Source organism: Fulmarus glacialis, unplaced genomic scaffold (assembly GCF_000690835.1).
Source record: "Fulmarus glacialis isolate BGI_N327 unplaced genomic scaffold, ASM69083v1 scaffold29521, whole genome shotgun sequence".
Taxonomy (NCBI): Eukaryota; Metazoa; Chordata; class Aves; order Procellariiformes; family Procellariidae; genus Fulmarus; species Fulmarus glacialis.
In genome coordinates, this window is record NW_009195140.1 from 22010 (window position 1) to 94098 (window position 72089).

A 72089-nucleotide genomic window follows, 5' to 3' on the forward strand; every position below is an offset into this window, starting at 1 on the left:
TACTTATTCCTTCACTAAGATAAATACTAGAGGAAGCCAATGATTTTGATATATGCAAATCAGAACAACTGTGTTTTCACTAGGACTTTCTGGGTGGTATTTTTTTCCCTTTTTTTTTTTTTTAAACAAATTTCAGTTCTTGGTCCAGCTCACCATGGAGAACCGATTCAATTTTTTTTTTTTTCCCCAGACCACAAGCAGACATAGTAAATACAGATATAGCTTCTGCTACTCAATATAACATCTTCCTTACTAACTGCCATGCCGCACAGTGTTGTTTCAGTTTGGTCTATTGCCTGCAGCAGTTTCAGTACATATTTTTGCTGCAGACATTGGCTGTAGTTTCCCATACTGTGGTACTGTTGTCACAAGTTCTATGTGTGTTCATTAAAATGTGATGCCACAGATTTTTTTTTAAACCAAGTCTTCACCTTGACTAAAGTCTAAGAGATAGCCCGCTGAGGATATAACATGCTTTGAGAGTTGTTTTTCTGACGTTTAACATTGCACAGAACTGTATCCTGCCCTTCAGAAACCAGGTAAAAGCTTTCTGATTGCTTTGGTTCACTATTTATCAGAAGGGTGGTTTTGCCTGCCTGGGTGGAGTATTCATTAGTGTTTGTATTAGAAACTTTTGTTAGTATAAGTAATGTCCCTTAGGAATGTGATTTTTGGCGATGTTTGATACTGGCAACAGCCCTAATGTGGACACAGAACTGGCAGAAGGAGTGCTTTTGCTGGTATAGATTATACTCAGGGTTCAGGAATCAGTAAAAACAGCCAAAACCGCCTTTGCCAGCATAACTGTACTATTAAACATTTTCTAGCATAGACCTGGCAGAAACCTAATTTTCACCCCCACACCTCTCCTGGTTATTAAATGATATTTCTTTGGGACGTATACTCAAGCTGCTGTCTCATGTGTAAACATCTTTGGCCAGAATATTCTCTGCCATGGCAGTTTTTCTTCCACTGGTGGGGAGGGGGGAGAGAAAAAATATATCTATTTGACCATGTCTGAGTGGCAGCTTTATATCCAGAATGGCCTGACATTGTACCTTTGTTTCCTCTCACATGTGCATACATAAATCATGGTGTAGTGGCCACAGCTAATTTTAATTGGAAATCATTGTACAGGTAACTGTCACGTAGCCTAGGGTTTATGGTGCCCCTCTTCTAATGGCTTGATGGGCAGGGGGTTCATATTTGTTTTCTCATGAGCTTTAGGAACGACCGAAACAAACGGGATGAGAACAATATGTAATGTATACTGAAGCCTTGGTGTTTATCATTCTTCTGATGAGAACTGCAGCAAAACTGAGATCAGGTCCAAAAAGTTATGCTACTTTCTGCCCCAGCTACTCAATCTGTTGCAGGCAAATAAAATATGTTTACAGACAGAACCGAAGTGAGCCCTTTGACCCTGCAATCATTGCTAGGTTTAGCCATCAAAATATGTACTTATTTAAACAAACAAACAAAAAGGAAAAAATCAGTGAAGTGGAAAGCATGTACTGTAATCACATGAAAAGCGAAGACATGGCTGCCTCTTCCCATATACATTATGTAACATCAAGCCAGAATGTGACTGTTTACGCTCCCAAGCTTTCCAGGATCCTGCCACCACTACCAGTAAGGTTGCAAAAGCCAAAGGATGTGGCTTGGCGGCATTCACCCACTTCCAAAGTATCCCACGTGATGTTGCTTGTGCCCTGGAGTTGGCAGCTCTGGTTGCTGCAGACCAGCTCTCCTGCTCTCGCTACACTAGTCACTGCGTTCACATGGACCGACCCATCGTGTCCAGCTTTCATCCAGGGCTTCCTACGTACATGTGTTATCAGCTTCCAAACTTTCCATCTCAAAATTAACCTCATAGTTCCCGTTTCTGTTCCAAAATATTCCTCCCCAAATTCCATTGATTTCAATGACAGAAATATATCTGAGAAGTGGATTGAGCTTAGCAAACAAAAAATGTAAAAATTATGTTGCCAAATGAGCCTGTAAGCGTCTGCTATTGCTTTCATCTGCATGTACAGCATGTGGGTTTCCCCTTTACACAAACAGTGCAGTTAATTAAACACATGAAATTGCTTATTAACTGTCCACATAATTCTTAGCATTCCTAAGACCTAACAGTCTAAATCTGCTTTCTGGAAGACTTTGCCTTGAAAATGAGTCAAACTGAAAAAAACCACAGTGTCTCATCAAATGAGACTTTTCAAAGAAAAGTTCTTGCAGAGTATGGGTTTCAGCAGGGTCTGGAAACAGAAGCTCACCGATCAGACCTGTTTTTGGAGAGGTAGCAGGGTATGCAGTGCTGTCTTTCAAACATATGCTTGAGATGCCTTCAAGGTAAACTCCGTTATGCCACGAGACAGAAGTGGCAGAGTTTAATAAAAATGTGGGAACTAATTATTGGTCACTCTTGTACAGAAAACCCAGATAGACTATGTTAATACTCAAGCCCTTTTCTGAGGCCCAGAGATGAACTGAAATCCTGTAGATGCTTTATGTGGGTCAGCAGGGTCCCACCTGCAGGATCCCCCAAAGCTACGGGGGTACAAATATCCTCTGTAGTGATTTTCTAGCTGAGAAACAGTTGAGAAGCATATTAGATTTAATTAATTTTGATTCGTCGCTATGAAAAGGGATGTTAAATACCATCAGCCTAAACTTAAGTCTTCCTGTTTAAAGTAAAATACCACTACTATTTTTTAAATTATTCTTTGAATCAAAAGAATGGATTGTCAGAAACATCTGGCTCTGAAAATACCTCTACTGGGAACCAACATTTCTGTTATGAGCTAATGGTCCATTTAGAGAAATGAAGTTTGGGGAAAAGTATCTTATCTAAATGGAAATTTTAAGGAGTAGTCTGAGATGACAGAAAAGGGGTTGAAATTTAGAGTTTAAGATATCAAGATCTTGATTTATTATTAAATTATATTAGTATAACAGTGAGTTTCAACTGATTTGGGGTGTCATTGTCATTAGTATTAGAGACATGTGATAGACAGTATCTACCCCAAAAAAACCTAGAAAATGAAATATATGACAAAAATTAAATATTTGCTTTCTTGATAGCTCCGAGTAAACCACTAAGTGTCTCTGGAAATGTTTCCCTTCTCCTCCTGGTGTCTGACAGGGCTTTATCTGCCCTACGTATTCTATTTCCAGATCTTGAATTTCTAAACTACACCTCTAGAGACGCAGTGGGAGTAGAAATTACTTAATTTTTCTGTAACATGTAGTTTTAGTACAAAGTGAATAACGCTGCTGTGTTACTCTAGCCTCCTGTTTCTGACAGCTGGACAGAGCTCTCTCAACAATATATCTAGTTGGTTAAAGCATTTGGAGATGGGGCATCTCTTTTTTCATCTTTGTCACAGTCAATGCCTTACTTTATTATACAAAATAGAAGAGATTCCCACCGCAAAATCCCATATGGTCAGGTGGGAAAGGCTGTTTTCTGGATTATGGCGGGGGATTGAAATGTTCAGTTCTCTGAAGGAACTGAATGGTGCTGCAATGGATTCACCATTTAACTGAAATGGCGTTGGCCCTATTTCAACTTCATTTTTTTCCATATGAAACTATTTGCTGAGTTTCACCCCATTTTACTACCAGCCCTGGTCAAACAAACCCACTTATTTTGGCAAGTAGCTTATTTGGTGGAAATTGCCCACTAATATTGACACTGTCTCCTCCACAAACAACCCGGATTCTGCCTTTCTGCATTTTTCAATCCTGTTTGATTTATACTTCAGCTTTTTGAAGGCAGGCTTAGAAAGCCTGTTTCATCAAAGGGGAGTTTCAGCTGTGAGTCTTTAGTGCCACAAATATACGGGTAGCAAATAACAACAGGACAGGCAAATAATCTCTTCTCCAACTCCCTGTGTCATTCCTGGCGCAAAGACCATTTATCTTATCTCTCTGTGGCTATAATCTCTGTCCCTCTAACCTTTATCAACTTTATCTTACAAAATGCTGAAATCACTGAGAAAAGCACCTGCAATATAACGTCTGGGAAAACTTGCTATTTCCTCAAGCTCCTGGGGCCCAAAAGGAACTCTTTCACCCCTACCCTCCTGAATGTCTCTGCTTTCCCTCCTCTCTAGATGTCTTCTCAGGCCATTGCCACCCCTCCTTCACCTGCTTCCTCATACCCAGTTGTCTGATTCTCTCACATGCACTGAGATGCCCAAACCGGTCACACAGGTTCACTTGATTTTGGTCACTGTATTCATTGCCTGTAAATCTAGTTATTTCTAACCTTGACCTTTATCAGAAGGCCTTCCTCTGTCCCCCTCCCAGCAAGTTCAACATATCTGCAACATGGTGTGTGAAAGTAGAAAACCCTAACTCTCTTCCAGCAGCATGCAAGGAGCACACGCTTCCTTCTTCTTCCCTGTTTGTGCCTATCTCTCCTCCCTCAGGCGAAACTCCCACGCCACCTCTCCTGGTTTCAGGTGTAATCATAAACCCGCTGAAGGCAATTATGGGTAATGTAGTTCCATCACTCCCTGCTGTCTGTTTGAACAAGTGGTGCCAGGTACCTGCTAGACTGCACATTCCAGCAGGCATTGCTCAGCACCCCTAAGAGGGAGGCTCGCCAGGTGTGCTCCCAGCACCTACCCGAACCCTGAGCACGCCGGAGTTTTTCAAAGCCGGAGAAAGAATGAGTGCTCCTTCAACAGTGCTCATGTCTTGAGCAACAACATAATTTGGATCTAGGAGAAAGCTCTTAGTTTCCAGAATGGTGAGTTTGCTTTTTTTCTTTCAAGTATCTTTTGCTGGTTTTGTTTAAAACACTTCGGAAGGGCTGAAATATCAGAGTAGTTTTTTACCTAGTAGTAGTTCTGCAGTCCAATACCCTCTTTTTGGCCATAGCTAGTGCCAGATGCCTCTGGAGAAGGTGCAGAACCCGTGTACATTTTTAACTGCACGATATTGTACCCTAGGGTGGTTTGGGATGTGTGGAGAAAGGCATGGCACTTGCTAAGTGCTGGTGGTTGCCTTTCCTAAGAGCATAAATAATGGTGAACCTCTTATAATTTTGAATCAAGCAATATTAAGTTGGCCTTCTCTGTCTTTTTTCTGTTGTGAAATAAGCCGCTGTAGTTGTGTGTGTGTGTGTGTGTGTGTGCGCGCCAGTGTGGGTTTGGGTTTTTTTTTGTTGTTTGTTCAGTTGGTTGGTTGGTTCGGTTTTATTGAAGCACTATATGAATTGAAATACTCCTCTTCCCATATGCAGCAGTTGGACTGGCCTCTGGCTTTGTGAGCTGGGGATCAGGAGCATGCAATAGGTGCTGAACACTGCATAACGATCTTCCCTGCTAACAAGGCAGCTATTAGAAATCAGGAAAATAGAGTTTAAAGAGCACATATACTTCTGAACGTTAAAATATTCGTTCTCTATTAAAAGAATACTTGAAAGGTAATATCTCCAGGCTAAACGGAGGCAATACCTCTGTGGAGGCAAGACCTATCATGCTGACAGACCTTGAACCAACTCCCTTTATGGCTAAAAAATGACAAGCAGGGCTGGCTGGTCTGTTTAAAAATAGAAACATTTTAATGAAAGACAAGAAAGAAACAGTTCTTGTTCTCTTCTCACCTGTTATTACCACTCAGCTAATAACACCTCTTCACTGATAGAGATTTCTTTTTTTAAGGAGACAGGTTCAAAATCTGAACAGCTTGGGAATAATTTTTGACTAGCTTTACTATGAAATGGCAATAGGCACCCTCCTGAGTAGAGAGAGGGAAGGAGGGAGGGGATCATTCGCATGGAGTAGATCTTGGGGAGGTGCAAATTGCCACACTGGCAACAATTTCCCTAGCCCAAAACCATGTATTTGACAGCGGTTAACGTGAAATGCTCCAACGCAGAACTTAACTTACACACTGAAACCAGTTGCATAGTGTCTGTGTTGGGTCGGAGATATACAATGGGATTTACAACAGAAGTACAAGCTGGTTATTGTCATGCTGGAAGCCATAAAATAGTGTTTACCTTGGGTACATTAAAAACGAGGAATACCTACAGTCGTATTCACTACTATATAGTACAACAATAACCTGTGGGAATGTGTTCAACAGGCTAATTATATGTTGCAATAGAAGGCTTATTGAGCATTTAAATCTTTAGTTTAAAATGTTGCGCTGCCTCTCTTCCCCCCCTTTTCCCCCATATTATGAGAATGGCTAATTGGGTTCAATTGCACTCTTCTTTGTTATTCAACTTCCTTTTAACTCTTTATCATAGTGATTTTTAGCTTGTGGCTCAGGAATATTTGTGTTTGGTGGACTGTCTCTGAGAGGTTTCTGTGAAGGTTACCCAAGGGAAGAAAAAACTTTGAAATTCACTACCTCTGAAGTTGGATGCCTTTCCTCTCTATTATCCACAACAGATAAACTCAAGCTCCTTGAGAAACTACATGTGTTTATGCTACTGTGAACTTTGGCATAAGTCCCTGCAGGGAAGTCCACCCTTGAAATATGAATACAAAAAAGGTGGAAGAAACACCAAAAGCACATACAATGCAGAAATATAAATCATGTTGCTGTAAAAACCAAAAGACTGGCTTTTTGGACAGAACAACCATTTAGTCAACCTAATCTGATGGTCTCTAAAGGATGTCCTGTCTGAAAAGCTGAGCTCTACGGTAGTGGCAGCTGCAGTACTGCAAGTTTCTGCACCGCAAACTATGGTGCGTACTTGCAAAAAAATTTGTAAAAGAATAAGCATAGCTCTGTCTGGAACTTTAGGCTCTTCCATGTCTTCTGCTACAAAATACTACGTAAGATCCTAAGTTATCTTACAGATTCCGCAATGGGAAATGGAACATGATTGGAGAGGAGAAGAGGAGCTATTTCAACAGCATCCCTCTCCTGACATTCCCATACTCTGCTGCTACCACAAAAAGATTAGTCTAATTTGACCTTCTGTCTTTTTAACTACTTCTTCTATGGAAGCCTTCTCCTCTCATCTCTTACCCTCTGTCTTGAGTTCTTTTCAGTTCATCTCCTTCAACTCTGTATTTTCAAGAGTAGATAGGGTTTTTTTTTTTCAGAAACTGAACTCCAGAGTAAAGGTAAAGTCATATACTCATGGAAAAAAAAAAAAAAAAGTATTGGCTCTGCAATATTTTACCATATTTTCAGTACAGACTGAAAGTACAGCTTCCCAGCACAGACCAGTATCTTATTTGCATTTCTGCACAGTGAGCAAACATCTTTGTTAAATTGTTGAGGAACACGCTTAAACTTTTTCTAAGAAACTACAACTAGTTTAGAAATCAACGTGTATGAATAATTTTAAATCGCTCCTCTGAAAGTGCCTCTTCATGTTCTTAGCTACAGCAAACTTAATCTTATGCTGTTCAATTTGTTAGGCTTTCCAGTAGTTCTTCATAGTCTGCCCTAGTGTTAGTAACCTCAGTAATTTTGGTTTGTGAGTAAACTGTCATATCACTTTCCGCAGACCTTCCCTTCCCACCCTCCCGAATTTACTCGAAGTGCCTATTGTGTACTTCAATAAGATGAGGCACTGGAGCACTTCCCTACCTAGGAGCAGTGGTGAAGTTGAATCAGGGCTTTGAACCACTGAAAACTTCAGAAAACTGAAACGAAGTTTTATAGCTTGCAGCAAGTGACGTTTTGGGGTCTGGTTTGATGTCCTCATGGTGGAGAGGAAAAACTTTTAGGTTTGGATGTATCCAGACATCCTTTTCAAGGAATTTTATAGGAGGCATATACTGCTTAATTTCTGTAACAGTAGGAGTCCTTTCCTTGCATAGCTGAACTTCCCCTCGTAAGCCAGCCTGCTCAGGAAGAAGCTGGCTGATTGTTTAGTTGAAAGCTGTGTTATGTACCCCCAAATGCTGCCTCCCCCTTGCTGTGTGGGTGACTCTGCAGGCTGAAATGCCCTGGAAACCCAGTGAGTATTCTGGCAGCCCAGAAGAGATTCTTCCAGGTCTTCTGCTTGGGATATGTATTTACAAAAGACTCTGGATGACAATTATTTGAATCCAAAATGTAAATAGTTGAATCTCTTTTCCATTTTCTTCAGCTTTTCAATGGGAAAAGCATCTTTTTGAATTCTTAGAGGAAGTCTGCCTTCACTGGAGACTCAGAGTGCTTAATCTTTGTGTTCCTCTTTATAACATACCTGTGAGATAGGGAGCTGCCATTTTACTTTGGGTAGGTTCTTGCACTGCCTTTAAGCTGCTGTAATGGCTACCTGCTGCTGAATGGGGCAGTCCCATTTCTCATACCTTGCCATTACTTCCCACAGGCCAGCACAAGTGAACACTGACTCATCGGTGCCTGGGCCGGCTCCCTGCGAGACCAGATAAGCACCAGTGTTGATGCAAAGGAGATGTAGGACTGCTGCTTTCTGGAGCAGCCAGACAGCCAGCCACCCAGTCAGATGGCATCCCCAAGAGCAGGCTTAGCCTCAAGCGCAATGCCAGATGATCTTGTCTCTTGTCTAATACCTTAAAAACTTGGGACATTTGACTTTAGCTCTATCCCAAGCTTGCTCTGAATTAATTCTTTAACCTCACTCTCTCTCTCTCTCCATGGAGGCATATAATGCTTCCCTGCATTAAATGGGTGTTCACAAGTATTTAAATTGATTCTAAAATGTATTGGCTCATACTTTAATCTGCACTGACCTCTAGTTAGATATAATGGTATTAATTCAGGTTGTGTCTTTACTTACTAATACAAACTGTCAACAGCACTGCTTGTCCATTGTGCCAGTCATCTTGCAATCATGCCAAAGCAAACAGCTTCTTTCCCACTGGCTTCAATAGGCTGTATCGCAAAACATTCGTGCAACAACTTGATGAGGAGTTGTTTGAGTTCCCACCTGAGCCTATGTCTGTAAAACCCCAAAAGTTTCACCAGTAGACCTCAAGCTTGTGACCCATCGGTGGCAGATCCTATAGCCTGATTTTGGTCCTATGATCTAATTGGGACCGAACCTTGAGTATGTATTTACATGGAGAATAAGCTGTATTTCTACGTGTACTAAGCTGTGTAATTAAAAGGAAATGACTTTGTCTGAAATAACTGGGGGGAGGGGAGGGGCAGCTGGCAAGACTTTTAGATGGTTTGTTTTTATACTTATATGATCTCATGCAATACTAACTTTGAGCCCTGAAGAAAAGTCTATGATGTGATGATAACCTTTTTACGAGTTCACTCCCTCTGATCCACTAGCCTTAATTTAACAGGATCTCTGTAAAGGTGGGAGGGGTGTGATGCAGCAGGGAGACAAGAATTCTCAATTTATTCGTAGTACTGCCCTAATTCCTGCAGCACAAATTGTCACCTGTTGCTCCGTGTGAAATTATAGTGCTACGAACATGAGTAATGCCAGTTTGTTCTTCTGCTCAGTGATTAAATTTTTTTTCTTTCTTCTTCGCATTTGAAATGTGGTCTGTTCTTTAGTGTGGACACCAGTTTTTCACCTCTGGACTGAGACTGTTAACTTGCTTCCAATAAGTTGCGTACAACCATCAAGTGAAATGAATAACATCACAAATACATTTGTAAAATCTCGCTAGCTTTCCAAGGAAACATCTAGCAGTTCTCAGCAGAAGCAGCTTCTGATTGAAGTGTTCATCATATCTGTCTCAAGGGGTGAGAAGAGGAAAGCTAAACTGAAACCTGTCCCCTTACTTTCCATACATAGAACAAACAGATTACTACAAGCTGACAAGAAGCAAAGTTGTGTACCATCTACAGCTAGATGGTACACAGGACATGGGCTGCACTGATTGAACCAAGCTTAAAAGTCTTCAAGCTAAACTCCATGGAGTTTTGAGGAGAGTGCGGGAAGCTACCATGGCTTCCCCAATGAGATAACTGCTTTTTTTTGGAGCACTCAGAAGCATCTGAACTGCGAGGTGTGTGTGTGAATCTAGTTTTAAGTGCTTAATGCATGCATCGTCCTAACATAAATAACTTAATTTCTTTATCTTATCAGTGGAGAGCAAGAGGTGCATTTAATGGCTCTCAGAGTTACCTTTTTGTCTGCCAGAGCACAGGTACTTATGCTCTGCCAGCTGCATCCCACCCACAGTTACTTGCCTGGCTTGCACTGTCGGGTGGCTGCTAATATGGCTGCTGAGTGGAAAAGTGCTACTACTCTGGAAAATATGTAAGAGAGCCCTTCGCACCTTGGAATTCCTGGGTGTATTTTTGCTGGTAATGATTATACTCCAGTCACAAAACACACAGCCAGGAGGTACTGTACACACTAGTGACGTGCTCCCCAGAAAAGTAAGGATTTCCCTCGAGTTTTCCTCATCTCACGTAGTATATGGTAGCAGAAACAGAAGGACAATTTATTTGAAGGCTGAACTTAATGGAAGTTGCATTCACCATCACTGCGATTTATTTATTTACTTATGTATTTATTAAAAAAAAGGTAATAAATGATCTCAGACTTTTAAGTTTGGCTACTGGTCAGTTTTTTTACTAGATAAATGAAAACATGGGAGAGAGAAAACAGTGTGTGGGGTGTGTGTATCTCTACATGTCAGTAATTTTCTGCTACCTATTACACATAGCTACAGTTTCCTTGTATCTGATTTTCGTATGTGATTTCTGCTCATAGCTGGAAAGGGAGGCCAAACCTAGCAATGCCAAAGGCTGTCAGGAGGTGTTATGAATACCTGCCTTGCTCTCAAGTTAATTGCCTTTTCAGGGTGTGAACACTTTGGGACAGGGAAGGGCTCTTGTGATATTTATGCAGTTACTTTCGAAGCCCTTGTCTTGGTGGCAGTTTTCTTCCCGTGGCACTCGCACGTCCTGTGCTCTGTCACTGGTTTCCTGAGTGGTGTGGGACAAGTTGTTTGGAGCAGGATTTTTAAGGAGTTAGCACATGTTTACACAGTTCTTAGAGTAGGGGTGGAAGACTCTGGAATGTGGCTATCAGTCTCTTTGTGTTTTAGTCTTTCTATCTGTAAACTTGTCTCTCTCCATTTTTCCCCCATCCCTGCCCTTCCTTGTCTTGTGCGTTAAACAATCGGTTCCTTGTGACGAGGCTGTGCTTGCTATCTATTTGTACAAAGCTTAGCAGAGTGATGCTAAGCTAGTTCTACCAGGATATATATGAAAAAATAAAAGAAAACCCTGGTTTGGGTCCCAACAGAATATAAACATCAGCTCTGGGGCTCAAAATTGGATTTTTTTTTTCAAACAGTTTCAGTTCAACAAAGAGTATTCAACTTGGCACAATAACAGCTAAGTAAAAATCTGTGGCCTTGATTCTGCATAGGAAAAGTAAAGATGACTGCTTTGTTTCTTTTAGCTTTGAAATCTGTGAATAAATCAGATTTAGTGATTCTGAAACAGTCTGGCAACCATAGGAGCTGCCAGGTTTTGAGCTTCTATGCTTGTGATGCCGAAATCTGTGTGTCTAGAGCCCTGTTCCTCTTGGGACAGGTAGACCTGGGAGGCTGAAAAACCTACACGTTTCTTAGGTGGCAAATCACCTCTCTCCTAATAGGGAGAAAGTGGAGCAAACACTCACACTCTTACAGGCAAAAAGTTCACATACGGATTACGGGTTAAGCCTTAGGTTTTTTTAATGCTAATCTCTAAAGAACTTTAAAACAAAATTACTTGTGTGGACGCTAGTGATTCAGCATACTGAATGATGATGACAGACATTGACTTACCATTGTAAAATCTGGCTAAAATCAGCAATGTGAGATGAATTTGCACTATAAAATAAAATGATCTGAACTAACTTTCACAACAGAACAACTGTTCAGCTACGTTTGTCAAGACTGTCTGGGCATACGGTCATTTCTGCTTGGTGTGAAGTTGAGTGGAATCTCCTGAAGTTCTGAAGATTAGAACTTGTACCAAATTAGACAAATATCTTTAAATGTTCTTACTCATGATCTGCTGACTGATACTTCTCACTTCTGGTGGATGTGACATAGCTATACAATAGCTAACAGAAAAACACTATATTATAGAATTTTTTAAGATTATGGTGATTCAAGTTTTGAGCAAAGTCGTACACATTTCTGTTTATTACAGATGAAGCAACCTATACAAATACAACCTTGGACTGTGATCTATCAGGAGCTGACCTAAACTAACTTAATGCTGGACAACATTTGGACCGTGCACCTCCAAGAATACTTGCCAAATTAAAGTTTAGATGAAGCTTTGGAAGCAGAACATATTTAATTTGAGTTTTGATTTTCATACCTCATGCTTTTCTTTCCCCTTTTGTACTAGACAGCTCTTTGTTGGAGAATCCTATGCTCTGCAGATATCTGCTTGTCATCACCAATGGCCTGAAACATAGAAGAATTATTGCCATAAAAGGGAGACTGAAAATCTCATCCAATAAATTGCACAGCCAGGGTTACATGTCTGTAGCAAAGAGATATAACAGGAGTCTCCTGTCTCACTACAGCCAAGGAAAAACATCTTAAACAAAGCAACTTGCCATCACACATCAAGGTGTGTGTTTGATTTGATGTTTATAAGTTAAATGTTAAAATTATATCTACACATTATGACAGTTGTGTACTTCAATCAGGGAACCCCTGACAGTGATGGCAAGGATACATGTGTAATGGTAGGAGTGAGCTGCTTGATCTAAACAGTCTTTCAGCTGCACTGTAAATGTGTTGTGTATGTTGGTCTCTATAGAAACCCCATAAATTAACAAATTTGGTTAGGAAAAAAACAAACAGTAGAATTTTGCATATACGATTCTACAGTATTTCACATAACACAACACACATTTTGAACCCTTATTATCTTGAGAGGTACGAGCTAGTTAAAGGTGCAAAACTTGAGACTTGCTGCCAAGGAGGTGACATGGGTAGGGAAATGCTTTGATCATCAAAATCAGTGACCTTTTGGAAAAGCTCTGAATGCTTCCTCCCATGTTTCGGTACAAATGGAGCAAGGACAGTAAACTTACGAAGATGAAACAAGAAAAAGTGTTTCTTTAGGGTTGGCATTTGGAAGGTGCTGCTGAATAGGCTGAATTCTCTGAGCTTACACATGGCAGGTTCCTTCAGATTCCTAACTAGGAAAGTCAAAGTACTAAAAAGCTGTTATAAGCGTGGTCAGGATTTCAGCTTATTTCACTTGTAACCTTGTACCTGGTTTCTTTCTGTCTGAAGAAAAGGTTACTCTGCTATTACTGATCAGACTGAAACTGGCCAGTTAGAGGAACTCCAGCTTCGTAGAGGCATTGATTCCAAATGAAATGGCCTGTGCTGGTACCTGTAGGGACTTTGCACCCTGGGCTGTTTAGTGATATTTGAGACAGTTGTCTGTTCCTTTCAATCTGTTATAGCCAATGTATGGGACACTGTTGGTAGTTTCCTCCAGCAGGGAGAGATTAGCCTCCCCTCCTGCAAGACCGTCTGTCAGAAAAACCTCAACTCTAGGCAGTGCATGAAAATTTCCTTTCAAAGTAATAGTTGTGAAATTAATGTGGTTTTGCATGATGTTTAAACATCCTAGTGGTCTCAGATCAATTTTCTGTAACTTACTTCTGTAGTCTGACAATAGCCTATATAGCAGTTTCACTTCATGTACCAGGTGATTATTCTTTCTAGTGAATGGAGCATCATATGGCTGCGGAGGTGGTTTTGGATGATAAATGATGCCCAGGGTTTTTCTGTGTAGGAAGTCAATGAGATCAAAGAACTGCAGCCTTTTCAGAGACGTAAGAGTATAAATTACTGAGTTTGTTCAGTCTATATGAAATTGGAAGGTGAGCATGCTCAGTGTCTGTGAAGGGTAAGGCAAAACAAAGGATTGGCACCAGGATCTTCACAAGGCTGGACAGTGGCCGGGTCTTGCAGAGACTGCCACATCAGTGACAATGAATTTACTCCAGGTAAAAATTCTTGAAGAAGTCCAGGACTGACTGGAGTTGTGGGGGCTTCTTTTTTTTTTGGGGGGGGGGGGGAGGGCCGGGACAGGGACAGACCAGGGGGAAGCTGGAGATAACATTGAAATGCTGTGATTATATCTAAGAGATACTGATCTGCAGCCCTCCACTTCTGCTAGAAAGGCAATAACTTCGGCTGTGGTGAAAAATAGTAAAGCTTGCTGAGGCAGAATCAATGAAATAAAAAACTGGGCACATATTTTGAACAGATAGAGTATAATCCACAGTATTTCTGAATCGTTTTCCTGAAGATTTTCTGCAGGGTTATCTGGGAGGCACTATTTGGGAATTTGATAAGTTTGGGTTTAGTCCAACTTTCTGAGCAATTGGTAACTGCATCACTCTAGCCATTATTTTTATTTGAGGGTATCAGCCAGATTTGTTGGGGCCGATGAAAACTTTTCTTCAACTAAACTGACTATTTTTTGTGTATAAAAGGATGAAATTTATGATAATTTAGGGATTGGTTTTGGTTTTTTTCCCCTTTGACGCGTGACTTGAGTGGAGAGTCTTCCTTATTATAGAGCTTGAGCCAGCGACCCCCTCCTTTTCCATCCTGTGCTAATTCCCTCCGCATCTCTAACACAGTGTTGTAGCCAGTGCACCTGTGTGGTGTTAGGGAAGAAATAAGAAAGAAGGAAGCAACAGCTTTATGCCTTCTTTCTTTTCTCACCACTGCCATATTAAATGCAAAGAAGAAATAGCATTTAGTGCTTTCTTCATGGCAAATGGCATGGAAAGGTGTTAAAGAGCTGAGTGGGGAAGATTTCTTCACCCATCCGTGTATAGCGCCTGCTCATGCTACTGCTGAGCAATTGCAGCTCTCTCAGCTGCTTCATCAAACTTTGCCCTCAAACGTCAGTGATGTTGGCTCAGAAGGAAGAGCTGGAACCAGTGGGGAGGTAGGGTGCCTGTAGCAGCCCGAGGGGTAGGGCTGTTAGGAAGAGCAAGCTAGAGCTGCACTGTTGCTTTTGGGGGTGCATAGAGACAATGGGAGATTAAAGTCAGCATAGAAATGCCTGGGCTAACATGGGGGACTTCTCTAATTTGTTGTACAAGCAGTTCATTTATTGATTTTGGAGGTCAGCCAACTGGCTGGTGAGAACCTCAGGAATGATTTCTGCCTCTGAGCCCTCCAGGGATGCAGGACAAGGGAATACAAATCCTTAAAATGCTTCCAGTGGGTAACACTATCCATTGCAATATAATAGTGTGGTTTTCCTGGATGGGAAAACTAGCTTTCCACTGAGGTATTGCATCCAGGCTGATGGTATGCATCACCAGAGGGAGAACTGCTGCTGGAAAGACAGTTGGACACTGTGATGCAATGGAGAGAATGAAGGTGAATAAAGAATATAGGGACTGGAGGAAGAGCAGACCTGGAACAACTATCTCACACAATTCTTACTTTCATTTCTGAAAAAGAAAAGAAGAGAAAATCTTTGAAGAGTGACTTTGTCACTGCTGCATAAAAGTGGATGAGATTGGACCTGTTATTCTTATTGTACCAAACAGTAAGGAACAAAAATATAGATGCTCTCTTCTCAACAGGTAGGAGTAGACGGTTCAGTCAATAAGCCTGTAAGGCAGCTAGGTTTAAGAACTACATTTAGACACATAAGGGCATGCAATTCATTGGGAACTTGTTGCTTCAAATCGTCTTGAACTTGACTGCTCCTTTAGAAGAAGATCCACAGTGATACCGTAGACTGAAGGTTTTTTTTTTTAAAAAAAGATAAAATAATTCCTATGTCGGTTATAAAACTACCAACAATACTGGAAGCAGCTCTTCCTCGTTTTCATATGTAGGACTTCTTACTTCTTCTTCTGAAATACGTAGTCTGTGATCAGAGACGGATTATTAAATGGGATCTGATATTGCATAGCAGTTTATCTTCCTCTGACTTCATTTTTGTGGATCATTACCATTTTAGAGTCGATCTGGCAGTCACGTTATTTCAGTAAAAGTAGTCTGTTAACAATACTATTAATAAGAAGTAATTAAGAGTACAATTCAGAGATTCAAATGTCCTTCATTAGTAGAGAAACTCCATTTAAACATGAATCCCATTTGATAGAAATAAGAGGGTTTTTTGCTTGTCAAGATCATGTGTAATTGCTATATAAAGGGAGAGTCTGCAGCATAATGAGAGGTACTGGGTTTGGCTTTTAGAGAACAAAATACATTTTTATGAATTCCCCTCCCTTCTTCCCTTCAAAACTACAGTGTCAAAAATAACTTTAAAATATTGGCAGGTGTAACTTAATGGACAGCTCAGCCTATTATTAACAACACAGGCACAAATGTTTTAAATCTTACTGCTGGAGAAGAGTTCTGACCAAACTTTGGGTACAATAATTGCCATAAAAAGCAAAAAAGAAAAAGTGCACTTTCTGCAGTATACCTTGGAAAGTGTTCCTGTGATTAAGACTCCCTTTCTGATGCTTTCTTCACTATGTTCCTAAAGTGCCAAGGACTATTAAACAAGTTCTTCAGTCAAAACAGATCAATACACAAGAAATAGATATCAGTCTTTCCTTGTAAATATTATCACAATCTATCAAACATACTATTTGCGCTGTTACATATTCCCTGTGTCTGTTATGTGGTCAGTCAAGTAGAGCAAAATGTAATTTGTAGATGCACTGAAGAATGATTGTGCTTAGAGTTATTAACTCTCTAAACTAACCTCCAATGACAACCAGAGGAGTCCTTGCCAAATGGATTTACTTTCTTCTGCCATATTTAATGGAATTATTTTCCCAACACAGCTGGCTGCCTGTTTTATTCATTTTTTTCCACGTTGAGCTAGTCACGTGTCACCCATCTTCCATCGTTTCTGCCCTCTCAGTATCGATCTCCCTTTATATTCCCCAGGAGAGATAGAACAAGTGACTGACTTGACTCCTGTCCTGTCCCCCTTTCCTGCCCCCATTCATGCCCTACACAACTGGGATTTCTTCCTGGCTAGTTTATACAGTTTGAAAGCTTGCCTGACATAGATTAAACATTGCAAAACAAACTCTCTGTGTGTATTGACATGTTAACTTATTTCCTGGTGGGGGTGTGTGTGTTTTGTGTTTGGTTTTTTTTTTTTGTCCCCCCCCATTTAACCAACACCAAACCAAAGTGGTTCCACTTAAAAAGGTCCACCTGATAATGCAGGCTTTCTGACGTGTTTTTCCTTTCCCCTGGAGCAAAAGTCTGTCACGCTGATGAAAAGAGACCTTCCTAGTCCCCTATCTCATCAAAAGCACAGTACACTGCAGTGTCCTCCGGTATCTTTCCCCAGGCGCCCACCTCAGTTTGCTGAAACCAGAAGAGTAAAGGCACCTTGCACCTGTGGTTCAGGTTCAAATCAGGTTCAATTTACTTCAAGATTCACATTGTATATTTTGCTCATAAATCTTCAATCTACATCTGTCCAAAAGAAAGTGTCAGTATCCAGGCAGCACAGCTGACAGGCATTTCAGTTCTACAGTTAGATGTTCAAGACTGGGTCCTGACATAGCATCAGGCACATCGCTCTGTTGTATCATTTTTAGCCTGGAACAGCAGAAAAATCATCCTACATATTTGCAACATATCCAACTGATACAGGTGCTTAAAATCTGTTGTTAATATTAGTTACAATTATAATGTTAAGAGCTGTGAGCAAGTAAAACACTGGCCCTTCTCTGCAGGCAGGTTCCTTGGTGCGTTCTGCTTTGCCCTGGTGCTGTGAAGAGACCACAGCTCTTGTAGGATTTCTGTTATCACATCACTGGACCAGATGACACATTTAAATGTTGAAGGCCAAGAGGGATTTTTCCCCTTCCTTTGCTCAGCCCTTAAACGTAAAAGTAATTATTTCTATGAAACATGTAACTCTGAAGGACCTGATTGTCAGTTCCTAATGAACTACTTCACTACTTGACCTGGGTTTGATTGTCCGGAAACTGTTATCCTTTACTTGCTTTCTGGGTGGATAGTAGATGTGCTATTTTCTATAGATAACTGGAAGAGCGCCCCCTCTGAACATGGAATAAAAGAGATGTTAGAGCCCTTTTTTTTTTTTTTTTTTTTTTTTTGTCATGCCCCTGTGACTCTGAGGCATACAAAATCTTTTCCGTTTTTTAAAAAAGAAATTTCCTTTATTATCCTTGAAGTTAGCTCTGAGATTGTAAATCATTCACTATTGTTAATGCTACAGCTACTTCTTCCTCCCACCGCTGCGTCCTGCCCTCAAAGACCACAGCTTATATCTGTCTCTCTGCAAAGCTGACTTTTGGCACTAATAGGCAGAGACATGAGCCTTTCCCAGGGAAGAGCATAATAAATACTATGCAGATTTGGGAGTGCTTGCTAAGCCAAGCTAGTGTGCAGGTGTCTAAGGCTTTATATCCACTTGCCACTGACAGGTAAGCTGCTCAGTTAAAGACCCAGTGTAATTCCTGCATGCAGCCTGGATGTCAGAAAAAGTCTAATTTAGTAGAAAGAAAAGACGAAATCAGGTAACAAAATAATATATTGAGTACTTTGGAAGTATCCTGTACTTACAAAGCCGTGATCATAGCTATAGTTCAGAAGGATATAAATAGCTAGCAGAGCTTTTGAGATTCCCAGTAGCTCCTGCTCTCTAGGTTGTTCAAAAATGTTGACAGTTGAGGTTTTTTTTTCATCCTAGCAAACATTAAAAGTACCTAAGGATGGGCAGCAGGGCTCCAGTTTACATGCAGAACATGTTATATACAGGCTTTGCCTTGCTCTGCGATGTTGCATGTATTATGGTGGCATTGAAACACTTGCAGCACCTAGAAATGGAAACTTTTACTTTTTAAGGAAACTGCTAAATAAAAGGCGTTGCTTACAGAGTGCTTTCAGTATCCATTTTGAAGGAATAGCTCTGTTGGCATCACAGTCAGTAATAACTTGTAGTACTGTAATCTCTGTGAGGGAGGCAGAAGTGTTTTCATAGGCCCTCCAAAAGTCAAGAAACTAGCTGTGCTTCCAAAGTATGTATGGTTACACATAATAAGTGAGAATCCAGTGTGATTTTTAACTACTATTGTTTTTAGAGGCTTTTGAGAAGTGGTAAGGAAATGAGTTCACAGAAGAATTAAGCTAATAAACTTGCAAAGTTTTCTCTGTTCAGCAAAAAGAAGAAATATTACAATTTAATAGTACAAAGTTGGATCCTTTAATTCATTTTTAATGACATCTTTACTTTCCATTTCCTGTTCTTTAAAAAGTTACTTAGTAATGTAAGTAGAAGGCAACATATTCCTTTTTTCCTGAGGCCAAAGAGAAACCATGGAGTATTTCAGAGTGGTAGCTGAAACCCAAAAGACAACACCAAAACTTAACTACACATTCTTGAGGCTTCTGGAAAGCAATATTCCCAAATGTAAAGTTTATAATTGAAAATAAATGTTCTAGCCCTTATGCTTACAACAAGCAATTTTAGAGGCGTAGATGTGTGGAATGGAAAGAAGGATACTTGCCTTGGTATACTTGTCTATGGTATAGTTCTTTTTGCTTGCATAGTGTTCCCCAACCTGGCTGTAAAGCAGTCAGTTCTGGGTCGTGCAGAGCTGATCAGAGGCTGTAAAAACCCACTTGTGAAGTTGTGGAAATCTACTGAGAGGATGACCCACTTCAGGTCCCATTTTTGTTGTGCTGAGACTACTAGCTCTACCCTTTAACACTAGCTCAGATGAAGTATTACGAGCAACAATTAACGTCCGTTACAAGCAGCAGTGTAGACATATGTTGGGTCTGCAGAAAGCTTAAACCCCGGGTTCAGGAAGGAGTGTGAATGGCTCTGCAGTTCCCATAGGGTGATAAATCTTCAGAATTTTGAAAAAGTGGGTGCCAAATTTGGCAACTATTTAACAACAAGGTAAACTAGTAGTTGTATCAATTGAAAATGCTTTTCTATCATTATAGGCAAAGTGACGAGTAACAGGGTCATACTAAAGCATTAAGACTGCTGCCAAGTATTAGTAAAGTACGTAATATAGGGTTGAAATCTCTCAAGACTGAACATTAAAAGCCATTTCTGTCTCTGTTCAGAATGAGATACAGCTGTATTTCCTTGACTGCCTCACATGCATCAGGCTAAGAGAATAAGTCAAAGACTTTATCACTTCAACTGAAAGTTTTGTTTGCTATCCTTTACTATCACTAGCTACAGTACTGCAGTTCAGCCCTGTAATCAAAGATAGGTAAACTCGTGTCCAACCGCTTGACACCAAACTCTGAGCTGCATAAAGCTGTTCCAGGCCACAAGTACCAAGGGACTGTTAAAATATGACTTATTACTGTAACTAATGTTTAGCTAGAAACATGTTAATCTGCTGAAAGCAGGCAGTGTTTGAGACTTGATGATGATGTGTAGTGCCTTCTAAAACCATCTCTCTTCTTTGTACTGCTTTCTCTTTAAAATTCCTTTCTTCTCTCTATTTAATAGAATTTAAATAATTCAGTATACTCAGTATTTGGTCAGATCAGGAACATTGTATTTAACACTCTGATGAATATACCTTGCTCCCTTTTCAGAAATAAACATGTAAAGTGAGTTTAATAACCCAACTTGTATAACTAGCAAGTCATTTTTCCCTGTGACAGCTAAAAGTGAGCCTGAGGAATGAGGCACATCTCCATCACCCCCTTGCATTGCTTGTGCTGTCTCTGCAAATGCATAAGCTTCATCCTCAGAATGCAAAGGCCATGAATCACTGTGAATAATGGTATGGCTGAGTAGCACTTTCTGTGTGAGGGGCATGTAGGAGTCTGTGGGGAGACACTGCTTGAGCTCTGCTCATAACGCAACCTGCTTTTGAAGAAGGCCAAACAGGGCTAAGGTTGTATGAAAGGCAAATTGCTAGTGTCTTGCTCTGGGATGTTGATACTTTAAAAACACAAAGGAATGTGTTCTCTCTCATTTTTGAGGGCAAAGCCAGTTGGGAAGTGTTTGTTTTGGGCTTTTTAAAATTTTCTTCCTTACCACTATTTTAAGCGCAGCAGGACATGTTTTCTTTGGTAGAGAGATTGGAAAGGAGAAGGGAAAAAAAAAAGTGCACTTGAATTTTAAAAGACCTGGAAGAGATTTCTAGAGGCATCACATGCAGCGAAAAGGCCATTTGCAGCAAATCTATCTTCTGACTTCGGTGAACCCGAACTTTCTACCTGAGACTTTCGTCTTCCTCTAATGCATTTTTCTTCCTCTGTAACAGTGCTGCAACGTGCCTGCCAGCAGCACTCCCTGTCCCGAATCCCCTGCTCTTATGGGTCAAGCGATGCACTCCAGGCTTGAACAGCAGAGTGCACCTGGCAAACTGTTTCTTGCCCTCATACCGAAAAATGCCACATCTCTCAGCAGTCACTCAGGTTCACCCACTGGTCACCTCCATAGGTGATCTCTTTCCAACCTCTTCACTTCTTCATTCCCTGCTCACTTCACACTGTGAGCTGACATACCATCAGTCAAATAATTCTTTGCACCATTAAGCACTTGTCAGTTTACATCTTTCTTACTCAGTAGCTACAGCAAATGAAAAGCTTAGCTTCTGATTCTTCCTATACATAATTCCCTCTTTTTGCAGCAAAAGGGTTTCATCCCTTTCCCCTTTGCCACTGATCAGCATGGCTTTATATCCTACATGCATTGATCTCTCTTCTCTTGTGGATGATCGTTCTTCTGGATTTGTCCAGGTAAGTTCCTAATTAATAGGGTTATCCTATCAAAAGTTTCATTTGGGATGCTATTTTATCACAGAATGTATCCATGGAAAAGGGGGAGCACTGGGTTTTCTTATTTTCCTAGTCTCATACAAAGGCATTGGGGATTTATGCATTCCCAGCACTACGGCTGGAACACAGGAGAGACAGGACACAACCCTGGTGTCAGATCATGTAACTGTTCAGGAGGCACATTGCCCTGTACCCGATGGCGTGCGTACAGCTTGTCCCCAGCACTTCCCACATCCCTTGACTTGCTGACCAAACGCGGTCATCTTTTGCCCAGGAATGTTTATATCTCCCCCTTCTCTTGTCCTCTTCTTGGCTGGCCTGAAGACATGCCTAAATCACAAGGGCTCCCTCATCATACTCTCATACTAAGGAATGCTTGGGGGGGGGTGGGGCACGACTTATTTTTGAAAGTGGTTTTCTTTTTCTGTATCTGTCTTTTCTGTCTTTGTGCCAGGCTAGTGGTGAAGGTTTTGAGGAGTTCCCAGAGGGACCTTTTAGGAAATGGCTTATTCTATTTGCAGAAATTCTTAGTGTTTATAAACTTCTATATGCAATCTTATTGTCATGTCTCTCTCAATATACTCCCACTGTGTAAAAAGATTGTTTTCCTTTCTCTTTCTCTCTCCTTCCCCCTTCCCAATGGGTTTCCTATTTTAGCCCCTGTGCATCTGCTTGCACTCTTGTGCTCTTTCCTCATCCTTACTTACTGCCTCCCACTTCATACAGCTACTGAAATAATTGTAGGTGTTTTAGCTATTTAAAGAACTGTTCTTAGATTTATATGTCAATTGATCAGTAAGTCATCAGCCAGAGATTAGTGCTAGCAACAAATACACTGGTATTGTAAAAAGTAGACTTTCTTTTTGTACATTTATTGGGATTTTAGACTATGGATACCTTATACTGCTGTGATTAAACCTCCCCAATCCCTGAAGTAGAAGCTTGAGATAAAGATACTGCATGTTTATACAGTGTGTTCAGTTTTTCAACATTTTGAGATGCAGCAGCAAAGCAAAATTTATTTCCTTTGAAGGAATCCGTACACATTATCAAAGATACTGTCTCTTATCAGAGACAGAAGGAACAGTGATATTTTTATACAGGTGTGGGACGTCAGATCTTGGAATTATGGTGTTGGGGTTAAGGAGGCATTTTAGTTTCCAGTTTGGTTCTGGTGGGGTATTAGTAGCAGAAGCCACAAAGTATTAGTCTTGGAGGTTAGCTTTCATTACTGTCTGTAATCAGGACTTTTAAGGCCAACATCTGAGATTTCTGGTAACAGAGGAACCTGAAAGTCCGTACAGCCCCGTGATAGCAGAGCAGCTTGGTGACAGTCGGGCTTAGCCTGACCTCAGCCTTGCGTCCTGCCTGAGTGCAAATCAGCACCTGAACAGATTGCCTTTAGCTGAAGGTAGCTCTTGTGGGAAGAACAAAAAGTACCAATTTACATTTGCAGTGGAAAAAAAAGATGTCTTAAACCATGGCATTGTGCAATGGAAACAGACAGCTGGCTTCCAGTTTCTTTGATATAAGGTATACTTCCTTTTTCCCATAAACTCACCTAGCAGAACTGTAACTGAAAATTCCTTTTTCTTACAGCCACAGTAAAACCAGGCCCAATGCATCTTTTTTTTCCATTTTAAACATGTTAAAATGAGATCTACTTAGGCTGCAATTGCCGCTGCAGAAGTAACAGGCTGCAATATTTCAGACTCCTGAACAAAGCTGAGTATTGTATCCTATGGATGGACCCAGAAAAACTTCTGGCCTTTTTACCTTTTCCCTTCCCCTCCCCACCCTTGTTTTTTGTTTTGTTTTGTCTTCTTTTCTTTTTTTTTTCTTTTTAACCATATGTCTTAATGTATGTATTGCCCATCAGCATTTATACTCCACAATGTATAGGGCCAATGAGAGGATTCTGGGAAAGTCACTAAATGATCTCTTGGTTTATAGCAGTAATTTAATGACCTCTCTTGCACAAAATGGTCTAGAAGATTCTATTTCCTCCAGTTTCCTCTTCAGGGACACAGTAACATCGGCACGTTAAGACACCCAACACTCCTTTGAAGACCTGCAACTCCTCTTTCCAGGCAGCTGAAAATAGCATTAAGCAGTAGTACCTTGAGAGGTTCATTCTCCTGTTGCCTGCCTCAGAGTGATGCCCCTCCTGCCCTGCCCTTGTGATATGTTTGCTGTTGACTCTCTTTCAACCACAGCATCTGGTTTACAGCTCTTGTGTGGCCCAGTCCACGTGCAAACTGTGTCAAAACCAAACAGAACTTCTTGTAGCCAGAACAAGGAAGAGGAGAGACCTGAATGTCCTCTCTTGGGCTGTTGCTGTGCTGGCACGGGCCCTGCAGAAGAGTACTTTAAGTCATTCTTGTACAGACTAAAAGGAAAATATGACCTGATGTTCACTCAGGGAAGAGCAGAGGAAGAATAATAAAGCAGAAAGGTTTGGAAATATTTTATATTAATTGGCAAAGGAAGGAACAGATCTAGCTCTTCCCCTTTAACGAGTCTAGTCAAACTTTTCTGAAAACAGGAATTAGGATTTTTTTAAAAAAAAAAAAAGTTTTCATTCAAGACCTCTGAATAGAAGTTATTGTACAATTGGCTCAGTTCCAATTGCAAGATGTTTAAATATGTGAGTTATTGGACTTCACTATGGACTGGGGTACTGTATTGTACTGCAGCTGTAGCATCTGGTGGTTTGCTGCAAATTAGATAGTAAGGCTCACTCAGGATTGTGATGCTTTTGGGCAGACTCTATAAATTTACTCATAAACCGTAACTTCACTATTTTTTTCATTTGTATCACATCACAGGAGCAAAGCTCAATTATTCTTCAACAGTTTCCCCTTTTTCAAATTGCATACTTGCTGACGTTTTATATGTTTAACTGTTTCCTAGGAGGAGATCACTTCCAGTAGTGGAACAGATTCCCTAACCAGTGGAGAGATTCCACGGAGCAGGTCAGAGGGGACTTTGATTGATGTGGATGACCGGACACCTTCAGCCAGCTACAGTATGTCTCTTCCACTATTTTCTGTACTAAGACTCTCCACCTAAAGACTGCATTTCTGCAAAACTCTCAAGAGTGTCAGAAGCTATAGCTCTGTAAACCTCTGTACACCATTTTAAAAAATTTTTTTATTATTATTATTGCTGGTGTTTTGCACTACTCAGGCCATCATAGATGTCCCTGGAGTCAGAACACAAGGAGTTGTCACGAGGTCCCCTAGGAGGAACTTGCTGGCAGAAGTCCTCTGTCCCCTGCCATAGCAAAAGTGGATCAGGCAGGTTGGGAGGAAGAGCTGGAATCATGAACCTTACATGAATAAATGCTATTTAGGGTATGTTTACTGGGGGTCAAGATGGGGAAGAGAAGAGGGAGTTCTTAGCCAAACTACATTAATTTAGGGTTTTGAGAACCCGGAAGTCTCAGCAAAGTTGATTTAATCTCATTGCTATTTTAACCCAAAAGTTAAGAAAACATTCCCCTACACAAGGTAGGCATTCTCTTAGCTTTTTGTCCAGTAGAAGGTGTGAGTAATGGCAAGCCTGGCACTTGCTGTGTGAGTTGGGGAGCAGGAATTATTTCTTCGCTAACCTCCTGCACCTCAGTAATCTGTGCTGTTACCTTGGCATGAGAAAGCATCCAGCCTAATGACTCAGGCTCTTCCTGTAGAAACATGCCCTTTAGGATGGGGAAACAAACAACCATAAACCCTAATGTTTCTTTTGGGATTAATTAATTTGTTTTTTAATAGATAATAATGATTTGACTGTAGTAGCACCACAGTGTGAGGAAAGCTTTTGGCCTGCGAGTAGAAACAAAAGGACTTTTCAGCTGGGGCTTGAGCAGCCCAGCCCTGTCTGGTGGCCGTGGCCAAGGCTGGGTGCCCAAGGGGGAGAAGGCTGCCCCTGGGCTCACTCCCCTCAGCAGCTCACCGGGAAGGCTCTTCTCAAGACAATGCTAGAGCCTTGCAGATGGGCAGCTGGGAAGCAGGTAGATTCTACTTTGGTTCTTCCAAATTGGGATTTTTCTGGAACTGGAAAAACGTCATAATTTTGGCTTTTTGTCACAATTCATGACAAATGAAACAAAAAGAAAAGTACTAACATTTAAATTTTTTTTCTTTTTGTGGCTGAATGCACTTGTCATTCTTGCAATTGAGCAGTAATCAGTAATGTTGGAGATGGAAGGTACTATGGGAAGTGTAGTAATGAAGGATATAGATAGGCTGAAAGAACAGAAATGCTGAATTTTCCTTCTAAAATTAAAATTCTTTACAAGGATGTACAAAAAAGGGATGGTATAACCTCTGTACATAGAAAACTAACGGCAAACTGAAGTAATAGAAACCCTTAGCACAAAAAGTTGTAGATACTATATTCGTTGCAAGAAGTGTGAGTCTTAATCAACCCATAAACCAGCTTCTGTGAACAGTTATTTGTATAAAATACAAGGACATCTTGTCTTCAGAACAAACAGACATTACTGTTAATAATGAGTATTTTTATTAGAAAGCATATTGAAGTATCACTTATACATCCCTATTTGTCTATTTAAGTGCAATCTCAGAAAAATTAGTAGCCACAAAAACATTTCTCTCCAAATTTCAAATTGTACAAAACCTCATAAATTATACCAATGAATTTTTAATGGAAAGCTAGTATAACAAATTCCATACACACTGAGATAAATTGTAAGAGTGTTGTTATCAATTAAATGCATGTGCATGAAAAGGAATCCTGAATAATACATTTATCTGTACTGTCTACAGTGTTTGAAAAATGAAACAGTAGTTATTTAATCTTTGCAGAGAGTTAGACACAAAGGAAAGAAATCCATGGCATTTTGTAAGAGGCCACAGATTACTGGAATATAAGGGTTTAAACCTTATGGGGCCTTAGCATACTTGATGCCAATTAATAGTCATAGGAGTTGATAATGATCAGCACCTCGCAGAAGATGCTTTACATCCTTCAGCACTAATTTGTTAACACATTCTTAATGCTACTTAGAAATCAATATTGATACTCTTTAACAACCTGAAGGAGAAATATATAAATGATCTATATGTATTTTAGGAGGATAAATTTAGTCACCTGTTAGCTTAACAGACTATCAGTTGGAAATGAATGGAATGTCTCAAGTCTCTGTGCTTTAGGAAATGCTTCTGTTTTTTCTTTTAAACAGATGTCAATGAAAGTAAATTGGATTTGGATATTGACTGGTCTGATGTATTCAAACATGTCCGTGGTGTTTCCAAGACTAATCCTTTCTGGAATGAACTGTCAGCCTCCAACCCTTTTGTACATGACATAGCTGCTTCAAATAGAAATGAAAATAATAAATACCTTTCGGTCTTAAAAGAAAAACCCTATTTGTTCTCTAAAGTTTCTAGCAACAGGGATTCTTTGGCTTCCTCAGGTGATGAGCTAGATATTGATTGTCTTCTAAGAAAGACTTTAGCAAGAAGATCTGGACGATCCAAGAGTGTCTCTGACTTCCTGGATATTGTTGATAACCAAAGATTTAATCCTCGCAAGACAACACCTCAAAAAACTATAGCTTCAGACATGACATGGCTTCAAAATGACCGTGAAGCCTACAAGATGGCTTGGTTGAGTCACCGACAGCTCACTCGATCTTGCCTAGATTTAGAAGCCATGAGCCACAGTCCTGGATGGGCACAAACGCAAGCTACAGACATTCATGTAGTTTGCAAACTGAACCACGAAGGGGGTTCAGTACAGCTACCTGACTCGGATATCAACATTCATGTCCCTGTGGGTCATGTATTACCTGGGGAATTCCAAGAAGTTGGTTTAAAGGCTATCCTTAACCCTCCATCATGGTTTAACAACGAGCTGTCTAGCACCGTAAGTCCTCTGATAGAACTTACGTTGAGCAACCTCAACACGAGGGAAGCCATTTTCCTAGAGGTGAAAGTTGCAGCTAAAGTGAAGAATGATCCACTTAGCCAAGTTATGAGTGATATTGTGTGTTTTTATAGTCTCAATAAAGAAGGGCCTTTTAAGAAGCTAGAGAATTGCTACACTTATCAAGATACCATACAAGTGAAGCTAACGGACCTAAGTCACGTGATGTATGCAGTGATTGCCGTACAAGCAAACAAAATCCAGCCTCCAGCAACTAATGTCTGGGACTATGTTCATAGAACAGTCTCTGTTGGAATTTATGGTCCCAAATATATTCATCCGACTTTTACAGCAGTTTTTACAGTTTTTGGTCATAACTACATTCCAGGAAAACTCACAATTTGTGATATAAAAAAGGGGGGGAAAAATATGCCTCCTGTTGTGTTTCAGCTGTGGGGAAAACATACATTTCTGCTTGAAAAGCCACAAGATCTAAACATTTCTTTGGTATCCTGTGATCCAGATTTTGAAGTGAAGATGGAAGATCAAAGCAAAAATATTAAAGAGGAGGAGCTGAAAACTGGTGAAATGGTCCGCCAACAATTCTTGTTTTCCATGCTTGGATGTAGGGAGATGCATTTCTTTGTTTTCCTCGTTCAGATTAAAGTCTTAAAAAGTAGCCAAGTAACACAGTTCCATGTTACGACTCCTGATCCAGCTCCAAAATTAAGTGGAATTATCAATAGGCCAAAGCGCTTACAAAACCGCAAAGAAATCAAGTCTGCGCCTTTGCTTTTAATACCAACAGTTAAATATCCAAAGTTTCAAGATAAAACTTTGAGTGTTAATACTTATGGAGTGGCTTTGAAAACTGTGTTACGACAAAATAAGATTGACTATTTGCTAGAATATTTTAAAGGGGACACAATAGCACTTCTTGGTGAAGATAAAGTAAAAGCCATTGGACAAACTAAAATAAAAGAGTGGTATGTAGGAGTTCTCAGAAGAAAGATTGGTCTTGTACATTGCAAAAATATAAAAGTGATTTCCAAAGAACAAGCTATGGACACTGCTGATAGTGAGCTAACAACCAGGAATCTTGTTGAACAAATTGCATTGCCATTCAAAAAACTGACTTACATCTACTCAGTAGTTCTGTCTACAGTATCAGAAAGTGTTTATGACTGGAGAGCTTTGGCTGAGGTGCTAGGATATTCACATATGTCTTTGGATGACTTTAATGAGGCACATGCTGATAAAGAATCAGAGAGAGTTGCGCATGTTGTAAAGAGGATGAAGGAAGACTGCCATGCTAACAAAAAAAAAAGACTGTTTCTTTATGAGCTCATTGTTGTAAGTATTGCATGAACTAACTTGGTTATTGGGAATGCATTGCCAAGAAACTACTCATTAGTAATGTGTGAACAAGAAAACATGGTCCTGCACCCTTGTGGGAACCTTTACAAACCTGAACATATTACTAAAAGTTGTAGACACCTATAGATGGAAAATACATCCAGACTCTCATGAAGAATAGTACCTTGATGAATTAATTCTAAACAGTGTTCTGTAAATGTCCCAGGAGCCTTGCTTATTTAGTAGGTTCATTGAGTTGACTTTGTTTGTTTTTAAACGACCATGATTGAAATAGTTTTGTCTTTTGACATGGAAATCATCATGGTAAATTGCTTCCCTGAGCAATTCACATTCCCATTGTGAAGTATTTAGTAACTTTATAGTGTGGAAACTCATTATTGATGTATCTTGTGTACCCCAAGGTGCATGTCTAAGTTTGCTTCGTATTTTTAAAGCAAGGAAATCCTGAGCCACCTGTTGAAGACAAAATTTTCCATCCACACATGACAACTTTATAGTCAATGTTGTAGTGACCTAAGGACAATGTTGCAAGTATTTCAGTACATATTTTCATGGGCCTCATTTGTAAGCCACTGGACAACTTCTATGTGATTCAATACTGTTACATATGAATCAAAAGTGATTTTATTCTAAATGCTTCCAGGTAATAGGTTGCATTGTTAACCATCTTGATTTACTTACGGATCTGTGCACAAATTAATTTGGAATGAAGGATTACTCAATACTGTCCTTGGCTCTGACTGAAAAGTCTACCAGCCTATTTAGGGACAGAAGAGAATTAAATTTCTCATATGAAAACAAAGTATTATAAAAATGGGTGTGTAAAAATTCACATTGTAGCCTTTCATCTAAAGCCTTTTGACTATCCTGAATTGCAAACCTTAACAGGGCTTACCTCTCATAACTACTCTATCCCCTTTGAAGTGCTGACAGCAATTGCCACTTACAACTCTTAAGACTGCATTAAACTGTGTGGAATAAAACTGAGCAAGTATGCAGTACAGTTTAGTCTGCCCTGTCTCTGTACAAAAAGGGGAGGGGGGAGTTAAAGGTGAAAATGATCCAAACTTTTAAGTGAATACAGTGAAACAAAGAGTTCGTTACAGCACAGGCAAAAGGTGGGGCATAATTAGAGATGCCCCATTTTGTTATGTATATGATTTTGAGCTATGAAGTCCCAATGCAGGTCCCCATCTTTGTAAAACTAGACTTAAAGCTAGATATCATCCATGTTACTTTTGGGTGGAATTTACTGGCTATTTCTTTTAATTAATCTCTTATTTTTATGTTTAATAGGGTTCTTGATTATCAGAGCAAAGGCAAGCTGAACAACTTTGTCTCCACTTTGCTAAAGTGTAGGGGGATTTGCTACTGTACTATAGTCTGCATCTCACTACTGTGACGTCAGTATTTCCTTCGAGGGAGGCACTAGTATGAGAGAGTTTGGGATCCATGTTGAATGTTTTCTGGTTAGTTATATTAGACAAACATCTTGCCTGACAAAAGTTCTACTGTTTGCAATAAGGATTTTAGTGGAAAAATATTTTACAATTAAATCACACAAATGTCTGATTTCTGCAGAAATACTTGATATTTTATTAAAAATCAGTATCTAAAAACCAAGGAAAACTTCTGGATTTTGTTCTTGATCTTCCACTGAAAAAGTCAACGTTTTCAGTGGAACATTTTGCTATTAATTTGAGGAGAAGAAAAAACAACACCTATTTTTCTCATTACCTCTTAGCCAAACAAATAAAGAAAGGAAAATGCAACGTATCTGGATTTCAGGGTTTCATTCCTGGTATCATTTTAATTTGCTTGTTATTAAAATCTCCTTTGACATGGGGGAGGGAAGAGTTTTATGCTTGCTTTTCTGCTTAATAGTCAGTAAATTATTAGTTTTGTGGAAGGAGTAAATCAAGAGGTGCTGGCTAATGTAATCAATGATTTTCTAGAAAAGCAGTAGACGAAGGACCACACCTTAATATAATAGTGCTCTAACTTAATTTTTGAGTTTCATGTCATACTTTTAACAAGCTACATTTGATGTCCCAAATATTTTTGTTGGAGAAGCATATTTTTCCTTCAGGATCTGTAAGCTTGGTAGGATCCATGTGACACTGGAATGCTGAAGCAGCTGAATGCCAGCTCAATTTTTTCTTACGCTTGTGGGCAATTTTCCTATGAAACTGTTGGCAACACCTTTTTGTAGGAAAACCCGTTACATATTTGTAAGAACACAAAATAGACAAAAAGCCTTTCTGTCTGCTTAGAAATGCAGAATAGTGCTATAAAAACAAACAATAATGTTCTGTTTGTAATTATTGGTGAAGGGACACTAATGAAAATGATCGTTGCAGGCACTTTTGAGAATAGATTGCCAGGGATTAGTGGCACGTCTTACCCAGGACACCATCATTTTGACTTCAGCTGTCAAGCTTGGCAAATACTGGCGGGAGCTTGCGGAGAAGCTAGCCCGACTCACAAAGCAGCAAATCGAGGCTTACGAAGTACCCCACCAAGGGAAAAATGGCACCGTAGCTCTGGAGGTAAGGCTCTGGTGTAACGGTGTGTGCACACTTGCTCCTCTGCACAAACACAGCCAGGAACCTTTCTTCTTCCCTACTTTGTGCCCTTCTTTCCTTTTGCAGTTCAGCCTCCTTATTTAATTTGTAAGTCCTTCAATGCGAGGAATTCTCACCAACTTTTGCTTGCAATTATCTAAGTATTCCTTTGAGGCCAGTTGTTCGGTGTTATGGTGCCAAATTAATTTGCTGTGGAGGTCCTAGTCTCTGTCTTGAGCTTCAGCTCTTTACTCCCACCCCAAGGGCCACTTTCAGTCCCTTCTTATTGTCCTGTCCGCTTGTTAATCTTACTCACTCCTCTGCTGTCATTTCAGACACAGTGAGGAAGACCATTCAGTCTTGCAGGAGCCACTTCAAATCACCCTCAGTACAGCTTTTGCTCTTTCCACTGAAAGGAGGCTTACCTCCACCATTAACACTTTTCTGCACCTGTGCAATATTTGTCATCATTTAGCTTAAGTAGCATGACAAAAGGTTGGAAGTTCTGACACCAATTCCACTTCTGTCCTATCATATGAACATGGCAAATCCATGTTTTAATTTCATAGTTTGTCAGGTAGCTCATGCTATTTATTCTCCTTTGTAAACCACTCTGCTTATACAGAAGTATGAGTTCTAAATAAAAGTCAAGTTGTCCTCTTAGATGTATTTTAGTGCATACACATCTAAGGAGCAATTTCGATGCCTAATTATATCTCTAGTGCTGTTTGAGGTGCCCAGAGGTACCCGTGGCATCCATGCAATGTCAGATATGTCACAAGACTGAGGGTAGGCTCTTGTCCATGCCTCTGAGGCGAGGGCCAGCCTGTGCTCCTGGACACCTTTGCCTAGGCAGCCAAGTTGCTCCCTGCATTTCTCTACTCTTACTTTAACACTGAAGCATGCAATAGATCCGCTGTTTCCCACAGTTATGTGCCAATGACTTCTAGGTCCCAGACTGGGTTTTACCTGGAACATCCTCTTTTACAAGCATTGCTGAATGATGCACAAAATTGACCTTTCTGCCTTGAGTGCTTACATTCAGGCTTGACTCTCCCTCTGCCTTTACTATCATCCACTGATTGTTGCAGGTAATGCTCATGATCCAGCCTGAATTCCTTCTTTCTCATCTCTCAGTACCAAAGGAATCGCTATTTCCCATTCACAGGTTCACAAATACTTAAGATAATTTTTTCTTCCTTTTTCTTTCCCTGTAGCTGATTCTTCCTGTTCCCTGCCCAAACATATCCTCCTTTCCAGTCTGAATCCAGTGAGTCTTTCATCTGTTTTATCTGCCTGGTGATAGGTATCAAGAGATTTCTGCTCTAACCATGAACCACCACCTCTTATTCCCTTGGAATGCTCCACCCTCCCTCCCCAATCATTATTTGACCAAAATTCCACACACTTACTTACACTTTACTTTACTTTTCTGCAAAACTATCTCTATCACTGCTGTTTGCAAACACTGCCTTCTCCTCTGGTCTTCCTTTTCTCTTTGAGCTATTTTGTGTATTTCTTTTTTTTCAGTTGTTCTGGGTACATTACTTGTGCCTGGATGCACCTTCCTCCTTAAATTATTTTCTCATAAAACTCTCAGCTCTACCAATCCCTTGTCTGCTACTCTCTTTTAGTGAAAAAAAATCACCCTGTTATTGGCTCTGTTTTTGCACTAGCTTATTCTAAAATACTAAAATCAAACAGAATGGGAATGCTTTTCATTTCCATTTTTTTTTTTTACTGTTATTCAGTGCCTTGTCTAACTTCCTAGATTTTGTTTTACTTATTAAGCTTTCTGTGTTTGTCTGACAAAACCCCAGCTTTCTAAAAAGACCTGAACAATGTGCGACTCTACTGGTCTCCATGATATTTGGAAATGTTTTCTCCTTTGCTAACTGACGGCAGAACTAAAACAATCTTAAAACTCTTTTTCCAGCTCCATACCTATTTATTTTTATATTTAAAATATACATAAATATATGAAAATATATATATTTACTTTGTTTTAAATGGGTGTCTATTTCCATGAAGCCCATTTTCTGCCTCATACACCCTATTCTTTTATTTTCAAGAGTTTTTTACATTATTTTTATGATAAACCACCTACAAGATTCTCTGCCTTTCAGTGACAGTGTCTGCTCCCAGAAGATAGTACAGTCAAATTCATCATAAAAAAGGCAATAATAGAGTATGCTCTATTTTTTAAGAGAACATTCAACAAACAATCAAAGATCAGAATTTTGCTTTATTTTTATGTCATTTCTCAAGGCTAAGGATCAGTCCATGGGGAATTTATCGGTTTCATGTGAGCTTTGTAATAGTGCTTGTCCACACAGGTGTGAGTTCAAAGCACACCAGGTTTCCAGCACTGGTATCTCATGCGAACATTCAGCATCCTCACTGTCCTGTGAATCTAACCTTAAATTTCAGTACTTTCTACTGAATTTCAGTGCTTTCTTCTAACCTCTGCACTTCTCAGTGCTCTGGTGAATTGAACCTCTACTTACAGAAAACAATATTCTGTTTATAAAGTTTTGTGTGTGCTGTTCAGAAAAAAAGTAGCTAATGCAGTGTAAATTCATACCTGTGCGGAGATGCCCCCAGCATTGCTACAAAGTTAGCATTACTCTGACTAATTTCAGAATGATTGCTGATCATCGCATTTACTTAGCAGGTATAAAAGAACCATCTTATCTTACCCCAGATAACCATTTTACCCCCGCCTGGAGTTTTCTAATGGAAAAAACTTCCTCATTGATAGTAGTTGCTGGCACGAAAACAGGAAACCAAGCAAAGATGGGGGAGTCATAAGTTTTGACTAATTATTGAGGATTATATGAAAACATTAATCAATCCGTTACCCATCAAGGACTGTTCTAGAGGATTGATTGGTTGGTTGAAAAATGTTTCTGCTTTTAAACTTAATATTTTTCTTAGTGGGAGAAATCTTCTCCCAGATGATCACAGAGGCAACTTGAGGTACATACAATTGGTGCATAGATTTTGAAGTGCTTTTCATCAGTAAATTCCAAATCACTTTACAGGGGATGTAGGTATCATTATTACCTACTCAGCAGAGGCAGTGGGAGCAGAGGGAAAACGCACGCACGCAGCTGAGATGAGACTTGCCCAGCATGCTGCAGTGATTTAATATTTTTCCTGAAAATCTGCTTTGATATAATTCAGGAATGTCCAATGCAATTCAGTTCAGCCATTGCACTAGAGTATGTGGATGTGGAGAAGGACCTGCCTTAGAAGCCTGGTTTGCAGAGTTCAGTGTGGTAAGCATGTAGATTACTGCTGAGTTAATCATACATCACTGATGACCAGTTTATAAAGCTTTTGATTTTCTCTTTTTTTCTTTCCTTTGTCCCAGGGAAAAAAGTCAGTTGTGACAGAGCAGAGGAAAGCAGGGTTTGTATTTTAGGCATATTTCAGCCAATTCTCTGATTGCACAGTGTCAGGCTGACCTTCAGCATAAGTCAAACCATAGCATCTTTTCATACTCACTGTCTTTTCACATACTAGTGAAGACAGAAGGCTGTACCCGAATCCTTCAAATAGCCTAGTCCAGCAGGAAGAAAGGAAGCAGGAGACAGAGAAAAGGCAGAGCCAGCAGTAGAATGTCAGGAAATCCTAGCTTCTCTTGTTTGCTACCTTGGTTACCAAGGTGGAAATAGGAATAGAGAAACCTTCTGTTCTCAGCATAAATACACAAGTGGTGAGCTGCTTTATTTCATTAAAATATGTTGTAATATCTAGTATTTACAGCACTACATTACGAACTTCTTTTTCAATATAGCCTGTCTAATAAAAGGAAAAAATTAATCACTCTCCTTCTTCCCACCTACCACCAAATTACTTTTCTTTCCTTCTTTCTTAACCTTATGGTTATGACTTAAGATAAACTTGCTTAAAACGAGAAGTAGGCACCATTCATTTTGGGTAAATGGTGATATCCTTCTCTCCTGTAGACCTAAAATGAGAAACTTCACAATAAGCACAAGCACTTTTCTATAGCTTAAACTAAAGGCAGAAACCAGACTAATCAGACTGTGGGACACGCTACTGGGGATGTGAGTTTGATGAGTTTTTCCATTTGGGGATGGGGAGAAAGGCAGCAGAAGTTGAGGGAGATGTTTACAGAAACTACGGTAGAGTCAGTTTCGGGGTAAGTTGAGAGTTCTTAGCCCAAATGTGGAGAAAAGCTCAGAACTATGAGCAAAGAAATTCTCCTGCTACTCAGTTCCTCAAGGGATCAAATAAATAAAGTTTAAATCAAGGAAGTGGAGCTTTATGTTGTGTATCATTTGTAAATTCATGGGATTATATTGAGGAAGTAACCGATTTCCTCCTGAATTATCCTTCAGAACCATGAAAACTGCTTTTCCACTAAAAGGGAAAAAAGATGTTAAAAAAAATCTCTTAGAATTAAGACTTCCTGATCACTTTTGTATATATATAAATGTGCACACATCAGTCCGTATGCTTTTATGACTATGCATAAGAGTTTTTCTGTTAAAACAGCAAATCTAGTACCTTTTAGGAAAGTGATGGTTTTCTTTATGCTTTGTGTATCATCCTTGCAATTGCTAACTCAATTGCTGTTTGCAAAACCTTTATTGCCAATGAGGAGTGGGAAACTAGAAAGCGGGTAGCCCAAGTTAAATTTGGAAAAGCAGCAGCTGGGAAAACAATCTTTTTGTTTGTAAACTGAGCAAACTTACTCTGGACATCAGCGCTTTGAAAGATGTAAGTCCAGCTTGGTATCTGAATCATGCTGTCGTGGCTTAATTAATGTCACTAGACCAATGACAAATTACACCTGCTAAGGACCTGCTTCATATTTGTTTGGCGTAAAATAAACATCTTGTAGTTTAAAACAAGGAACACTGGTAACCTGTCTTTTTTTTTTTTGTTTTGTTTCTTGCAGGACACTTTTAAAATTACATGTCCTGAGTTTAAAAATTTAATTATAAAAGCTTTTGAATCTCCTGCTTTTGGAGTGTTTGGGGTTTTTTCTTCCTTTTTTTAAACAGAGATTTTATAGACAGATCGTCTTCATGCTGCTGTCACCAGAAAACATTTTTATAAAGATAAGAAGCATGTTTAAAAGTTCCAGGCTAAGTAAGGGGACAGTGGGATGTTGATTAATGAGACAAAGGGAGGCATTAACCATCAAAAGCACAGTCAAACTGCAAATAGGGAAACTGCTGTTGGGTGTATGCATTGCAAAAATGACCAAGGGGGAAAGTGTTTTCCTTCCACCCCTGTGCTTTGAGTTATACTTTCAGACACGGATATATTTCACCTTGGTGATAGTCATCTGAACGAAGAATTTTTTCTTCCATTATTTACCCCTCTAAGAATTTCAGAGTTTCATAGAAATGAAGTACATAAGGTTACTGGAGTTTTTATATCAACATGCCTTTTATGATAAAGCATTTCAGCATGGCTAGGGATCAAAAACTTATTTTCTTTTTTCTTTTCTATGACTTTTCCACTATTGGAAAGATTTAGATTTTTGCTCAATAATTTGATTTCTGCAAATAAACTTTTATTTCTCCTTTATTTGCAGATGATGTGGAAACCTGCATATGACTTTCTCTACACGTGGGGTGCCCATTATGGAGACAGTTACAGGGATGTCTTACAAGACCTACAATCAGCCTTGGATAAAATGAAAAACCCAGTAACAAAACACTGGCGAGAGTTAACGGGAACGTTGATTCTTGTGAACTGCATGGAGGTGTTACGGGCAAGTGCTTTCTCCAAAATGGAGGAAGAAGAATAGACTACCAAGATACGTGTTTAGGAAAATCTTTTGGGAAACTGTACTGCTGATATTTGTGTTTCAGTGATGCTTGCAGAGCAGGACAGAGTGCAGTTTGTTTTACCTGAGTTGATGTTGAGTCCAGCCCCATGGTTCTCAGCTACAGATTGCCAGAGCTCACTAATGGCTACTGAGTAAATAAGAAAAGAGTGGGAGATTAAACTAGTGAGGTCAACAAAAATGAACTTGAATTCTATAATGTAGTTTCCAACATGAGCTATTTCTGATTGCACTGACTTTTAGGTGGAGATCGGTTTTAAAAACAGAACTATGCATGGATGAGTTTGGCCTGTGGGGCCTAGGTTTACATTGTTTTCAGTGAGGTATTAAAATCTAAATATTTAATATATTATTTTAATTGGTGCCAAAACCCTCAACTCCAAGTCAATGGGTGCAGGGTAGCCTAGAAAAAAAACTTTAGGATTCTTTTGTCCTCAACTGGGACAAAATTCATCTCCCCTTCTCACAAAACAGGAATTCAACAGTTATTTGCACCCGGAAAAAATAGGTGCTGCTCAGTCCTTCCAAAACAGCTTCTGGTGTCTTTTTTGGAGACTGGAAGAGAGACATGCAATGTAATGGTCAAAGACAATTGGTTTTGATTGGTTTGTTGATGTGTTGATGTAACTCAACAAGGTTTGTCTTTTTCTTTTTTTTTTTTAAATTTGTCTAGATTCTGCTGAGCAGAAATTCAGGAAAATTCAGGAAGCCTTCTGGGTGTACATTGTCCATCCCTCTGATCATTTGCTTATTCCTACTCTGTTGTTATTAAATAGGTAAATAGGGAAGAGTGGCTTTGTAGGTACAAAGGCTGTAGACAGTTCATACACACTTCTGTTGATCATTTTCTTCTACCTTGCTGTAGAAGAATATGGGTGATGGCTATTATTTTCTCAAAAAAAGTTAACAGTGGGGTGCTTTTAGATTCATTTATTTATGGAGCAATTAATAACAATTAGTCATATGTTCTAAAAAGAACCCTGGTTAGATACTATCAATAAAAATCTTTCAATTACTGAGTAGCTTATTATAAATACAGAAAATAAAGGCTGAATAATAGCTACAGGCTAACTAACTTTATTTTTTTTTTAACATAAGGTTTTAAATATATTTTTAATTAAGTGGTAGATTTAAAAGATTAAAGACACTTTGAGCACCTCTGAGCAACGTTCATTCAGAAACATCAGCAAATACTCATGGCAACCAGTTGAAAACAAAACTGGCATTCTGCCATCACTTGCAGATGACAAGACAAAGCCAAATTCTTTCAGGAGAACAACAAAGTAGTAGCATTTCAGTCCAGAACCTGTGCTTCTGCTGTTGATCTCTACTAAGGAGGGATGTCTTGTGATTTAATATCTAAACATTTTTCTTCCTCTCCCCTTTCCTCCAATCTGCTTTCTTTTCTACTTTCGTTAAGCTTTCCCAAAGCATGCATAGCTCCCGAAGGAGGCTGAGGAAAAAGCACTTGCTCCAGTAACAGGAAAGCTCACTCACCAAAAGACCCTTTAGCATCGGGGCATGACTGAATTAGCATGTGTACAAGTTATCTGGCTTTGGTGGACTTGCTCCTGATTTTCAACAGAATGAGGAATTCAGCCCATAGAACAGTCATTGTCTTTGCTGATCAAGGAAAGGTGGAGAAAAAGATTATCAGACCTCCCTGTTGTTTCAGGTGCTAGCACCTATTTTATATCTTGCCCCATGCAGTTTTAAAAAGAGCTGCAGAGAAAATATAAAATTACATTCTCTGTTATCTGTTCTTCAGTGCAGAGGCCAGCTGTTCCTTCGGGTCGCACACCATCTCCCTGCTTAAAACTGCAGGGAAATACTTTTTTGTTCCCTAAGAGCTGAAATACCAGAGCAGATCGCAGAGCAAATCTTTCAGCTTCACTATGTTCTCTCACCAGCTGATCTTTATGCATCCTGACAGGCCATGTTCCCTTATTGAAGGCCCTGTTAAACCACTTTTTTTTCTTCTATTTTTTTTCTTCCTTTTTTTTTCTCCTTTTTTTTTTTTTTTTAAGTTTTTATTTTGTTAACCTGGCTGCAACAGCTAAGCAACTCAGCTTACTCCTGCTTTTGAAGACAGGTCTCTGCTTCCATCCTTTTTTTGCACATCTGGATTTCTTACCTTTAGTAAATGTGTGTTTACTACATGCCCTATTGAAAAAGAAAGTAATATCTTAATAATAACAACAGCAAAATACAGGACTTAACTACTAGTCAAAAGAGGAGGAAAAGCTACCAGAAGCACCCATTCCTAGTTGTGTGATTCTACCAAATATGAAGGACAAGCTGCCCAAAGCTGTCTGAAGGACAGTCCATCCTGAGAAGGTGGCCAGTGATCGGGAACGTGGGAAGAGAAGCGCTCAGGGAGCAGAGGCTGCTGCCCATTATTCTCATGGCCAGGCCCTTTCATTGCTGTGAAACAACAGCAAAGTTGTTTCTGTCTTGAACGAGAGTTGAATTTGGCGCAGTAGATTTAGCAAATATTGACTTAGTGAGTCAGTGTTCTCCTTAGCTTGCAGAACTATGCAACTGGTCCTCCAAGTATATTTCTTTAAAAGGGAATTTATATCTGTCTGTAGTTGTGCCGTACTCCAGGGTCTTTGACTGTGGGCTTTGGTTGCTAATTGCGCTCCCCATTTTTGCTTTAAGCTTCTGCTCATATGAATGAAATGTGCACTCGTGCAATGTTCTGTTTATTTTAGCAGCCCACACTGGATATATTAAAAAAAAAAGGTATTAAAACCCCATATTTTATTTAGTGCTCTAGTATTCAAAACCACAAAATGCCAGCTGAGAGTGGAAGCAGCTGCACTCAGCAGCAACACTCAGCTAGGAGCACATGGCTTTGGTAAACACGCTCTGTTCTTGACCTTTTCTCCTTTCCTCCCACCCTGTCAAGAGAGAACAGCTTTCCCATGAGCCTGCACACATACCTTCTTGGGTTTCTGCGAAGTGGGATGCGATTAGCAGCTCCTCAGGAGGAGACAAGGAAAAATACCAGCCCCTGGTCCTTGCCTTAAATGACCCTCTGTTTCCAGGTTTCCCAATTTCTTCGTGTAGCCTGAGGAAAAGAGCTGTGTCAGCCAATTCCATTTCCCTTTTTATGTGTAGGCAGAAAAAACCTCTTTCACCATCCTTCTGACCTCTGAATAGGTACTTTTCTTAAGCAAACAAAAAATTTGTGAGTGCACCGATTGCTTTATGATTCCACCTACGCATGAAAGCTGGAAAAATGGTTCCCTCGGGTCTGGCTGCACCTGAATGGGGCAGACACCTTCCACAGTGGGCAGCGGTAAGGAAAATTCAGCTGTCACTCACACTAAAAATGCTGGGTTTTTTCAATGAAGTTGGAAGCCATTCCTGAAGTGCAGAGGCAGCTCCATGCCGTTTAATGGCACAGTGCAGTGACATATTTCTAAATTAATAGCTGTCAAGACAGGAGAGAGAAGGCAAATTATTCCCCCACATAAGTTCCAGTCCTCCAGCTGGGCTTGGGGAAGGATTCAGTTCCTTAGGTTTCACTTGCTTTTTTTGGAAAGCAGAGGTTTGGGGAAGGAAAAGGAAGTTTCTTTTAAAATTCCATGCCGTTTAATGGCACAGTGCAGTGACATATTTCTAAATTAATAGCTGTCAAGACAGGAGAGAGAAGGCAAATTATTCCCCCACATAAGTTCCAGTCCTCCAGCTGGGCTTGGGGAAGGATTCAGTTCCTTAGGTTTCACTTGCTTTTTTTGGAAAGCAGAGGTTTGGGGAAGGAAAAGGAAGTTTCTTTTAAAATATAAGTAAAGGGCTACTCCCCAAGCCAGTCTCCATGCAGCAGGTCGGATGCCAAGAGCAAGCTGCAGGTTGAGGTGGGTTCTTTGTGGAATTGTCCAGGGAATAAAAGGGAAGGAGGAATCAGCCATCCTTCCTCCTACTGAGGCCAGAAAAATTGGAAGAGGTGGGCAAGTGTCTCTTAAGTCTTTTTTTGTGAAAATGACTGATTTTCACAAATTCTTCCTGTAAACCTAAGCTGTGTGAAAAGCAAACACTAAGCAGCTCCCAAGGAGCAACTCCATTTTGTTGTGTTGAGTTGACTCTAAAGGCTTATTCCTAAAGTACTTCTGGACTCAGTAAGTGATCAAACCAACAATGATCTGCTAAATAATAAAGGCTATTGTTTAGAACTGCAGATGGCAATACCATGTTCCCAGCTAAACTAAGTGATACTGCTTTTTCATCAGCTAATAGTTTGTTCAGCTATCGACAGCTGAACCAAATAGGAATATAAAGCTTTGCTTTTTTGTTCTGTTTGTGTCATAGCTATGAAAATTGCCTGTGAAAAGACAATACAATGGAGAGTAAGAGGGTTGGATTCCTGCCCCTCCCCCTCCCCCGGAACAGCATGTAGCAAATGGTATTCTGCACATTAGTGTGAAACACCAACTGGTCTATTAAATTCTCTAGAGAATTCCTAGAACAACTGTAGATACGTAAAGAAAATGTTAGTCCAGCGTGGGTGACAACCATTGTTCTTGATAGTTCAGCTGTCAATAAATGTCTACAGACAGTATGGGGTATAGTTCTTCAAACAACCTGTGATTATTCTTAGTACAAAAAGTGCCATTTTATATTTGTTGCCAATGTGTATATATATATATTATCTATTTTTTTTTAACTTACAGTATATATTTTTAAACAAAATAAACAAAGGAAAATTATATTGTCCACTGGAATCTTGCATGGATTTTATTTTACTTTTGTAAGACAAAAAAAAGAAGAGGAAGATGGCCACGGTGTGAAAGATCATGGTTCTGTTAATACTAGGGAAATGAGCAATGCCTTTTTGCACATTTTTCTTCATTTAAAAATTCTGTGTGTTAAAAACATGAATGTACACTCCTTTTAGCGTGTTCATAAGCAAAAGTAATTTGCTTATATTTCTTCCTGAAAGAGAATGAACTGGCTATTGAGAAGAGGGCTGTCTGTGGAGCTTGCAGGGGAAGCCAGGCCTCCTCACAAGAATATGCTCTCGAATTTTCTTTTTTTTTTGTTGCAGAATCATGAAAGTAAGTTTGAAAAGGTGAATCTTTGTTTGAAAAGGTCAGTCAAAACTAACACAAGCTTCTGAACCTTCAGTAGAAAGAAATAATACTGCTGGTTGGTTTAATTGAACATTTATCTTAGTTTTCTCAAATCAGATTGTTACTTATGATCCTTTCAGTACAAATTGTCCAGGAATACAGTTTATATCTTCAATCCTAAATTTATGATCAGGATTTTAATTTAAAACTTAGTAGCAGGAATTACTATACAGTCTGGAAGGTCCATTTACATATCCATTCTGAACGGTTTTAAAATGTAAATGAACTGGCCTGCCAGGAATAGGAATGGCAGCACAATAGTCCCAAGAGAGCAGACAAAGAGCATTCAGCTCCACTCCACAACTTCAGAGCTTTAAACGTTACATTTGTGGTAAATTCAGAACAAGATCTAAAATACAGCCTTGTCAAATACAATACCCTGAGAACAAAGGGAATCAGGAGTGACAGGGAGGAAGTGAATAAGCAATGACTGCTCAGTATGTCTCATAACAATGAAGTTATCAGGCGATGGGTTTTAAAATAAGCGAAAGTACCTTTTCACACAGTGAGGAATTGAGGAATGTGTTGTTACGGGATATTGTCGAAGACAAAAGCATAAATGGGTGCAAAAGGCAGTTAGTCAAATTTATGGAAAAAAGTGCCTTGTGGATGTGGTGGTTTGTGTACAGCCACCAGCTTCGTACAACATAGTTGGATACTGAAAATGCATCAGGGAGAAATGTTATCCTGCGCTCGCTCTGTTTCTCTGTTTCTGGAGCTGGTGGGGCTGGAGCGGGCAGGCACCTGCTCTCACCCTGACTTTCCCAGCACTCTTACAAACACAAGACTCACACAATCCTCACATATCCCAGTGGGCTCCTTTCTAGCACCCCGCCTCCCTTCTGCCCCCAGCCGCTGTGACAGCTCGTCAATTTATTCAGCAACAATCATGGCCCCTCTCCTGGTCCGTGGCCTCAAGCGCCAAGAGCAGCTGGTTGGACTGAGCCGTGATCCTCTGACCGTCTGCCTCTGGCAGTGGGGTTGCTGGTGAGGGAGCACGATCCTAAACTTTAGGCAGAGAGACAGCAACCTAGCCAAACTCCTCAGTGCTGGCCCTGCCCCATGACCTCTCGGGATCCAGCATAGTCCTACTTCATGCATCAGAGGGAAAAACACGAAGAGGGGAAAGAATGAGGGGGGAAAGAAGTGGCAGATTTTAAGCGAAATCTCACACGAGAAAGCTCATTTCTTAATTCTGCTCACAAGTAGGAAATGTTATTATTGGAGTCTGAAACCATTTCATATAATGCCACCCTCTATTCTTCATACAAAAGCCTCTATTGCTATTAATAAAGGAGTTTAAAAAAAAACGGCTAATGGATGGTTTAATAATGCTGCTTATAAAACTAATTGTGTGTAACTGAAAGGCTCTCCCTGGGGTCCCATTTGCAGGAGGGTTAAATAGGATTATCAAATCTAAAAAAAAAAAAAAAATCCCAAAGCCCTGAAACCCCAGCAAGAAGACATCACAAAATAAGAGGGAGTTGGAACATTTTCCTGAATAAATTACAGACCTTAGTCATTAGTGCCAGGGGATTATGTCATAGAAATGGAAATCTGAATTGGCTCCATATGCCTGCTAGCATTGTTAAAGGTTTTAAGTCAGAAGCCCCATTTTCATACATACAAACAAGTCTCTTCACCTGAAGATCTCCAGCCAGCAAGATGACTTCAGTGGCAGTCCATATACACTGCATGTCAGGGTATCAAACATACTAAACTACTGTAGAAAAACTAAATGGACCTTGCCCTTTCCTCATTATTTATTTGCCTATAAAAGGCTCCATAAAGCAAAAGTGATGGTGCAGCTGAGATGGGAAGAATGAGAGTGAGCTGTGCAGACTCGTGTGGGAACTGTCTTGTGCACATTTCCCACCGCAGGTGCTGCTTAGAAGAGTTCACAATGGCACCTCAGTTGCACAGACCCCTTTGCGACCCGTGCTGCCAGCCTGCCTTCCCAGGCTTGCTCATCCCTTCAGAATCTCTTGCCCCTCTCCCCAGAGGTGTCCTCTCCTTGACCTGGCTGGCAGCCATTCAGCATGAATCACATCTCAGCCGCTCTCCCTCGCCCACTGCTCTAGGTCCTGGTATTTCCTGAGACCCCCATTTCTTCTGACCCCCTCTGTACCTTCCCCCCAAAGCTCCTCCTAAGCTGGATCCCCACCTCCAACAGCCTCAGCTCCCCAGGTTTTCTACCCCCTGCAAAGCACCTCTGTGAGCTTGTCTCCAGCTCTAGACTGCCCCATGCCCACCACCCCACAACCCTGTAGGTCCTTGCTGGGCTTTTACAAGCCCTGCCATTACCCCTTGCTCGTCCTCTGGTCAGCCGCCTGCAACGCTCTCCTGTTAGTGCCACAGTGGCTGAGCCCAGCCCTTCGTTTGGCTCTGTGCTCAGGAATAGATTCCTGATGAGGTTGAAAACAACCTGGACACAGGCTGCTCCAGCCAAAAAATCTGCCCACGCATAACTTTGAAGGCAGGAGAGAAGAATATATCCAGACAAAAATCAAAAGAAAACACAGAAACGTGATAGTCCTGTCTGTTAATACACAGAAGCCAAAGACGAAGGATGATTTTTGACCCTAAACAAAAGAAACCTTCTCACAGGTTTCTGGTTTCTTGCTATTTTATACGTTTTTTAATGAAATAAGCCAAGAAATTTAGCAGCAGCACAGTAGTTAAGGCCAGTCTCCTGTTTTAAGCAGTGCCTTTAACCTCACATGGCTTTTGTCCTTTTGAAAGACTTTTTACAAGTAGGATTTTACTTTGGAGATTGGGTTGCATAAAGGTAAGCACTGCTGGCCCAGAAACTTGGCGTACTAGAGTCTAGGAATGATGTTGATGGAGCTCATGTGAGACTATTGAACTCCTACTGAAATTCGTGTCACGTTACTTCACCAGAGAAGGAAAATATAACAGAATGCAGGACGTGGAAGACACAGTAATTAAAACCGCTACAAGATATTAACAGCCAATCAACACATTTCAAGCCCTCTTCACAGTTTATTTTTGTCTACTCTAAAGTATGTCTGGAGAGGAGAGGAAGGTAAAAGAGGAGAGGGGGGAAAAAGAGAGGTTATTATTACTTGGATGATTATTATTGTTATCTATTTGTACTACATCAATGGCTTGTTTGACGCTGAAGATCTATTGTGCAGTGAGCTCCAATAACGGAAAGCAAGAAGCAAAGTGAAGCTAGGCAAACTTTTTTTCAAGGTCACTCAAAGGATATCTCCAGAATTTTTCCAAACTGTAGTTCAGGCCTTATCCATTGGGCATTGCTTCCTTTATGGTTATCTGGCTTATCATGAAGCAGTATGTTAAGAAATACTGGTCTCTTGGTGCAGCAAGGTTCACAGGTTCTTCATGTGGCATGTTCTTCAAATGGCATTTGCAGGCCATTTACAGTGAGCATTTTTTCTGTCATGTAACCAGACACACGGACACATGGATATCACCTAACCAAACTGTGAGCATCCTCTGCACATGGGATCGACACATCTCACTGCACATGGAGAAAGTACACTCCACCTGACCAGTGGTGCACTCATGTGAGGGGTTGGTGATACCCTCACATGGTGTGCAGATGTGGGATGGACTTTTAGGGGAGAGGAGCTAGCTTGAATTGCAACTGTAGGCCATAAAGTGTGATGAGCTGTAAGATTAACTATGTAAGAGATGTTTTTATTCACTTACCAGTGGACCTCTGAGACAGGATGTTTTTGTAGAAATCTTGACTGCTGTAATTATTTTATTTCAGCCTTGGCAACGTACATATGGCCAATAAAAATAAATGCTGGGAAATATCTTTAGCAGACAAAGGCATTGGCAGAGGAGTCCCTCTGTCTCTCTATGTAATACCCAACTGCAAGTAAAACCCGAGACTGTGTAACACCCAATCAGCAAGTTTGTCTTGAGAAAAGACAACATTTAAATAATCCAAGAGTCTTTACTCAGTAATGTCAGGTGCATCTCCAGAATGGGCAGCAATGAGAATTTTGACCACTTTTTATTAATTGAAATATTATTTCATATTTCACTATATAACTGGATCATTCCCAAAATGAACAGCTTTCTTGTATAATTTCAGATGAGCTCTCTCTAGCAGACTGGTTCTTTCAAAATGGATATCACTGAGTATGGAAAAATAGCATCCCAGGCTAGTTAATCTAAATGAGGAATCTTGAACCTGGGCCCACCTACAAGCCTCCAAATAAGGTACTGGCTTTGCATACATTTTTTTCCCTCAAGTCCAATTATTTTTGTCCTCAGGGATACCTATTAACTTAGAAAAGTGCTGCTAGCTCTCTCTTTTTCTCATTAAGGCAGAAGAGACTCATTAAAAGATGTGTATAAGCTAAGGATGCTCTGGCCCTTCATTATGTGCTGTAATAATAGTTTTCACTGTACCTATTAAAATATCTTTGTTATATAGCCACATTCGCCTGCATTCTACTGGTTTTATGTCACCAAGTGTTACACTTTTAGGACTGTAGCCTTGCAAATGCTGACAAAAGACCTCCCCAAAAGCCACAGTATTTCCCTATACTTACCTATACTAAATGGTCTCTACCACAAACCATCAAGTTTTTTTCTCTTTTTTAGAAAAGCATCTTAAAATTCCAGACTTCCTCTCCTCCCATTCCCCCTTCTTTTCTGGGCACCAGAAGGACAGCATTTGGTATACAGTACACAGGAACATTTTTGTGGGAGGTACTTATACTGGCAGCACATGACTAAGATTATAATGAACACAAAAGTGCTTACACAAATGCTAAGAGGAAGCCAGCATAGTACAGAGTAACAGGCAGAGAAATAACTTCTGAGGTTAGTTATAGAGTTCCTGTATGATGTTATTAGTTATGGCCCACCAAAATTTTGCAAAACAACTTGCCTTAGAAGAAAATAAACACTAATGTCAGCCATTAGTCACAGACTAATAAAAACCAGAGTGACTCTTCATCATTCTGGAGTTATTTCTTTTTTCTGCGTCTCATTTAGTGGAAGATGCCTCACAGTTTCCATGTATGAATGCAATAATAAAAAAATATGGATTTCTTTTTCTAGCCTTGTTTGGTTCATACACAATTCTGGAAAATGTTCTTCTGTGGCTAGAACTCCCCTCAAGAAAATCAATAATTTCTGAGCACAATAGAGTAATCAAAGTCTAGCTTTGATTGCATAATCTTGCCTGTGCTCCTATTTGTAATTAGCTTAATTAATGAAGGAGAGGATCATAGGAAAGTTTAAAAAGGGTTAAGTACCTACAAAGTACCTACAGACATTAAAGTGATGGCATCCAAATTCTCAGTCTTCAAAATTCTCTCCTTTTTTTCAATTCCAGTTGTTGGGGTTTTTTGTTTGTTTGTTTGTTTGTGGTTTGTTTTTTTTTTTTAAGACTGGTTTACTGTTTCCCCCTTCACTGTCACATTAACATCAAGACTCATTAAGATTACTTTAAAAGCAACACCTATCTTTGTCTTTCATTACTCTTCTATTACATCTGCACCTCCTTCTGCCTCTTTGAACATCTTGGATATTGATGTAAACACTGAAAAAGCCGTACTGTGGAGATTTATAGTCTGATGCTGATAGGACACAGCTGAAGGTCAGGAGATAATTTAGACCAATATATTTAAAGGGATTTATTACTGTGCTATTTGTAGCAACTGATCCAGAAACAGGCAGCATCAGTACTGTTATGCTAGGCATTGCATAAAGTCAGAGTAAAAAGCAGTTGTCAAGATCTCCTTGAAGCAACTACAGAATTCAACTGTAAAGGGCACAGAGATGCTTTTCATCCATGCAGATGTCCACTAATTTACGACTGTCATAGTCCTTTTGATCATGACTGTTATTTTAATACCATTAGCCATCTGATTCTGCTACAGCTGTTTGAGTACCATGGACCTAGTTCTCCCTCAAAAAAGGACTGTACACACATGAATATTCATGATCCACCGCACAGGACAAGTCAAGGTGATTGGCATGAAGTAAGAAACAGAAATTCATGTATTCTAGCCCCAGTCATTGTCCCAGCCATTTCTTACATTGGCTCCTCCTGTGATGTTGAACACACAACGGTCAATATTTTACTAAACTGAGGGTTCAGACTGACCCAACTACCTTGTTTTGAGCACTATCAGTTTGTCTGCTCCCACTACTCTCTTGTCAGAGCTCACATAACTGTCAGTATAAACTATTAGAAACAAGAAATGCAAGCTCTTTCCAGAACTGTCTGCTTCAGTAAGTGCTGTGAGCTACTTCTGGAGGAGACCTGGAGTCCAAACATGCATCTCACTATCTTGCTACAAGTTGAATTGTTTTCATGGTCACCACCTTCTCTTGGAAGAAACTTCTTCTTTCAGACACCTGTGGTACCAGATCTTTAATTAGCCTACGCATCTGGAATAGTGCTCTTACTTTACAGATCCTCTGGAGGGACCCAAGGTGCTCCAGCACAGAGATTTGCCACACTGTTGTATAAGGAATGAAGTTGCACTTCATTCAAGGCGAGTCAAGGTAAAATTCAAATGAAAGCACTTGTTCATGTAACTCCAAAGTAGGCAACACAGTTGCACTTATTTATACAAGACAGCTGCAAATCTGAAAAAAACCCCAGCGTGCTTAATGGACTTAATAAACCAGAAATGTCTCTTTTTCTATACCCCTTATAAAACTAGTCTGCTCTCATATCTTACCAAGGTGATGTATGCCCCAATTTCCTACTGTTAGAGAGTTGATCATTAGACAGATCTCATCAGAAAGCCCATCTGTGTTAGTGGGGCATGTTGACTTTTATGGCCAGTCTCCTCTTCAATGCCTTTCAAGGGATTTGGGTAGATTTAACTTTACCCTTTGAAACTGAGGCAGGACATTTCCAGCTGAGCAGCTAAATGAGTCATTGCTCCTTAAAGGGTCAGTGCTCACAGGTGTATGGCCCTTCTCTCTCCTTTGCAATTCTCTGACAAATATCTAAAATTTACTAACCTGAAAGAAAACAAATCCCTTGTTTTCCTAAATTAGTTTTCTACTGATTCAGTAAGTTGAACTGGCTGCCTTCATTGTCAGAGCACAGCTCAGCTGACTTGTGAAATCCTGCCTTGAATCCATTTCTTGGCCAGGAGATGTCTGACCATTCTGAATTAAAATAAGCATGGTGTCATTTTCTTGGAGACAATGACAAAGAAAAAGAGAAAAAGAAAAGGGGCTAGGGGATCAACAATCTCGTTCTCTTAAGGATGGCACAACGCATGCTAGTACAGTTATTGTGGCATGTAATCATAAGCACTCGACTGGAAAACCTTGGCTTAGCTGCCTATAGCTGAGCATGCTGCCACTGTTGCAGGGTTTGAAACAGCAGCTGCCCAGACAAAACAGGAGAAGAAATGCTACACTGGGCATCTCGGCATCGCAAGACACAAAGTGAGCACACTGAATTGGGAAGGTTAAGGAAGGAGCTACAGCCCTCCTAGGACAGAACCATAAATCTGTGGCTGATTCATTCAATACCAGACGCTACCTTCAAAATTTTCCACTTCTTAAACTTTCTGCCTGTAAAACAGATATAAAAGTTTGCTTATCAAACTCACATGACTAGTAATTATAGGTCAGATGCACAGCACCTGTGTATATCACACCAGCATCACTGATTTCAACATACACTAGATGAGGCTTGGATCCAAAGTTTTTAAAGCAGTAATAAATATATACAAATTATGTAACATAAAAAAACCCCTGCTTTAAAAATAATTTTTAAAGTCTTGTTGCAAGTGTGCTTCAATTGTACATCAGTGACAAAAAAGAGCTAGTCATCCCCTTCACCATCCAAACCAGAAGCAGGCTCTGCAGCGCTCTGGAAGCTGTGGCAATTGCCATTGGAATTTTATGGCAAAAGCCAGCAGGTATTTGGAGACACATTATAAATGACTTGCTGGTTTTGCTAAGCTGCTCTTATATGGTTAGCTTCTTCTGGGACACATACATCTATGACACAGCCTAGGTAACTAACTGCAAAACGTCCATTTGATGTCAGCAGCAGAATGCCAAGAGCAGGGTAAAGTGGATAAGATTTAAAAGCAATGCCCCTGAGGGCAAAGCACACTAATTATTTTTCAGTAACACTCTATTTGTTTGACTGTGAGCTCTTTTCTTTCCAAAATATTCACTGATCACAAACTTAAAGTGCTGGGATCTTTTTCCTCCTCTTAGAATCGTAGACTGATTTGGGTTGGAGGGAACCTTAAAGATCATGTAGTTCCAACCCTCCTGCCATGGGCAGGGCCCCCTTCCCCTAGACCAGGTTGCTCAAAGCCCCATCCAACCTGGTCTTGAACACTTCCAGGGATGGGGCATCCACAACTTCTCTGGGCAACCTATTCCAGTGCCTCACCACCCTCATAGTGAAGAATTTCTTCCTTATATCTAATCTAAATCTACCCTCTTTCTGTTTAAAGCCATTACCCCTTGTCCTATCACCACATGCCCTTGTAAAAAGTCCCTCTCCAGCTTTCCTGGAGGCCCTCTTCAAGTACTGGAAGGCTGCTATAAGGTCTCCCTGGAGCTTTCTCTTCTCCAGGCTGAACAACCCCAACTCTCTCAGCCTGTCTTCATAGGAGAGGTGCTCCAGCCCTCTGATCATCTTCGTAGCTCTCCTCTGGACTCGCTCCAACAGGTCCATGTCCTTCCTATGTTGGGGGCCCCAGAGCTGAATGCAGTACTCCAGATGAGGTCTCACGAGAGCGGAGTAGAGGGGGAGAATCATCTCCCTCGACCTGCTGGTCACGCTTCTTTTGATGCAGCCCAGGATATGGTTGGCTTTCTGGGCTACAAGCGCACATTGCTGGGTCATGTTTAGCTTCTCATCAACCAACACCCAACACCAATCTTTTATATTGTAAAATTAGCTGAAAATATGTTTAAAATGGTAATGAAAAAATAATGGTGTTTACTTAACTGCCTGAAGTGCCTGAAGTGTATAGAATATGGTTCTAATGAAGGAGAAAACAAAGTCCAGTGTGGAATGTGAGCAGAAAATATTGGAACCGCTTGCTGCACTCTTGACACCTGGGCCTCAGACCGAACCTTTTGCACACAGCTGGATTATACCTTGGATGCTCACCATCTTTAAATGTTTAATTCACTCTTTGTGATGGTGTTTGCCAGGCACTGAATAAAAGGAAGAAATACTTCTCTCTCTCTTCGAACAGGTGCCTTTGCAGAGAGAAAAAACCCTAAGAAATACAGAACAATTTTCAGAGATGTCCAGTTTGGCATAATTTTAACATCCTGGTTTAGGAAGGGGTATCACCTACCCCTTTATGGACTTTGAATGATAGTTTAGTTTTACACTATAACAGACTATAACAGTAACAGTTGTTCATTCTCAAGTCAACAGAGGGATGCCTAACTATGCACACGCCATATGGCCCTGGTAAGACTTTCCAGCCTAATTAAAATGGAAAGCAAGAGAGAACATATTGTTTGTATATTTTTTATTATAAATAGGGATGTAAAGTTGTTTAGACACAGATCAGAAATTTTCTAAGCACTGGAGGCTATGTTATTTTATGTTGTAACTACGGCAAATGACCTCACTAGAGTTTTCACTGTTCATATCTGCAATGAATTTGACTCTCTTGGGCAAATACCTTTCTCCTTCTTTTAATGAAAACCACAGGTAACCTAAGTCAAATGACTGAGCCAGATTGCACCTCTTAGAGTGCTGACTTACCACTTACTAGTGTTAATCAAGCAACACAGATATAAAATGCTACAAGCTCATAATATTAGTATTTCATGCTCAGAGATTACTGTACAAGTTTTAAGACACCTAAAACTACACCTGCATCACCTGTGGTGCTTAAACCTTCCAGCTACCTCCTGTTAAGTTCTCAGTAGCAGCTCAGCCCAACCTCGGCCCTTTAGCTTTGCCATGTTAAATGTGTCTCCATCATTCCTCTCTTTCTAAAAAGAATTCTGCTTTGCCCTATAAGCAACGTAGGGCAGGAAACCTCTCCTGTAGTAAGAAGATCTTCACACCCACCTTCAAAACACACAATGAGAAATGCAAAATTAAGAAGATGAATACCACACAGTTCTATAGTGAGGAAGCAGAATCATAGCAAGAGATCCAGATTCAGTTAAAACAATTCAGAATTCCAGTAACAACTACTCAGTTCAGGATGATGTTGACTTTTTCAAAAAGAACCATGGGCCATACATTTTCTTATGGACAACTTTATTTTTCTTTTATTTCTTTCTTTCATGCAAAGAAGAGGTCATCCTGAATAAACTATCACGAACTTGTTTAGAGCGGGGGCAGTAAGGAACTACCTAACACCTCAAAATAGGCACAGATCTTTAGAATACTGCTGTTAACTCTCTTAAGCTTTTTATTTTAGACTGCTTGGGTCAAGTATTCATCTCCTTGTCATGTTTGACCACGTATTTCTTCACATAAAGATCAATTTACTCCATTTTACCATTTTTTAATAACTTTCACAATTTTTCTTGATTTTAACAAGGATTTTCATTATATTATATTTCATTTATATTGATGCATTTATTACACAAACCAAGGTGATAAATACCATTTTATTTACCTGATTAAGTATAAATGATACTTTGGTACAAACAGGATTTGAAAAAATTTGATGAACTGGTTGAATGCGCATTATTTATAAGAAATACGTAGAGTTTTAGTAATGACCACTACACTCTTTAAGATTAGCTTTTACACATTACTTATGGGGAAGAAAATAAAGAAACTGAAGTTCAAGGCAATTAAGAGATGATGGAATTACGATGGAAAATTTTCTGTCATGTATTCTCTGTTAGTCCAGTTTCATAAGATGACTACAAACATTCTTATCAACAATAATATACAGCTGGCTATTTTTCATTACTGTAGTGAATGAAACATGTCACATCAAATGAAATAATGTGAAAGGTGTCAATACAATAATACTAGCTAAGAGTCATTGCAGCTACAGTGTAACTAAAATAAAGGGCTAATTGTTTCTTTATTCATTCTCGCTATTTTAGTCAGATAGTTTTTAAATCTAACTGGTAGTCATCTTAAACATAGATAGAAAAGCAAGTCTCTTTCTGCACTTTCTCATTTGAAGAATGCTGTAGCAGAGCTGAGAAACATCACAAAACTTGAACTGAACTTAGTCTTAGCAGAATGACTGAAAGTGCCTGAATACGTGTACAATGGTTTTAAAATATGGCTGGTGGTCTCTGGAGAGATGAAACGAGAGCAGCAAAAGTGACTAAAGGCATTTCAGAACTGAATGAATACCATGTTTTTCGATGATAGTTCATTCAGTAACTTGCTTATTTTTTTAGGATTTTTGCGTTGTGTTGTCATGGAGTTTTTATCTGGCTGCTGAGCCGCAAGTACAGGTTACAAGTACACATGATTTGTAGTTGTATGGCACTTTCTCAGACTCACTGAACTGAAGAGTCAGTATTAGTATGTTAAGTAATAACACAAATTTGGTACCAGCCGTGATATTTTGCTGTATCTGAAGGAAAAGACAAAGCCTAGCCTATTACTGTGTGGTCAATTCCCCAAGTGCAAGCAGCCTTGCCTTCTTTTTGTGATATAAAATACATTCAAACTACAGTCATATCCTCATAAGAGTCCTGAGTCACAGATGTTTTTATGGGATGTCTCAGTCCCAGAGACAGTGGAGAATATCTTTTATCTATTCATGTTGAAATGAAAGCATACACTCCTGGCACCATCAAAAACAGAAAGCCAAGTCCTGCTGCTCAGTGTGTCCACTTTGTGCTGCTCTCCTCAGCAGCTTCTTATTTCAGAGTAAATAAATTAGAAAGTCATAAATAATGCTTCTGCAATGAGTTAGACATATTTAACACTTCATTTCTTATATACAATTCTACTGGATTAAATTCACTCCAGAATCTTTTGCTTTTGATAAGAAAAATCTGTAATTTCAAATAAGACAGTATTTCAAAGGAAACTACTTTGAAAGCTTTCTATGTATCTATTTGAATACAGCTTGCAGCATTTGTTATGATTGAGAAGTCTGGATGATGAATGTGATTTTTAGAGGACTAATCAATGCCTCATATTCAATGTACATATATATAGGTGTATGTGTGCATATTTAAGTTGAATGTTACTGAATAAATAATCCAAAAACAGGTATTGAAAAAGTGCTTATAGTTTGGATCAGTTGGGACTACCACCAGAAAAACATTTTGTATGTTTCCGCAATAATAATCTGTTTCTTAAGGCGTGAAGAAGTACTTTCTATAACAAAAGCAAATGAAAAAGAGACATTCCCAGTGTGTAAGACACAGGTGGCCTAAGTGCTTAGCAAAAGCCAGAATTTAAGGTAGTTATAAAGCTGCTACAATCTATGGATCAACCCTTCCGATTTCAAAGAATCTATGTTGACTCTCAGTAAGTGAGGAGCAGATCTCATAGGATTTTTTTCTTTTCTTTCTTTCTTTAAGAAACCCCAAATATTTTAAAATAATTCTTAACAAGGAAACATGCTTTGGAGCATCCTCGCCCTCAGGCTACTATGGAAATGCAAAGCCAGAAGGTTTTGCTTTGTTTTACACTACAAGTAAGCTCAGGGGCTCTTGAACACACCAACCAGTGCGAATTTTGCTGCCTCCTCCATCAGCTTCGGTGCCGTCTCTGAAGAGAGACACTGGGAGTGTGAGAGTTATGTCCCAAGAAGAGGCAGGAGGAGAGGGACACAGGTGACCCCCTTGTACTGTAAGTGATTTGTCTGACACCACATGCATGGGTGGCAGGAATTACAGTGGCCATGTGCCAGCAAGCAACCACAGTCATTGATCTTTATTTTCACAACTGTATGGTGCAAACATGACCTTTTTTCTGTCCCACACTGACTTCAAGCAGTATCATTCTCTTTTGTCTAACAGTTGGAAAAGGGCAGAGACTCAAACAAGACATTGCACACAGGTAATATCATCTTCATGTCATCTGCTGGAGAAAAAAACTGACTAAGTTTCTGACAGTGCTGCCATCTGAGTACCCTTACTCTCAACCCTGCTCTTCGTGCTGAAGGAAAATGAACAGATTACTAATGAGACTGGATTGTGCTGTCTGTAAAATAATGTAGTAAAATTACTGTGAGACAGAGATCCCGCTGGAACAGTAGATTCCACAATCAGCTAAGGCATCTGATGGGAACTAGGAGGACCATGCAAACTATTCAATGGCAAAGATACTGTGTGAGGACAAAAACATATTATTCAGTTGCTCTAGTATACAAACTGTAAAAGCATAAGATAAGAAACTGCATGTGCTTCATTAGTTATATATGGCAGTGAAGGCTAAAGTAGAATTACAATGTCTAGAGAGCAGAACAGGTCAATTAAGTCTAACCAGCATGAACAGAATAATTGGGAGGTAGTTTTGGGATCCAAGGCCACTTGTACTTTGGTAATGGCATTAGTAATACCAGAATGGGCTGAGTTTGCCAAAGTAAAGGTGTTGGAAACACTGTATTTAGATGTGCACGTAGCAAAACTGGGACCAATGAGGAAAACACAGTTAGGAGCAGGAAGGTAGGTAGGGTGATGAAAAAAGATAATAGAAAAAGAATAAGTTGTAGTTTTGAACAGAGAATAGAGAGGGGTGGTATCTTCTGACAGTGGGAGAGCAGATGACTCTGGTGATGGTGAAGATGACCTGCACATGGGATGCTGGGGAGAACCCCCCAGAAAACCCACTGGGCTCGCCATCAAGTGTATGCCCAAAAGACTTGGCATGACAGGGCAGAGTAAGCAGGAGCAGACTTGCACCTTAATATTAAATGGAGAAGGGAAAAGAATAGTGCTTGTGGGTGACTTGCAAGGGTTCTCCATAGAAGTGCAATTGTGACTTAATACTCCTAGTAATATCAGCGTGTTTTTTTAGATAATTAAGGAATTACTAGTTTCTTGGTGGTGTGTTACTTAATGAATAAGCATCATAACCACCTAAATCAGTTACCTCTCAAGTCTCCAGTCTAGAGCATTATAGTCAGATCTTGGCAGTAACTGTTGCTTTCCATATTAACTGGGGAGAGCCTAAAGCACAGTTACCAACTCTCACAATCTTAATCTTCTTTAAACCTCTAGTTTCTAGAAGTTTATGATCAAGAAAATCTCAGTTTACATTTTCTTTTAGGAATTTCTGTTCAAGTGGTTGCAAAGGAAAGGGTACAGACATATATCTGAAGTGCATATATAAAAGCTCAGAAGCCAGAGTGTAAATATAAAGCTTTTAAAATGTGTTTTACAACCTGTTTTTTTCCAGATAATCTCATCTTTTTCTGAGGTTTGTCTTACAACTATGAAACTCTCGTGATAGACAAGCGTTAGTATAGACAACACTTGACACTTCTGATATCCTCTTAAATATCTTATGTTTCTGCTGCATGCTGAGAAAAAATAATGGAGAAGCCACATAATTGTTAAATAATTTTGGTGAACTTTCAGATACATTTTTAGAGTTGGTGAAGCAACATGGGTGACACTTGCCTAGAAACCATTGAAAATTTCTCAAGTGGAGACTATTAATCACCACAAGAAATAAAAAAAAAGTTGTAAGACACAAGAAAGTTGTCTGATAAATCAGAATATAATTGCAAATGAGACATTTGTGTCTAACAAAAACAGCCACTTTGGCAGCTATGTAGAAAGATAGATTTGAATTCAGCATTGAATTGCTGGAGCGTATCGGTTCAAGAAGCAGAAGTGAAGGTGTAAGCAGAGAGATGAAGAGTTTTAATAAACTAATCCTTAAAATAACAGACAAATTTTCTTTAATAAGTTTAAAGACAGAAGAAAGAATGATACATCTGGGCAAAAATAGAAACTTAATTTTAGAATCCTAAATTCATATTAAAGGTGCCCATGGGTGGAATTCTCAAAAGTGAAAATAAAATTTAAAAAAAAAAAAAAAAAAAAAGCAAGACCTACTGAAGTGAATTATTTTTGTTTTCTTCTATGGTTACAGTGACTTAAAATATGGCTTCTTAATTTTTATTGATACTGTTTTATTAGATCAATACTGTTTCCTAAATAATATTTTAAAGTATTTGATTACATTATATTAAGCTTTTAGTTACCTTTAGAAAAATAATTCTGACTGGGCAAATTGGAAATCATTGTAATGAGTTCCATAGTTCTCAGAGCTTTAATTCAAATCTTTAAAATCATGGATCATCTTGTTACAGTTTCATTATGACAATTAAAATTATCAGGTTGCCATGCAATTCTTTTCTATGTTGTAATGAAATGAAATGCAATATAACACAGTAGGCTCATGTGACAAAAGAAGAAGCTCTTCTTTAGCATCCTTCATCCTCCCCAGTCTCCTTCTGATGAGCCAAGCTTTATAGATGAGAAATTAGCCCATTCCAGATGCCTAATTAGCCCCACAGTCCATTCAAGTCTTGGAGCTGCTTGGCAAGACTACCAATAACGGAATCAGTTTTGACAGTGATTTTTTGCTTAACAGTGATGTTAGGTTGATTATAATGCTAAAGACTGGACTGAGCACACACACACATTTTAAATAGACCATTGAATAGAGCTAGGCACAGCTTTAAGACGGATGATTTATTTAATAAAAAAATCTTTTACAGCGAAATCTTCACCTCTCCTAATTATTCAAAGTTTTAGGACAAATTCAGGAAAAACAACAATGATGGGTAAGAAAAAACCTCCTGAAGTATTGGAATATTTTTTGACATTTTCATTTTCTAAACAGAAACGAATTGGCTAATTTAGACATTCATTAGAGAAACATAACTTTCAAAAGTGGAAAATAAGTGAAAATGAAATACAGAGGTTTTTGGTTTTTTTTTTGAAAGTTACTAGTTTTAGCTAGAAAAAAGGTATTTTGAGTCTACCTGATGATTCTATTTGATCAGTCACTGAACCACAATAAACCAAGCGCAGAATGATTTGTACAACTTAGCTGGAAACCCTCTGGGATCCCAGAGCCAGAAGGCAGTCTATTGCGTTCTGCTTCAAGTACGTGGGTCTGGTCCTACTTTTGGAGTTTTAAACTTGCCAGGAGATTGCAAAAGTGAGAGTTTTACCAGTGCAGTGTCAGAATACAGCTTGCATAGCTAATGCAAGATCTCTCTTTCACCCAATGCATTTAGGAGGAAAGGATAAGATTTTTCTCTAATGTCTGTAACATCCTCCCTTTCCAAAAGCCAGCCCCAAGGTAACCACTGCACTTCATTTCTATTTTTAAATCCTTTCCTGTAATGGTAAAGGGAGCGTTTACACAATGCACTGCAGCATGCAGTAAGTAGGGGTGATCAGGAAGGGTGATGCTGTCTCAGCTCAAGGGTCTGTATTACAGTATTGATTTAACTGCACAAGGTTAACACTGAGCCAGCCCTTCTGTTCTATGCTCATTTTTCAGATCTTTAACTGTATCAGAATTTGTGTCTAAGCTGAAACCTATCCCCATGACTTATGCTGTAGAAATTGCTTACATTAACTATCATGTCCCACACTTCTGAAGGAGAGTTTGAATGCAATGGATTCATGAAAGTAGGGTGATCCATTCTAAACTGAAGACTGAGATTTTCAAGATGGACTAATGACTTGAACTAGCTGTTTTTGAATTACCAATTTGAGACAAAATTAAAGGATTGTGTTTCAGAAAATGTTCTTTTTAAATTGGGCAATTTAAGTCTTTAGTCTGCTAAAAAGCTTGATCAGAATCAGTGGTTTGGGCCACTGATAACGTTATCTTGGTGACATGAAGTAATTTACTGTTCTTCGGTGGCTTAAGCTACAATGAAAATCTAACTACTGTTCTTTCAAGTTTTAACATATTCCTTCCCTTAAACATCCAACCAATAAAGAGTTTTAAGAGTGTTTTCGGATAGGTTAAATTATCACCAAATATTAAGTTACTAGAAGGCATCGTACTGACCATCTTTTTGAAAACTTTTAGAACACTAGTATCCTCGTTCTTGAGCATCTGATACATAATACATCTTTTCACAACACTTCAAGGAATGGGGAGTTAGATTTATCCTTATTTTACAGCTGGAAAACTGATTTACCTGAGGCCAAATAGGAAGCATGGAGCACTGAAGTTGTCTCTCCCATTTCCCTGTCAGCCTAAAGCCTGGGATAGCCTTCGTTTCCCTATCCTGCTCTTATAGTACTGGAAAGAGAACGGCACTGTCTGTTTCATTATTTCAACAGTTATCAGACGTACAGACTGAATACCTAGTGTTTGACAGTTAGGATGTAGTGGATTTTTTCCGCTTCAGCAACTTTTTCTTTTATTCTAGAGAAATGGCATAGTAATGGTAGAAAGATGCAGGAGACAAACTATTTACCTTTGCTCTTGACAAACTCTGAGTTAGGCTACATGGCAGTTTTTATTTTCCTCACTGCAAAATGGGTATTAACCAAATTACAAGTGTGTTAAGAAGATTCAGAGTGCAATTCAGCTTACCTTCCACTGAAATAAAAGATTTTATGCCCATCCTTAAAATGCTTTGCTAAATTGACCCTTTACCATCACATCTGTAGTATTCACTACAATGGTGAAGTATTTATATAGTACTGTGTGTCAACCTTAAGTTGCCACGTTTCTAAATATTTTATTTAATATAAAATTAATTTGTAACACCAAAATGAACATGTAAATAATTGATTCTTGCAGATGCATTTATACTGGGTTCAGAAAAACAATCACAAATAAAATATTTGGGTATTATATAAAAGCCATTTTGCCTGATAAAAATTACTAGTTGTCAAACTAGTATGTTCCATTTCACTTTTCAGCCTTCACTCTACACAAAATTTTGTAGAGTGGTTGTCAAAAAAGATGAAAAAAAGATTCTGTCTAGTTTGATTTGATATGATTTTAATTGGGTAAACAGATATTGAAGCTACTGTTTTTAGGGAAGATATGACTATCACCAATAACATTTATTTTGGAAAACTTTACTTCTGCTTGATTACTTAAAAAGAATGCAGTTAGAGTACTGCAAGTATCCTAAGCATCACAGTAGCAGCAGAAACCATTAGGTACTACATTTTCTTTTTCCCTGATCTATTTTTCAGTTGCACCTCAATTAAAAAAATATGTTAATTTAAAGGATACTGTCAGTCTCCTCACTTTCTACTTGCATCAATATTCCTACCAGCAAAATATTCAACTGTATTAAAAGGGAATATAATTAAAAAGTTGATGCATCTCCTACTGATAATTGCTCAGTTTTATTGTAATACAGTGTGTTGGAATGTATTACCACGGCAGGAGCAGTCAGAACACCTGGGTGAACTTGACTTGCAGGAGAAAATGTGCGGGTTCACACATTATCTCAGGATCAGGAGCAACCTACCAGTAAGCATAAACCCACTGCTCAGGAGGCTGTGCAATGTCCACTTTTAAAATGTCACAAACCCGGCTTGTCCCACCCTGGAGCAGAGGAATGGGGCAGATGACCTTTTCAGATCTCTTCCAATCCTGTTTTTCCATAATCGAATGATTTCTTGACATATGAATCTGTAAAATGTACTGACTGGTCCTTTAGATTTTAAGACAAGCAAAACCACTCTGGAGTGAACATCCACTTGCCTCTAATCCAATAACTAAATTTTTGTTTTCCAAAACTATCCCATCTGTATTCATTACATGAGCACAATTAGAGTGATTTGGAAAAGGGTGAAATCCAAAGCACTTTCCCAGCTAACTCAAAAGAGATGCAGTAGTTTAGACAGAGGAGGGGAAGGATTGTTTCTGTAACATCATTTCAAAAGAACTTCATAGCAGCTTGTTCTTCTGGTTTTCCAGATTAGATATTAAGAAAAAGGAACCAGGTGTCATAATACGCTCTTTTTGCTAGCACATTGGCTGGTATTTTTGAAGAGTGAGAGGTTACATCTAACTGTTCCCTTGGACTACTCTCTCTATACCCAGAAATCTGCCGTCTCTTAGATGTCTAACTACTGCATTGCTAGCTCCTCTGGGACAAGAATATCTTTCTGTTATAAATATGAAATATCTAGTACAGTATTTGATTGCCTTGATGGATTCATAACTGGATTTCCTAGATGCTACAGTAACACAAAGAACAGCAATGATAAGATACAAGGAAGACAAGTTCCTCAGTAATGCAGCTGATAATTAAGTGAAGTTTGCACATTTTAAGCAAGTTTCGTGATCTCTGCCTAATTTTCATATTTAGTATCTTCTTTGATCATTTTATTACACATTTTTCTTCATCTTATTATAGATCAGAATCTACGCCGTGAAACTCCTTTAACAGTGCTAGCATGTCATGGTGCAGTTAGGGGGTGGGTTGTGACTAGAACTGGCATGGACAGACAAGCACGAAGAACTTTAAAAGCTCTATTGCATTCTTTACTGACATTTTACTTTCATGTAAGATTTCTTATATATGTAGTTTCATACCATTTCTGATCAATTAGTTGTCACTGGAAGATAGTGAACTAGTCTCAATTATATGTGCATAAGTTAGTTCTTGGCAGTCCCACATAGACATGAAATGAGTACAGAAAGTTGCATTACATTCCTCAGGAACACAAGTTCCTGCAGACATGTTATACTAATTCTCCATATTAGTCTGAACAGACTACCGGTGAGCTCTGGAAGACAGATCAAAGCTGAGGTCTGAGGACCACAGTAAACAGCTTTTTTCTCCAACATGATGCACATCTGTACAACAATGGAAGAGCCCATCTGTGCAAGAGACACAGATTTATGGGATAATTCTACCTTTTCCAGAATGCCTATGCATAAGACGACCAAAAATAAAATAAAATAAAACCTGAACCTAAAAAAAAAAAAACCACTTCCCCAATCCTCCTAAAATAAATACAGAAAAAAAAAAAAAAATCTGTCAAAACCCAACTCTATAGCATTCAAGTCTTCCTATGCAGAGACAATGAAACAGAAGAACAAGCTGCAGTTATTATGTTACTTAATATTAAAGACTTCATGAACCAACCTCAATGCAATTTTCCTTAGGAAATGTTTCTCAAGTTGCAGAAAACCTTTTTGGTCAAAACAACTGAGCTATCACAGAAAGATACTATTTGCCTTGTTGTTTGGACATTCAAGTGAGAAGCAAGAAATCTTGGGTTCAAAGCCAAAGGTGTCATAATTCAGACCAGGAAATCCAAATCATATTGGTTGTTCCATGCCTTCATGACCCATGTGTAATCTGAGTTTCCTTACAACCAAAGTTTTTGGTACTCTGGATTAAATCTCATAATCCAGTATTTCAGAAGTGGGAGAGAAACCTTAGGAAGGTTTTGGTTTCATCCTGTTGCTGATCAGTACATTTTTTAGAACTGCCATGTAATTCTATAAGGCAGAAATAGTATTTTACCAGTAGCAGGAGTAAAAGCAAGGATGGGAACATGAACAACTCGGCAGTGCAAGATTCAGATCTGGGTGATGTATCTGCCCACCGCTGTGTGATACTGAAGAGCCTGGACAAGAGTTTTTAATGAAAACCCTAACTGCAGCATTTGCAGTACACTGCAGACCAATTGATGGCCTCTGGCATACCACATAATAACAATTCTCCTACAATTTTGTGCAAAATGCCAAATTCATCTGTGTTCTTCAGGTTTGCTGTCTACGGTAGATTTTCTTTCCATTTAGATTACCAAAGACACTGCATAAAGCAACATATTATTTTAATGGATTCTGCAACACATTAATGATAGCTCTTCAACTGCATATTGAGGTTTTTCTCTGCCCATGCTCTACTTTGTTAAATTTGTCATTTTATAACCACAGTAAAACACAAAGGCATACTTCAAATTATTTTCTTCCTTTCAGGTGTCGATGTACAATTTACCATGTTATCTGGAGTAAATTGCTTCCAGTGTAGTGTTTCTGCAGTGCTGAAATTAAAGCCATCATTGTTTTAAGCATATAGCTTGGTTTCTGAGAGTACTAGTGATGAATGCAGAGTCTAGATGAAAGACTTCAGTAGTTCGAAGTCATGTTGCATCTCACGCTCAGAAATGAAAGCTGAATGCTTTGAAGCCAACATTTTGCCCCTGAAATCACACTGACACAGCTTATCTCAAATTTTCATGGCTTCCTAGCCATTAGAGCAAAAAAGAAAATTGATACAGAGAAAGTCATTCCCCCTTTTCCATCTGCATTCAAACGTTAGAACATAAGCCCATAATCATAGCTCACTTAGCAGCTAAAATCAATACAGTGCTAACTAAACAAAATTTGAACACCTAAACCCTGAAAAACATATCAGAATAAACTACAGTTTTCCCAGGCATCCTAACATCACTGAATCAGTGGGAAATTAGGAACCTCTTTGTGCTTAAAAGTCAACTTTAGTTTGAAGAATAACATAGAATCATCTTGAAAGAAATATCAGTAATATGAAAAGACAGCTATTAATTATTTCTACCACTCAGGTGAAAAAATCCTAACAAATTCCTGTGGTGGAGTACGCAGCCATATATATTGCCATGATAAAAGACAACAGACTGTTCTCAAGTGGCTGTAAGTGTGCAAGGTGAAGAAACAGGTAATTTTATTTCCTCATTTGCTTCCTTGGCTTTTTCAGCAAAGCTGGAAAAGCCTATCTCTTCAGGAATGATAAGAAACCAAATAAACAACAAGGTGACCCTGTATGAACACTCCTTTCATCTACTTAGTGCTACAGTGAAAGACATCCTTTAACAGGATGGAGTCTTTCTGTCAATACTCAGGACTGACTCAAAGCATAACAGACACTTCCCAGAAGTCTAAATAGATATAAGGCTATATTGCACTCCTAGAGAAAGAAATTATTATCTTGCACAATTAAATGGATCATTTTGCTACTGATTTAAAGCAAAAAACCCCAAATTAATAAAACAACAGTTCTCCCAAAACAGTGGAAACTTTTCTGTAGGGAATGATGTTCCCTAAAAACCCTAAACTTTTCTCTAGATTCAGGTATTTTGAATCCCCTGATTTGATAAAGTAGCAACAGCAAAAATAAACTTTATCAAAGAAAAGTAGATGAAAAAATCTCACCAAAAACTCCATCCTTGCAACTCTCTTAGAAAGACTGTAGGAAAACTTGTAAATGAAGCCTTACAAGAAGAATTTGGCAGAGTTGGGATTATTACACATTTTATATAGCTATTAGTGATAGCTCTAAAACCAAGTCTAAAAACTGAAATGCAACTTAAGTTGATGTCAATATAAATTTTCTTATAGCTAGTGAACAATACAGTAACTGTGTTTAGTTTAGCCATAGACTGGATCTGTCAAATGTGTTTCATTGATCCTAACATTGAATAGCATATCTTGCGCTCCATCTCAAAAAGTCACTATTGCAGATGAAAATAAACCTTATAATTTTATCATTTCCATTAGAAATTTTTTTAAAGGGACAGTTCCTTTGTACCTGCCATTCTGTCTGAATTACTCCATATTTATCCACACAACTCCTGCACCATGAACACAAAAGCAAGTTCATTATTTTATCATGGCAATGAAATGTAATAAAATCTCCCTAAAACACTCCTTATGACTTGTTTTCGTCACCACTAGCTTGTTAATGGCATGTGAGGAAAAGAAACTAAACTTTCTCCTCCTCAATGTACATAGTGACTCCAAATACTATAACAAAACCCAAAATGATTAACAGCAAGTGTCTATCACTGGTCTTAAAGTTTCAATTAAAGACAATTAATTCTGTTCATACAAGTCCTTGAGACTTAGAGAAGGGACTGTGCTCAGAAGTTTGTTTTTCCCCCATCAGGTGCGTGTCTGAAAATAACTAGGCATTTTGCAGCTGGTGAAACAATTAATTTCTAGATTAATCTCAATTTATTTTGAGCATTGTATTTCTTGCTGTGTGTTCTGAGAGTCAGCCAGTTAACCGAATATCACAATTTCCCTACTTGCAAAATAAGCCTGATATAACCTGCCTGATGGGGGTCTCCCAAGGTTACTACAGTGGCCACAAATTACAAGGCACTGTAGAAGAACTACAGGTCTGTGCTTTGCAGGAGACCAAAATCATGATTTATCTTGGCTTAAAAGCAATTCCATGAATCAAAGTGCTTTGTGCAATCCTGAAATGAAAAATGCTACATAAAAACGTTATTTTTATGAGTTTCGCCTCAAAGCTGTTAAAAGCTCATATTTCTTTTGGATAGAGATGGTTATGAGATTTTAGCTGTAATGCAAAAGAAAGTGCCTTGCACTCCGTTGAACTTATCTGTTGGCTGGAATTGGCATAGCTTCCTCATAAACCACAGTTACCTCCAGAAAAATTTGGTCAGTGAAAAGTTTGAAAGATATGTGCAATGACATAAGTGGACCCATATATACCACACCGGGACTTCAGCAACATACACCAACATTTTCCACAGAAAACAAGATGGAATAGGGGCATATAAGAATTTGACCTTTACTAATACTTCTGAAGTACTATTTCAAGTACTGGTCATTAATCACATGTATTTTTATATTACTGAGTTTATCTATAGGCTCCAAAACCATGGACCTTTACAAGGACTCCACATCCTATGAATGTTTGCCAGTGTACAGACCCAAAGGAAAACAAGTGAACATCACACTGATATTAAGCACACATTGATTTTGACATGTTATTTTACTCCCATTAATTTTGGCCACAAAATTTATTGGAACAGACTTTTTTTATTTAGACAAAACAATAACGTTCACATTTTCCTTCTGGGCCAATTGATATATGAAAGCTCTGAAGTGCTGCTGAGCAAAGTAAAGGTATATTTTCTAGGAGGCTATAAAACTGTCAGGTTTGGCTGAGATGTTTCTGAAACAGTCTCACCACCTGATATTAACCTTTCACATGCCGTCACTGTATTCTGTATGCTCTGACTTGCTTTAATTATCTCACTCTTCAAATAGTGTTTTGGTTAAGCATTACCAATCAAGGAGGTCTAAAAAGTCATTTCTTTGCTTTTTAATGAACACCCCCACATACGTCAATACTTCACCTAGAAAATTTCTGTGAACCTTTATGAAATTTATGGTGATTAACTTCAATAGCTGCAGTTTTGAATTTCAGAGTTACAGAAATAAATTTAATCCCACGCCCTGGCTCTGAAGGTTTGCTGTGAGGCTCCCAGGTGCCTGGGCATGAGCTGGGACCCAGGCACCCATGGAGCTGGGGCAGGAAGTCCTTGCTTTGCCATCACACCAGCCTCCCAGCCCAGCTCCTTGGGGCCACAGGGCTTGTGACCCACACTGTTACCCCTCTTCTGTCAAGGTAAATATAAACCCTGTTCTTTTAAAAAGAAAAATGAAAACATAAGCATGCAATGGTACACATTTTTCTTCTATCAGCTAAGTGCAAGCCTGGCCATTGTGCAAAGGGATTTCTCTACAAGAAGGAGGTTAAATTCTAGAAAACAAGATGTGTATTCATATTGCAACTTTCCTGCTCCAAAACTGCTTCATTGCACAAGAGCTGTTCCTACACATGTTGCTTGCAAAGAGTAGTTCAAAGACGGTCAGATAGACTGCATGCTATGTTAATATCTTAGCATAGCAGACTAAGGGAAAAGCTCCACGAGTCAAGGAATGCAGAAGGTGCTACCCCATTCCTCAGGCACTGTCTCACTGTTAATTGACAACCAGCGTGCTCCAGCACTAACCCATGGAGAAGAAAAGTCTGGAGGTAGAAGAAGGAACATGGAAGTCCTGCAGAAAAAGGACTTCTTGTATTGTTTGTGAGAGGTCAAAAATAAGCAAATGTATTGCTTGCCAATATCATCCTGGGCTAACAGAAATCCATGATAGGGTTCATGTATAGTGCCACAGGACTTGGCACTGGCCCCTCATTCCTGTGCAATGGCCTCTGCCTTAAGCAGAGCTTTTACAGACCATTCAGAGTGTCAGACAGCATCAGTTACAAAGAAATGCCACTAATTAAAAACCTGTCCTAGAGTGTTAATTCATGTGGAAATGTTCCTTTCCGAGGGGAGCTCCAGGCTGGGTGATGTGGTGCTGGTGTAGACCATCCTGGGGTGTCCCTGGGTAGCAGTGGGTTGTGGGTACAGGGGACGACCAGCCACTGCCTCGGAGGGAGGTGGGGAGCAACCCGAAAGCTATTGCCAGCCTGGGACCCCCTGTGCCAAACCATCCTCTAGAGTTATTGTTTCTGCAGCAGCAGCATATTTAGATTATCTAAAAATGAGGGGATTGAAATTATGTGCTCAAAACCAGTAATACCACAGCCACTGTAACCAGAAGACTTTTGAAGCATTTCTGTGCAAGATACCTACTTTATTCATGCCAAGCTAGAACATTATAAATTATAGCCTATAAACTTCCCCTACCCTTCCTGTGCCACTGCCCTTGCCCTAAGCTAGGCTTTCTGAGGACTCAGTTTAAATGCAAGATAAGGTAGCAGCTGAGACTGAAATTTCACTTATGCTTTATTATTCAAAAGAATTCCATAACTGATCTCTTTGGGGGTTGGGAAAGCAGGTATTGCCTGTTTCTGAGGCGATGCAGGCTGTGCTGAGGTCCTAGAGATTTGCCCATGCCATAGCTTTGTTTTGCTGCTTCCCTATAAGGTGGCGCAAAGCTTTTGGATACCAGCCCCTGCATAATGATCTCCCCAGTGGCAGTGTCTCTCCCGCGTTACAAAGGCAATGCTGGCATTGCTGCAGGGTCCTCTGCGGGCTGTTCTCTTTTCCAGTCCTTGGGAACACTTTGTATTTTAGCCACCTTTGCTCCTCGGTTCCTCCAGAAGTTTTAAAAATTATCTCACAATGAAGTTTTACACAGATTCAGCATCAGGTCTTTAAATAACATGCATCTACCTTTGTGAAAGAAAATAGCATCTTTTGGTACCAAAGTTTTTTGCAAATATTAAGACTAGTGGCTGCTTGCTGCAGAATTTAGTATTTATGACTTCTGTTGGGAAAACACTTAATTTTCCTATAGACCCTACATCCATTCATGCAGAGCACACTAAGATCTCTTTTGAAAATAAAGGAATAAATAAGCCATACATATTTACAATACACTAAAAATACTCCTTTCTAGTTATAGCACAGGGATCAGTCGAGAAACAGTTGAGCACAAGGATCAGCTGAGACACAGAAATTGGGACACTTTCTCTGTTTACCAAAGGCCCCCTCTTTTTTTATTCAGGTGGTGAAACAAGGCCTCATTGTATATGTGTTGTAGGAGTAGCAGCATATTTTAAAGGTAGATGTAGATTCACACATCAATTTCCAGCTGTAAAAGTAACTTTTAGGGACCTGAGAGGGAAAAACAGTTGTCTTAAATCAGCCTGTTGCTCACTGTTCATTGACAATGAGGAATGCTGATACTCCGATTCCCCTTGCCCCTTTGTATCTCAGTTCCTTTTGTAGCACCAACTCCTTCTTTCTTTTTCTCCTCCATAATTTTCCCTTGAATTTCTAGTCAACCTGTTGTTCTGGCATGATGAGCACAATTTACTTCTTATTTCTCCAAAATACAGGAGATGACAGATGACTGTCATCCAGGCAGAGCAAGGAAAAGGCAAAGAGGGGAAAGAGGATGAAAGTGGGGTGCTGGTGAGATGCCCCAAGGGCACCCAGCAGCCCTGCCTGTGAGCACTGAGTGGCATGGCAGGGGTGGAAGAGTGACAGATGTGACTTTCTCTCCTGAGGGACAGTTGGGGTTTTTTCGTAAAGCATGATGCCGTTCTCCCTCTTCGCCCCTCCCCTTCCATTTCCACCAATACAATCTTTCAATTTACTTTTTCATTCGCAAAATGTTTCCTTTCCCATGGTCAATGTTTCTTAAAAGTTAACATTTCAATATCTTCTTCTTAGCTGTGCAGTGAGAGATGTCCTTAGACGTGGCCTTTTAGCACCCCCTGCAAGGACACTCTGGAGTGTCCTATCTCCAGAGTTACACCTATTACCATTTTAATTATTTTCTGGTCACAGGTGGTGTACATGTTTCCTGGCCAGTTTCTATTTCTGAGCAAACATTTTTCTTCAATCCCAGCTTAATTCCACTTTGAAGACAAGTCTTATTAGATAATCAATGCTTGAACTGCACTGGAAAAGGAGGTGGAAAAAGAGGAAAGTGAACAGGAGAAGGGGGAAAACACACAGGAAATATGAGGAAAAAAGTTACAAAATAAAAAGGTGAGAATAAGTATGAAATGAAAAGGTGAAAAACCTCCAATACATTTTGATTTTTAAAGGAATAAGAACATAGGTCTAACATACAAAGCCTGCTGACACATCCTATCCAAATGCTAAATCCTCTGCACTCCAAGACAGAGGAGAAAACCCATTTCTAAGTGATTTGCTAGTACATGACAAACGCTGCTACAGTTATGCTACGAAATCACTTTGCATGTACTTCTGCTGCTTCGACAAACAGGTTACTAACTGAGTTCAAAAGAGTGGTGATCAGACAGTCAGTGAAAATTGAAACTTTATGAAGAAAAAATGTTTAGATTCATTGTATTGCATCATATACTTCCTTAATTATTGTTAAAAAAAAAAAGTCTGGCAAGATGAAAGAGAGAGCCATAAAGCGTTAAGTCTCATTGTCTTTTCTGCATTGCCATGGCTTGGCTAATGTTCAGCTACCGGCTAGCAGTAATTGAATACTCAAATGAGGCTGTTTGTACTTGCTGAATATACTGTTTGAACACCCTCTTGGTATTGTGAAGTGGCAGCCAGCTACTGGTGAGGCTGAGAAACCCTGCTGTTCCTGGTGCCTGCAGGAAGGCACAGAAATTCGGGGGAAGCTTAGAATGACAGTGGTTGAAACAGAATAGTCCCCTTGCTACCCTTTAGCAGCGTGGATTTGTTGCCAATACAAGGTAAGCTTTGCCATGATATGCTGACTGGAGCTGGGACAAGACAGTGGAGGAGCTAAAGCCTCAGCTTCGGTTTTAAACAGAAGGAATATTATCAACTCAAATGTAAGGTTCTGACTCAAGAAAATCTGAGCTATATTCTAAAAATGCAATGGTTAGAAGGCTAGAAGTACATCACAGAAGAAATATCCCAGCCTTATAGCCTGGGGAGTAAGGAACTCATACAAGAGGGGAAAACCTACTTGTATCTGTTTTGGTGTTTTTAAAAATAAACTATTATTTTTTTAAATTCAGTGATGGCATCATACACTCATGTTTCTCCATGGAGCATGCATCTTAAACAAGGTCTTTTCTCTACCAGTTAAGTGTCCTAAACGCTAACCTGCAGAGTCAAACACACAGGCATTCTCCAACACTAACTTCATGCTGGTTTATAACTGTGATAGAGGAGTTCCCCTCCAAACTTGGACTCTTCCCTGTTTGACCTCTTTAAAGCAGGCCAGGGCCCTTTCTGCCCCTTTCCCCACCCAGGAGGCAGCTGCCAGCTACTTGTGGCATTTGAAGTTTAGTGATTAGGAAGAGGGAAAGCGTAGAAGATTATTACAGGGAATCTGTCAAAAACTAGTATAGCTGGAGGGTGTATATATAGTGCAGCATCCTGCACATCCCACGGTTTTATTTCTGTGAAGCAGTAAAACATCTCCAGCTAAAAAATCAGTTTTCCTTGGAGCAGAAAATTATTTTATTACAACATGGCAGCCTCTCTTGCGTTGGAGTACGGTGCCAGCGCCAAGAGTTTTGGCTTCTTGGTGCTAATCAGCCCTCTGAAATTGATACTGCTTGAAGAGAACTACTCAGATTTTCTCAGTTTTCCTTTCCTTCTAACACCTTTCTGTGTTTTTTCCTGTCAGACATCTGTACCCTAGTTTCTTTATGCTTAAAAATACTTACATTATTATAGATAGGATATCTTTGGTCAAGAGCAAAGAGTTCATCTGACAAACCCAATGCGTTTTCATTTAATTCCATTTCTGAAAAATCTAATGTCATTGATCTTCGCACAGGGATCTCTGGGTCAGCTGACTAATCAATACATTATGTTAACTCTGATCATTTACAGCCTGACTTAATAAGTAGTAGTAATCTGAAAGATCTTCAAAGCAATTTTCAAGAGTTAATAACTTCAGCAGTGACAAAAATGACAATAGTGGCAATTTGCTGTTTTGCAAAAGGTTTGAGTTTAGAAAAGGTGCCAAAATCCAAAATGACAATAAGAAGTCCATAACCTCAGAAGAGACCCCTAAGCTCCACAAGACAAAAAGCAATCCTATTAAAAAAAGAAAAGAAAAAGCCTAAATTATTTTTTAATTGAAAGGCTTCTGTCCCTGTTTCTGAAAACATAAAGTGAACTCAGAGTAAGTTTTCAAACTTTCCCATGCAGTTACAGGCCTAGAGATTTCGCCTAAATGAAAGCAGACAGTCTCACAATCACCAGTCTTCAAGAGACAGGTCATTAACTTAAACAGCAAATGTCAGGAGACTTCAGCTTAAAATCACAAAGTTAGCTGTGCAGAAAGGCATCTTCCCTGCAAATCAAACCTATAGAGTTCAGGCACATTTGGGTTCAATAGTCCTTATTTTTAGCACAAATCCATTTCAAGAAATAGCTTGAAGCATATTGGGATAAAAGTCACACATCAAAAGGACAAGAGTGGTGTAGAGCA

The 72089-nt window shown here is 39.4% G+C and overlaps 1 protein-coding gene across 1 annotated transcript; it reads left to right on the top strand.

Annotated features, from left to right (window-relative positions):
• The first annotated feature begins 21581 nt into the window (after positions 1–21581).
• On the top strand, positions 21582–37316 carry MACC1 (metastasis associated in colon cancer 1). Its single transcript, XM_009588013.1, has 5 exons — positions 21582–21650; positions 24603–24717; positions 26896–28934; positions 31319–31507; positions 37101–37316. Exons 1-5 carry the CDS (start codon positions 21582–21584, stop codon positions 37314–37316), a joined length of 2628 nt encoding a protein of 875 aa, XP_009586308.1.
• The last annotated feature ends 34773 nt before the right edge of the window (positions 37317–72089 follow it).

Coding starts and splice junctions, on each gene's coding strand:
- MACC1 (XM_009588013.1), top strand. CDS start 21,582: ATGGCTTTATATCCTACATGCATTGATCTCTCTTCTCTTGTGGATGAT. Junction 28,935..31,318: donor TTCTTTATGAGCTCATTGTT/GTAAGTATTGCA, acceptor TGATCGTTGCAG/GCACTTTTGAGAATAGATTG. Junction 31,508..37,100: donor ATGGCACCGTAGCTCTGGAG/GTAAGGCTCTGG, acceptor CTTTATTTGCAG/ATGATGTGGAAACCTGCATA.